The sequence below is a fragment of the Thalassophryne amazonica genome, chromosome 15, assembly GCF_902500255.1.
Source record: "Thalassophryne amazonica chromosome 15, fThaAma1.1, whole genome shotgun sequence".
Taxonomy (NCBI): domain Eukaryota; kingdom Metazoa; phylum Chordata; class Actinopteri; order Batrachoidiformes; family Batrachoididae; genus Thalassophryne; species Thalassophryne amazonica.
Genome location: NC_047117.1, coordinates 30,963,281 through 31,024,228, shown reverse-complemented (window position 1 = coordinate 31,024,228; position 60,948 = coordinate 30,963,281). Strand labels below are relative to the sequence as shown.

At 42.9% G+C, this 60,948-nt stretch overlaps 1 protein-coding gene across 1 annotated transcript; it reads left to right on the top strand.

Annotated features, from left to right (window-relative positions):
* Positions 1 to 276: 276 nt before the first annotated feature.
* On the top strand, positions 277 to 36,976 carry LOC117526115 (solute carrier family 22 member 7-like). The gene is made up of 10 exons (XM_034188138.1): positions 277 to 669; positions 791 to 894; positions 7,415 to 7,569; positions 7,680 to 7,848; positions 7,934 to 8,057; positions 12,365 to 12,474; positions 16,653 to 16,867; positions 16,994 to 17,102; positions 17,204 to 17,410; positions 36,783 to 36,976. Exons 1-10 carry the CDS (start codon positions 289 to 291, stop codon positions 36,832 to 36,834), a joined length of 1,626 nt encoding a protein of 541 aa, XP_034044029.1. The 5' UTR covers positions 277 to 288; the 3' UTR covers positions 36,835 to 36,976.
* Positions 36,977 to 60,948: the final 23,972 nt, after the last annotated feature.

The following is a 60,948-nucleotide window of genomic DNA, read 5'->3' as shown; positions in this document are numbered from 1 at the left end:
TCAGTTGGTTTCGTGGGTGAATAGTGCCGTTTTGGACAAAGTTCGTTTTAATCAGATGCCTTTAAAAATGCAGGTTGCGCTGACCTTTCACTAACAGTAGAACTCACGACTGGTTGTTACTGCTGAAAAATATAGTTCACCTACTCACGCACAACACAAATGACTTTTTAGAAGATGATATTAATGATTGACACTGTGCTAGTGAATTAATCTTCACCTCCACTGTCCCGTCACCTCCCTTTAGTCTTTTGTCAGTTGGAGTTGCACTGGCTCTAGAAGCACAGCAAAATGAAGTTTGATAACATACTTTCAGACATTAACGGCTTTGGAAAATTCCAAATTCAGCTAATCTTGATTCAGTCACTCTCTCGAATCACACTGCCATGCAACTTTCTACTGAATAACTTTATGGCGGCTGTACCGCCACACCACTGTGACCTCAGCCCTCTGGACTATGGAAACGTCTTTAGGAACTTAACTCTGGAACAGAAACTGTCTGTCGGTATTCCAGCAGAGTCAGACGGAACTCTCAGCTACTGTAAGATGTATTCAAAACCACAATATCATCATCTGTCGGGCTCAAACAGCAGTGACAGTGCTGAAATAGTTCTGTGTCAGAGTGGATGGGTGTATGACAACAGCACCTTTAAATCTACTTTGGCAACAGAGGTGAGTTTCTCTCAACAAACATTTATTTCTTTAACAGCTTATTTATTATAACAAGATGTTGCTCATCATCAGTATAATTAATACAACAGTGAAAAAATGACTGTAAAATACTTTTTTCCAGTGGGATCTCGTGTGCAGCAGAAAAAGCATGAACAAAGCAACAGCCACCGTTTTTTTTATTGGTGTTATGTTGGGTGCGCCTTTATTTGGATATCTCAGTGACAGGTAAGCGATGCTAAAGAAACAGGTGAAAAATACATAATACATCCTGAAATTTGTTACTTGCTCACTGCTATAAATTTGAGAAGTTGAGATGCTTCAATTTCAAAATTTAAATTCCCAAATTAACATTGAGAGCATGAGTTTGTTAAAGCACAGAAAAGTCAGATGAATATGCACATTCAGAAAAGGAACAAAACAGGACCACAATATGTGACAGTTACATAATGGTACCAGTGATGCCGGTAGTAACGCGTTACTCTAATCTGACCACTTTTTTAATAACGAGTAATCTGACGCGTTAATCTTTCCAAATCAGTAATCAGATTAAAGTTACTTCTCCATGTCACTGTGCGTTACTATTATTTTTCATTGTGGGTCGATAACAGCATTAAACTTGGTCTGTGGGCAGGAGGTCGGGGTTCGACTGAACTACACACTTTAAGCGAGCTGTGAGTTTTTAATCCGCGGTTTTTTGCAGCTGCTCGACTCGTCCTCACCTCTTAAAGCGCGGTGATCAGCACACCTGCACTGAACTTTACAAAGACATTTTTATGTTTTTTCCTCCTTTATTTAGAATTCTGAGCTGAGCTGCTCTGTATCTGGTCGTTAAAAACAGCTGATCCTCCGCGACGAGTCAACAACTAACACTATTTTCCACTCAAATGCACCTAAACGCTCTTTCTGAGGACCACATGATGTGAAAACGCAATAAAACTTTCTTACCTGTAAATCTGGTCCTGTTTTCTGCATAAATAAATGTTATCCATTCTTTGTGCTCAAACGCCAAAGCAGGGGCGAATCCAGATGGAATGGGGGCGTGGGGCAAGGATGTGCCCCCCACAACACCCCTAGATTAAAGGTCCAGTTTTGAAGCCGTTTTTCTTACTACAACTACTAATATTGCATAAAATAATAATAATTTCGACAAGTAAAATGTTTAGAGAGAATTTAAATGTTAGAAAAATGTTAGAATTTAATAGTTACCTTTATAAACAATGTAGGCTCGAAATTGCAAGTTTTACTGTTACAGTGCTGTCAACAGTTAAATATGAGGTCAAGAAAGACGTCTTTATTTTACTTTTTATAAAACAAGTATTTATTTTCATTGAAGTCAAGAAAGGGTGACTATAAAGTGAGTTTTGGCAAAACAAGTATCATTGTCATGTTGAGGTGGCAGAGGGTTGTTGTCGGCAGCTGGGAAAAGTAACTAAAAAAGTAACTAGTAATCTAACAGTTACTTTTACAATTGAGTAATCAGTAAAGTAACTAAGTTACTTTTACAATTGAGTAATCAGTAAAGTAACTAAGTTACTTTTTCAAAGTAACTGTGGCAACACTGAATGGTACACAGCACTCCCCTTGGGTTCATTCAGTAAATGTGACACATAATTTCCAGTTTTCTCGAAATTACCGGAATTCTGGGTTTTTACTTACTGGGTTTTTGGTGAACGTTTCTGAGTTATTTTTTGATAACATACGTCAGAATTCATTCACTTCCATTCAGTTTGATACCCCAAACACACTCAAAAAAATTACTTGCTCAGGTATTTCCACCCAAGTAAAATGTGTTAATTTCATTAGAAATAATTTTGCTGAGTGACCTAAGTGTAAATTTGTTGGGCCAACATGATGAATTTGTGTTACTTTTACCTAATTACCAAGGTTCAGGCCAACTATATTGGTAAGGGTAAATGTAGACCTAAATGGAAATTTGTTGGGTCAGCATGATGAATTTGCGTTACTGTTACTCACTTACCATGGTTCAGGCCAACTATATTAGTAAGTGTAAATGTAACAAAAATAAAAAGTAAGTCCGTTCGGCTCCTCCCTTGTTTGCACTCGGGGTCCCCACAGAAAATCTGAGGTGGATCTGCATGTTGAATTGGCACAGGTTTTATGCCAGATGCCCTTCCTGATGCAACTCCACATTATATGGAAAAATGTGGCAGGGGTGGGGTTTGAACTGGGAACCTCCGTGCTGTAAGGGTAAATGTAACACACTGATGTAATGTCCTTGGGCCGTTCACACTTGTTTGATATGATTGTAAGTAGGGATGCACCGATGCCGATACCAGTATTGGGTATCGGCCCAATCCCGTATTCATTTACTCATACTTGTACTCATAAAAAGTCTCTGATACTTCTTGACCTGATACCGCTTTACAGCAGTGTGACGTTAACCTCTCAATGGGGGTTTTTTATGCACATGCTCTGTAGTTTCCGGACTATAAGCTGCAACTTTTACGTTTTACTTTTTGAACACTGTGGCACTTTTTTTTTATACATTTTGCACACTACGGCATTGGCTGATGTGGAGTAAATTCAAACATGGAGTAACTAAATAATAAAGTCGTCTTATCTTTTCATCTCAGTGGAATTCATTCTTAAGAAAAAAAAATCCACATAAAGCTTGGAAAACGAAGTATGAAATACTTTAATTCCTTCTCGTTGCTGAAGAAAAGTTCCGATCTGTGACACCACACTTTGCGCCTGATCATGAAGGTAGCTTGCTTCATGATCAGATCATCGTTATACACCGGAGGTCGTCCATATCAGATTGCTGAGTTGCAGCACTTCAAGAGACTGTCCAGGTCGATGGGTGACCAGCTTAGTCTGCCCCAGGCCAAGTGGAATCCATTTGCTGGGTGTGCGTCTGTGGTGCTGTGAGCGGAGCCTTCTCTCCCCCCCTCCACCTACAGGCGGCGCTTTGCGTCAAACTGAAAGACTCACAGTGCGCATCATTCATTAATGTCTCAGTTACCATCAGGCGATACGGTCATGATGCACAAAGAAAAAAATGAAATAAAACAATGTTACAATTACACAGCTTTACCTCCGTGTGTAGCGGAGACGCGTGTGTGCATTTGGTCCCAGTTGCTCCTCAATATTTACATGTTCCCCATTCAGAAAAAAACAGCATTTATGGTACTACATATTTGTGTATGTTACCAGTACGTATTTAATGAAAAGTTTAAAAAATGTTTCTGTGTTACATCTTTCTGCGTACTATAAAAGTTATTGATGGACAGTTTCAGTTCTGTTCCTGGTGTAGCATATTTTATAGAGCTGAAGTCCCCAGGTTCCATGTATGTGAGATGTCTGTCAGTGTCATGTTTGTTAAGAAAGACACGATATCATTTTTAATGGCAAAATAAATAAAGAGACCAAGAATCAAATTTATTTATAGTTCTAAATATTAAGGTGTTTTTACATTGCATTTTATTATTATAACAGACGGTGTGAGATTCTCTAACTAAAAAATTCCCTTTGAAATTGCTGTTGTTTTTTTTAATCAAAACTTTATTTCAACAAAAACAATAACAAACAGTAAACAAACAAAAGACAAGGCCACAGTAACATTTACAGTATTATCTCCCACAACATTATTCTTTTTTCCTTCAGCATCTGTTCAACATAATATGCAAATGTAACCAATCTATTCTTCACTCTGCGTTGTGGTGTGTAGGGTTAGTAACTGCTGATGTGGTGTGGATGGTCACACAGGCCACGGCGTGAAAAATTGGAGGGGGAAGGCGCTCACTCCATTTAATGACTGGTGATCTGGTAATTCATAAAATAAAACAAAACTTCAGTTCAGGTCCATCTGGCTCCACACTCTCTTCCATTAGAGCAAGCAAAAAGGGTCCAGGAGGGAATAAGATAAAACATATTATATAACGGCTGAGTGGATCCTTGTCATTTGACTGGTGCTTTGTATATCACATGTGTTGTATTGCATTTAGAGTGCAGCTTGGTTCCATTTAGAGTGCAAATTTGTTTCCATACGTTTGGTACCATTGCACTCTGCACACACACACACACACACACACACACACACACACACACACATGCACGAGCGCATGTCTCATGTACCCGCGCCCACATGTGCACACATGCGCGTGCCCACACAAAACACGCACGTGCACGCACACACAAAACAAATCCACTGTGGTGTCTGGAGGCTGTTGGCAGGAAGCTGGAATGAAAAGCTGGACTAATTTTAATGTGATTTTTTTTCACTGCACTGAGGATGTACAGTCTTTTTTTGGTAGTACACACACGCACAAGCGCCGACCAGGTTTGACTTGAATTTTTTTTTCGCTGCACTGAGGACATACACAGTTGACCGACCCGGTCGCGTGTGTGTGCGTGGGGGACAACGACACAATGATTTAATTGAGCTAAGTGATGCTGCTAATTCTTGTAACATATACACATACACACACAAAATCCACTCCGCTGTAAGCCGTCTGGATGCATGAAGACCTGTTCACATGAAACACATGATTTTTGGCTGGACTGAGGAACTACACAAAATCTTTTCTTTTTTATTGTTATGGAAGTCCAAAGTCAGTTCACAGCATCACTGGACTGCACGTTACAATTTGGACTTTAGCGGCAGTGGAACACCAAAATGTAAGTCCCTTTTCTGTTGTTTATAAATTAATAAAATATCAAATGCCACGTGGCTTCTGACGTGCCAGAGTGGTCCATGTCATATGGTAAGGTTCTGTACTCTTGTCTTGGCCCAACACACCAGTCACAGTAGTGATCAGATATTTAGCTGTGATCTGGGTCTCTGTGTGTGGATGGCCGCGTGGTTGTGGCCGTCACCACAATTCGTTTTTTGGGTGCTCTTAAGAGGATTAACACTATGGTGTTCTGGATTAGGGTATGGATGCTCACTAATTAGACAACAGACTGTTGCTGTCACTGTTTGTTCATGTGTGGTTGTTTGTCATGGTAAGTCGTATGGTTGGGGCCCCGTCTCCTCGGTGTCTCAAGTCACAGTTATTGTCTTCACCACTTGTCTCTCGTTCTTGTCTGTCTTTGTGTTGTTTTTGTGGTCGGCCCTTCCTGATAAAAGCTGTCGGTTGGCTTTGAGTGGGATGTTGTAGGCTGATCGGGAAGAGCGGATGGGGGTCACACACACACCACATTCACTCATGCACTACATACCTTCTGTCTTGCAAGAATAAATTGCATATATGTGTATTAATGTTTATAAATGGTTCTGCCAGTGTGGCATTTACCATTACTATATATGCAGACAGGGGGAAAAAAAGAACAAAAAAGAACAAAAAGAACAAAAATAAATAAATAAATAAATAAAATATCAAATGACAAGGATCTATTTTAGCCATTATATAAAACAAATAATGAATGTTTTTACATTCTTTCAATGGAACGGATATTTCATGAGGTGAAAGCTGGAACAAACATTCAACAAGCCTTGTTGAATGGTATGTTCCAGCATTCACCTCATGAAATATTCATACCATTGAACTCATAAACATTCATTATTTGTATACCTGGTAATTCATAAAATAAAACATCAGTTCAAGTCCATCTGGCTCCACATTCTATAAAAAACATATATATATATATATACGAGATATAAGGAAACAGATGACGCGGACCACATACCTCTTCCATTAGATCAAGCCATAAAGGGAAGAGGTGGATGGATACTCCCAAATTTATAGCGGAACAAAAGCGACGAAGAAAGGGACACCCTCAATAAAGAAGAGCCCGGAAGACCAACTAAAATACAGAGCAATGCACACAAAAAATAGTACCGGGTAATACTGAAACTATAAGAAAACAATGGGACAACCAAAAACCAATTTACAGAGATTTATGTCCATATTAACTCTGTTACACAAATAATATGCAAATTAGACGATGACATCATTTAGCGACTTCTTGTGACATGTCGGACAGCCAATATAGCTACTTTTCTTACTGAGGAGTTGGCAACACTGGTTTGCAAGCGGCCAAAAATCTCCAAAGAAGAAGGGTTTACTTTTCTGTGGACATTAAAAGTTATGAGTTGCGTATTTCTTCCAGTAATCATACATTAAGTGGAGCTAACAAGTGAAGCTTGCTAAAAATGCTAACATCGTTAACATACAGACGAGAGTTTAACTCTCAGTCTGCGAGTCATAACCACAACAGTAATGAGTCTGAGAAATGGAACTTCTGCAAATTTGTCTGAGATGAGTGAGTAAATGAAAATAATATGTGACGTTACTGCTCTACTGAAGTTTATTCTCGAGGTCGGTGCCACGTCACTTCAGCAAAGTGAACAATCCGAAGGTGAGAATTCTTACTTCCGTGACTGGCTGTTCAGTTAAAACACACTCTATTGAAATCAGCAGGTCTGGTTTTGTCCCTAAGTTGTTTCTATCAACCAGCTATCGTTGCCTGGAATGGTGAGATTTATACACCAAGCTGACCTGAAATTAACCATTGTACATTAAATTGACTTTATTTACGAGTCTGATATGTATTTATTGAGTTCGGTGATGTGTACACCGACAAAACCCAACCCTATAGGTTAAATGCCTGGATGACCAACCTCGAGAATTAGCTAAAGCCTTTTAGGCCTACTGCTGGCTTGTGATTTATGAAGCCTTGTTTGTATTTACAGGGTCCTGGTGGCCACTAAGGCCAGTGTTGCTTTATGCCTTGTTTTACTGGTTTAAGTCATTGCTTTCAAAACTGTTCTTTTCAAAACCAGGTTTGGTAGACGGCCGCTCCTGTTGGTTTCTTATCTGTCTTCCATGGTGTTTGCAGTCCTGAGTGCGTTCTCCACATCTTACATAATGTTTTTCATCATGAGAATTTTTACTGGAATGTCACTTGCAGGAATAAGTATAATAAGTATTGTCCTGAGTAAGTATGGTTTTTGGTAAGTCTATGTTTTATTTCACTAGGATGAAGAAAAAGAAAGTTTGTGTTTTTGAGAAATAAAATATGGGCTTTCTAACTTCTTATTTCTGTAGATGTTGAATGGTTCAGCATTGATCACCGGACCTTTGCTGGTATAATCGTAAGCCTGGATTGGACTTTAGGGTCATGTATTCTGGTTGGAATTGCATACTGTGTAAATCAGTGGAGGATGCTAATACTGGCAGTGACTTCACCCCTGATACTGTCTGTCATTGCATGGAGGTATTGTATTTTGAACTGGTACATTCATGTGGTTTGAGATGTTCAAGAAATACAAAACTTGCTCTAACCAAGCCTATCCTGTTAGGTGGCTTCCAGAGTCTGCTAGGTGGCTCTTGGCCAATGGAAAGGCAGAAGATGCTCTTTTTTATATCAAGAAATGCGCTGAGACAAACAACAGATCAGAACGCTTAGCAGACATCACACCAATGGTATGTGTCAGTGTGGGTTTTACTATACGTACACGCAGTTAACCAAAAGATTTTAATTAAGGAACATTTCTTGTTAAAGGCATAGTCCACTTTAATCTCCCACAAACCTGCCAAAATTTACTTTGTTTTGAAACTGTAATCATGACTACGACAGCGTTTTAGGGCCACAATGAGGTTTTTTTTTTTTGGTTTTTTTTGAGTTCGAGAATGTAGTAATGCTATTATGACAATAAAGTCGTAATTTTATGAGAAAAAAATTCATAATATTACAAGAATAAAGTCATAATATTATGAGAATAAACTTGTAATATTATGAGAATAAACTTGTAATTTTATGAGAATAAAGACCTGGAAGATTTGGAGGAAATCGCCTCATTCGTGGAGGAGGAACTGGCTGTCTGCAAGGCTGTTCTGGATGCATCAGTGGGCTATTCAAAGGGGTTTTGTGGTTTCTCAAGAAACAATCAGACTGGTGATCAAGATTTTGGATCCAGAAGGAGCAGAGCTATGGCGGGCATGGCGTCTCCGCCATCGGCAGTACACCATCAGAGGCCCCAAATGGCATATGGCATATGGGCTCATACGATAAACTTAAACTTTATGGCATTGACTCCGGTAAAGTTAGGAAGATATTCAGAGATTTGAAGTTCACGGCTCAATAAATCTTAAGAGAAACATTGTCGAAAAGCAACTAACACTAGTTTCTAACCTCAGGAAGGTAGACAATGAGCTAGAACTTTATTTTTACCCATATGCGCTGTCCTCTGAGCTGGAAAAAATAACATGGCACCACAGAGGAGGTTGTCATGGAGGCTGTTTTGTGCGCTGTCAAGATTTAGTTTGAGCTTTTTCTGCTGAAGCGGCGCTGAAGCTCATATAAAAGCACAATCAAGTTAAAATACTACCCGACAAGTAGTACCACCGTAATGCCAAGATTACGTAACTTTAATATACGTATGGTGTAATTTCATGCAGTGCTTGGTTGTATCAAATGCCAGAAAATGAGTAACTTAGATAGCAGCTAATGCTACAAACACAGCTTACCCATTTGTCTCACTAGCATCCGCCATGGCTTCTTCAACAGAGCGTTATACGTGGTGTGTCCATAAAGTAACGGTCCTTTTTATTTTTTTTAAAACTATATGGATTTCATTCATATGTTTTTACGTCAGACATGCTTGAACCCTCGTGCGCATGCGTTAGTTTTTCCACGCCTGTCGGTGACGTCATTCGCCTGTGAGCACGCCTTGGGAAGGAGTGGTCCCGCCCCCCTCATCGGATTTTCATTGTCTGGAAATGGCGGAATGAAAAGGACTTTTTTCCATCAGAATTTTTTTCAGAAGCTGTTAGAGACTGGCAACTGGAAACCATTCGAAAAATTTATCTGGCTTTCGGTGAAAATTTTACGGGCTTCACAGAGAATAAGGACTGTTACTACAGCTTTAAGGACCCCTTTAAGGACGCTCGGTGTGCCGCGCTCCGAGCTGCGACGACGAGGCACAAACCACTGGACCATTTCTAAGCTGATGGCTCTGTGGATACGAGACCATCGTGTGTTCTTTCTCTGGTTATCACAAGAGCTGGACATCAGCCATTTTCCGGCAGATTTCACTTTTAACAAGAGATTTTGTCATGGAAAGCTGCGCGGAGGCTTCGCGCATCACGACCGATTTGCTTTAGAAGCAAGACAAAGGAACACCTCCGTTTCGGAGTGTTAGAGGACAAGTTGGGACATGCCTATCTCGGCTTTCAATGCTTACCAGTCGAGTGAGTATAAGAGAACTTGTGGAGAGCTGGACATGTCCCAACTTGTCCTCTAACACTCCGAAACGGAGGTGTTCCTTTGTCTCGCTTCATCAGCAAATCGGTCGTGCCTCACGAAGCCTCCGCGGGGCTTTCCATGACAAAATCTCTTGTCTGTTGCTCACAGGCGAATGACGTCACCGACAGGCATGGAAAAACTCACGCATGCGCACGAGGGTTCAAGCATGTCTGATGTAAAAACATATGAATGAAATCCATATAGTTTTTGAAAAAAATAAAAAGGACCGTTACTTTATGGACAGACCTCGTAGTCCAACCATTTCTTTGGGTAAAGATCCAATGGTGTGGGTTTTTTCCTCCATAAAATTAAAAGAACAGACATAGGGACATTTGGGTGGATTTTTCAAATTCAACGCCTTTATCCAGCGCCGGAGATCCTCATCTTTCGATGAAGGAGGGAAAAAGTTAAATGCTGGTCCACAGCATTCAGATCTCTGCTTTCCATGTTCAAAACATTGTTCTGAAAGTGATAGTTTCCTCTTCTTCCAGTTGCCAGTTGTTGTGGCACCCAAGAACTGAACAATTAATGCTGCTCATGTTTGGACACTTCTATCATAGTGTGTTCCCACGTAGCTTATCATCGACGCAGTGGCAAACTGGAAGATGTTTGACAAAATGGAGCCGCCCACCCTGACTTCCTCAGTAAGGTGAATAGGAGTTCAGCCCATGGTGTTCGCAGTACATTGTTTGAAGAGATAAAAAGAAACCCAATTTTGAAAGGACTACCATCATTGCTATTCAAATGGGCCAACTAGTAACACATCACTCCTAAAAACAATCTTTGGTGTGTCACATGAGGTAAATCTGCCCTGCGATTGGATTTTGGAAAACCATGTGATGGTGAACCAATTCCAATTGGACACTCACATTGCTCACGTCATCACACAGCGTCTATGACGAGTACAAAGATGGTGGAGGGTGGCTCGAAAGTCCGTGGAGTTAACTTTTCAGCAAAAAAAAGTAAGTTTCTATCTCATATCATTAAAAAGTTATTTATATTTTAGTAAAGCTTGGTCTCAGCCATCGTATATGACGGCATCGGCTCCAGAGGGTTAAACCCTTAGATCTTCAGCAAATGTATTTATAAAGAGAAACTGCATGAACTACACAAGTTTTTTATTTTCTAATAAGTTTATTCAATGAGGACAACCAAATGCTAAATTATTGTTGTGCCGTAACTTAATTTTTGCTCAGCCTTTGTGACCCGTCTTCATGAAGTTAGATGCAAAAATGTTGAAACTGGCCCTATCCTACAATGATAAAGAATCGTTAAAAAAATTACTGGATCCGGATCGTGTTCTGGATCATTACCAAAATTTAATGACTTCTAAGTTAGGCCAAGATACACCCCTGGTAAAAATTTCATTGAAATCCGTTGAGGATTGTTTTGAGTAATCCTGCTAACAAACCAACCAACCAACCAACCAACAAACAAATGGATGCGACCGAAAACATAACCTCCTTGGCGGAGGTAAAAACGCTCCCATGAAATTGTAGCTTACAACAGTTTGAAGTACAGAAATGTATACTACTATCAACATGATCAATACTATAGTTGAGGCCAGATACCTTTGATGTAAAATGAATTTACCCTAAAATGATAGCTTTGGAGTGAGGAGCGAATTTAGCATGAATGAACAAGATTCTTTGGCAGGTTTTTTCTGACAGTGCCTTCACGCCTTCGCTAAGTGATGTAGTGCACACTGCTGCGCCATGTGTCGGCATGCAAATTGGCCGTGCTATTAGGCCAAATTATGTATTCAAGATGGCGATGAACCTTGTGTGAAATAAAAAAATGGCCAAGCCTGATCATGCCCCATCTTAGAGTCTGAATCAACTAAGCTAACAGGCTAACCTCAGTTCGAGTTTATTACATCATATTTTGGGGGACTGGGCAATGGTTTCATTGTGGTTTTCTTTGGCGTGAGTATTAAACTTTATGAGCCACTTATTTTCTCAGTAATTATGTATTACCAGGACCTAACGGATGAACATACCGACAGCTGCTAAAAGTGATAGTGCCATTAAAATACAACATTAAATAAGGTCAGAGTTTCACTCCGTGCAAATATTAAAGCAGGGACGTCTTAGCTGTTCCATTAGGACATTTCACCACATAACATTCATACTCAGCTCTTTGGAATAAAAATGATGTGAGATCAGCCAGATTTTATTTTCTCTGGCTTATGTTTACTCTGTGTTTCTGATCATGTTTAATGAAGAGATGGTGGGACTAAAAGTCAGTTTTGTGGCTGGATTCTACTGGTTGTTGCTGATGTTTCACTGGTGCTCTATTTGTCTTTTTTCATTACCTCTTTTTAAAGTAATGCAAATTTATTGATTTTTTTTTTCCTGAAAAGTGTGAAACAAAGTGGGTGATTATAACTGAATAACCAACAGGGACATATGGAACCTACATGGATGTGTTGTTAATGAACATTTTTATTGTATCTATTCATTTATTTTGTGCTGTTTATTTACAGAAATTACTGGAATCTGCAGAAAGTGATGCTGGAGTTAAGAACTACACATTTTTAGATCTTTTCAGGACCCCAAATATGAGGAAACTTGCCATTTATACAGGGATAGTGTGGTAAGTTTAAATGAGATTGAACATTTTGTGAATGGTTCAAAAGGCAACACTGGTGACAGTTTTCAAAAACTAATATCTATACAGTGTGATAAAGTGTTAATTATTGATCATTCAATTATCACTGTTTGAATACTGATATGATCTCAGGGCAGAGAACAGGGCATGAAGGAAAAGCTCAAAGCTTTTCAATCAGGGACATTCCAAGGTCATACACAGGTGATCAACCAAACAAGCAGATGGGTTAACCAAAGAACAGGCAGAGTCAAAACACAGGACTCGATTGTACCAAAAAAAAAACAAACAAAAAAAAAACAGTCCAGTAAATGTCAGGCAAGGCTCGGAAAACACAGGGAGCTCCCACAGGTTTGCAATACGAGATCAGACTCTGAAAATATAAACTACGAGGAGACACTGAGGAATAAGGCATTCAAGCAAAGAGGCAACACAAAAGTGGGGTTTAAATAGACTTTGGGTTATGAGGGAAAACGACACATGTGACAGGACAAACAGGAAAAAGTAAATGAAAACAGACAAAGGAAGACCATGTCAAAAAAAAACAAAAAAAAACAGGAAGAGAACTTGAACAGTCACACATTTAGAAGAAAACATATAATTGGAAATAAATATCCCAGACAGCAGTCAGTGTGAGCAGAGCAGGTGGGTAGCCCTGAGTTTGAATCTCGCTCAAGCTGCCTGTTAACATCTACAACCCCAATTCCAATGAAGTTGGGACGTTGTGTAAAATGTAAATTAAAAACAATGCAATGATTTGCAAATCCTCTGCAACCTATATTCAATTGAATACACCACAAAGACAAGATATTTAATGTTCAAACTGATAAACTTTATTGTTTTTGTACAAATATTTGCTCATTTTGAAATGGATGCCTGCAACACGTTTCAAAAAAGCTGGGACAGTGGTATGTTTACCATTGTGTTACATCACCTTTCCTTCTAACAACACTCAATAAGCATTTGGAAACTGAGGACACTAATTGTTGAAGCTTTGTAGGTGGAATTCTTTCCCATTCTTGCTTGATGTACGACTTCAGTTGTTCAACAGTCTTCATTGTCTTATTTTGCACTTCATAATGCACCACACATTTTCAATGGGTGACAGGTCTGGACTGCAGGCAGGCCAGTCTAGTACCCGCACTCTTTTACTATGAACCCACGCTGTTGTAACACGTGTAGAATGTGACTTGGCTGAAATAATCAGGGACGTCCCTGAAAAAGACGTTGCTTGGATGGCAGCCTGTGTTGCTCCAAAACCTGGATGTACCTTTCAGCATTGATGGTGCCATCACAGATGAGTAAGTTGCCCATGCCATGGGCACTAACACACCCCATACCCTCACAGATGATGGCTTTTGAACTTTGCGCTGGTAACAATCTGGATAGTCTTTTCCCTCTTTTGTCCAGAGGACACGACATCCATGATTTCCAAAAACAATTTGAAATGTGGACTCATTAGACCACAGCACACTTTTCCACTTTGCATCTGTCCATTTCAAATGAGCTCAGGCCCAGAGAAGGCAGTGGCATTTCTGGATGTTGTTGATGTGTGGCTTTCGCTTTGCATCGTAGAGTTTTAACTTGCACTTGTAGATGTAGTGACGAACTGCATTAACTGACAATGGTTTTCTGAAGTGTTCCTGAGCCCACGTGGTAAGATCCTTTACACAGTGATGTTGGTTTTTAATGCAGTGCCACCTAAGGGATCGAAGGTCACGGGCATTCAATGTTGGTTTTCAGTTTTGCCGCTTACGTGTAGAAAGTTCTCCAGATTCTCTGAATCTTCTGATTATATGATGGACTGTAGATGATAGAATCCCTAAATTCCTTGCAATTGAACGTTGAGAAAAATTGTTCTTAAACTGTTGGACTATTTTTTTACACAGTTGTTCACAAAGTGGTGATCCTCACCCTATCTTTGCTTGTGAACGACTGAGCCTTTTGGGGGTGCTCCTTTTATACCCAATCATGACACTCACCTGTTGCCAATTAACCTGTTCACCTGTGGAATGTTTCAAACAGGTGTTCTCTCATGAACTTTCCCAGTCTTTTGTTGCCCCTGTCCCAGCTTTTTTGAAATGTGTCGCAGACATCCATTTCAAAATGAGCAAATATTTGCACAAGACAAAAAAGTCTATCAGTTTGACCATTAAATATCTTGTCTTTGTGGTGTATTCAATTGAATATAGGTTGAAAAGGATTTTCAAATCATTGTATTCTGTTTTTATTTACATTTCATACAATGTCCCAACTTCATTTGAACTGGGGTTGTAATAACAAGATAAAAAATAAAAAGGAAAAAAAAAATTGAATGCGCACATGCCCAAATGTGCCCGCGCTGGTTTCATTCGAGACAATTTACATGAATGAGCAATTTACTCTTCATGCACGTGCCAGATGGGGACACAAAATGCAGGGTACACGGGGGGTCATAGTTAGGGTTAGAAGAAGGGGTTAGAGTTAGACTAGTAAAATACAAATCCATGTCACGGAAATGTCACTCAATTCATGACGAGAGCATGACAACATGGTTGGGGCAGCCCAGTCTCACGCCTTTCTGTTAGTCAGGATGAATGAGTCACATGTTGAACCAGGTTCCCTATTGCCAAAAAACAAATTCAGTTACATTAGGGAACCAACTCTTGCTGCAAATCACACTCTAATGTTGGAATGTGATGTACTTGGAAGACATTCGGATGATTGTGTTCCACACAGCTGGCAATTTTGAAAGCTTTGGCCAAGTGGCCACTGAGGCCACCACTACTTGCTAAAGAAAAACATTTGCATAAAACTGTACAATATAAAAATAATACCAAACTGTATTTTAATATACCATTTTGCAATAATAGTACATCCTTTCAAACTTTAATCAATTGTGACTGGTAATGCGCTAACTGACACCGGAACATGTTGCTATAATCACTTGATAATATGCTGTAATGTGAAGATAACAAGCTTAGGGCCCTGTCCCACTGGGGAGAGGATTGATTGCGCATGAATTGAGTATACAAATCATGGGCGTTCGTTGTCGTCCGCAACAAAAATGGCCAAAAATGACAAATGTCCCACTATGAATTATGGATATATTAATAATATATAGCGAATATATGATGAACAATCACGGTTATATAACGCATGTAGTGAAGAAACTGATCCGACACATTGAGATTATCACGGCAGTATTACGGGTGTATTATGAATGCATCGCACACGTGTTGCGCGTGCACGGCATCTGCATTGCGGTCATAAAAGAAGCTCACTCGGGCCGTCGGCATCACTATTCACACCAACAATACAGCTTCTGGAGCATTTGCTGGACTTGGACAAATTGATCACAGAGTGTTGTCATGTGAGGGTTAACTGTTCATGAGTTTGAGGAGCGGGAGGGGGGAAGCCACTCTGGGTGTGAGACGGTGTTTTTTTTTTTTTTTTTTGAGTGAGTTGTGGATAAACAGCAACTCTTCCTTTTGTTGGTGTTAAAAGTCCTGGATTGCAGCAGCTACGCGTATTACGTCTTTGTGGATTCACACAGCCGGACCGGAACTGACTGGCAGGTATGTCGCTTTCTGCCACACTTTGGGTTTATGTGACGTGTTTGTTATGCATTCACAGATTGTCCGCAAATCAGCTGCAAAGCAGATGTAATTTTAACGCTTTATTCGTGGCCAGTTTGTATGCATTCGCTACAACATATTTTAGTTTGTGATGTGGACATGATGGGCAGGATGTATATCTGTTTTACACACTGTCCCAGTTCGCTGCCAAGCCACAGATCCCCATCAGTTGCGGATATCAGCGGTTAACGGCAGATATACAGCGCATAGAGTGAGTATGTATTGTGTATGAATTGAGTATATATGGAGTATGTAAGGCGGATGTCATCCGCATTCAGATTTTTGAACAGCTCAAAAATCCTGGCTGCGGACCTGTATGTCTCTGCGGATGATCACGGGCGTGTTCGGATGACGGCCGACTCATACAGGCATACACGGATATTGTGGATGTTTGGTGAATATGGGCCAATTTTGTGCGCAATCCATACGCAAATCCTCCTAAACGCCAGTGGGACAGGGCCCTTAACAATGTTTTCTTTTTGAAATGATCATAGCATGTCGGCACTGATTTTAGGCACTGTTATTTACTTTTATTCTCCCCTTCTCTAGGTATGGAATTGCCTTTACATATTATGGAATAAGCCTGAATATCACAGGGTTTGGACTAAACCCATACCTAACACAGCTTTCATTTTCAGCCATCGAATTGCCAATGAAGATTGTTGCTTTTTATTCCCTGCAAAAAATTGGGAGAATGCCTGGAGAGGCAGTGGCCTTGATTGTTGCAGGACTTTGTCTCTTCATCAACATGCTTATTGCAAAAGGTCATTTGCTGGTTTCATGTAATGTTTCTCATTTTTGAATTCATTTATTTTATCCCATTTTTTAAAAATCACCCTTGGCAAGTTCATATTTAAGAAAGCAGATTAATTTTGAGTGTTTGTCCTCAGATAAACAAGTCATCCACATGGTTGTGGCCATCACTGCAAAAGCCATGTCAGAATCAGCATTTACTATCATGTATCTGTTTACCACTGAGCTTTATCCCACAGTTGTACGGTTAGTCAAGAAAAACACACCAGTACAGTAACACATTCATCTTCTTTCCCATGTGATCACAATTACAAGTTTAAATGAATCTTCTAACTTGGATTTTTCAGGCAAAATGGCTTGGGCTATACCTCCTTTTTGGCACGGATGGGTGTGTCTATATCACCACTCGTCATGCTATTGGAGGACTTGTGGCATCACCTACCTGCACTGACCTACAGTGTAGTGGCAATTGGTTCTGGTTTAGTGGCTTCGCTGCTGCCTGAAACATTAAATAGTCAACTACCTCAGTTCATCGAGGATATTGAAGAGCCAAGGTAAACTGTATGTTGTGTTGAAGCTACACTCAGAAGTGTAATCAGCAGAATACAGCACACATTGACCCCAAAATCCTGCAGCTGTTCTGGATGTGCAAATGACCCCAACACAGAGAACAAACTGTACGATGAGTCCAAAGTTCTTTAATCTCTGTTCTTTAATAGGTCAATGTCAAACACAGGAAATCAGTCAGTATGGCAATACTGTGTGTAAAAGACAAAACATAGGCAGTTTCCAGAATGCAGGCAAATAGATCAACTCACAGTTTAGACAGTAAGACCCAGCAAACTAATCCACAGGACGCTGGCAAGAGAAATGGACACATATACAGGAGTAAAGTGGTCACAAGCAAACATGGAAAAGAATGAATGAATGAATGAATGAAAACTGTTTATTTCGAACATTTGATACAACAACAATTACAAGATAGCTCAGTAAAGACAACAACAAAAAAGTTCCTACTGTGTACCCAACATGTCCGAAAAGGGGTAGGGTGAAGCATCAGCTTATTTATCCCTACCCCTTCTTCCCCACAACCAGTAATACCCTTTGCCACATATACACATAAATTCCTACACACCTAAACCGATATCAATATATATATATACATATATATACACACACATACATATACACATCAACATACACATATATACACATATACATATATACACATATATATACACAAACATAAATATACACCTACACATACCTACTTACATACAAAATACTATATATTTACAAGCCGAAGCAAACAACAAAAACACCCTAACCCTCATTACCCTTCCTCCTCCCTATACCCAGAAAAAAACATATTTTTGTACCGCTGTTTGAACTGGTTCATGCTTGGACATTGCTTGAGCCCCACTCCCAATCTGTTCCACATCCTCACCCCACAGACAGAAATACAGAAACCTTTTAATGTTGTTCGTGCCCACTGATGCTTTAAATTAAATTTCCCCCTCAGACTGTAATCCCCTGATCTGTTAAAAAACATATTTTTAATATTTGCTGGAAGTAAATTGTTTATTGCTTTATACACAATTTGTACTGTTTGAAAATGAACCAAGTCTGTGAATTTTAAGAATTAGGATTGTAAAAATAGTGGATTTGTATGATCTCTATAGCCAGTATTATGAATAATTCTTATAGCTCTTTTCTGCATTACTGACAGTGATTGTGTTGTACCTTTATAAGTATTACCCCATACCTCTGCACAGTACTGTAAATATGGTAAAACCAGTGAGCAGTAAAGAATGCGGAGTGAGTTGTGGTCCAGAATATGTTTCGCTTTGTTTAGAACTGAAATGCTTCTTGACAGTTTACTTTGTATATGTTTTATATGAGTCTTCCAGTTTATCTTATCATCTATTATCACCCCCAGAAACTTATTTTCATGTACCCTTTCAATATCTACCCCCTCGACTTGTAACTGAACCTGTATATCTGTACTACAATAGCCAAATAACATGTATTTTGTTTTACTTAAGTTTAATGATAATTTATTTCTGTCAAACCATATTTTCAATTTTCCCATTTCCATACTGATCCTCCTCAGTAACTCCTGCAAATCCCCCCCTGAACAAAAAATGCTTGTGTCATCTGCAAATAATACTAATTTTAATATTTTGGAAACATTGACAATATCATTTATATAAATTAGAAACAGTTTTGGACCCAATACTGACCCCTGTGGGACGCCACAAGCATTGTCCAAGCATGATGATGTATATTCCCCCAACTTCACAAACTGTTTTCTGTTACTTAAGTAGCTTCTCACCCAGTGCAACACCAACCCCCTAATCCCATACTGTTCAAGTTTATTGATTAATATGTCATGATTAATTGTATCAAAAGCCTTTTTAAGATCTATAAATATTCCAACTGAATGTAATTTGTGGTCTATGGCGTTTGTAATCTCCTCAACTGATTCTATTAATGCAAGTGATGTTGAACTATGTGCTCTGAATCCATATTGACTATCAGTAAGTAATTTATGTTTATTTATGAATTTGTCTAATCTATTATTGAATAACTTTTCTAATAATTTGGAAAATTGTGGAAGCAAAGAAACAGGTCTATAATTTGTGAAGTGGTGTCTATCCCCAGTCTTATACAGCGGCACAACCTTAGCTATTTTCATTTGATTGGGAAATTTACCGGTTTGAAATGATAAGTTACAGATGTATGTTAATGGTTCTACAATCCATTCAATGACCTGTTTTACCACCACCATATCAATTTCATTTAAATCGGTAGATGTTTTATATTTACAATTATTCACAATGTCTATAATTTCATTTCCATCCACTGCTGTGAGGAACATTGAACAGGGATTTCTTTCTATGAGATTATTATCCCAATCCTCAGGTTGGGAATCGGGAATTTTTTCTGCCAAGCTTGGTCCAATATTTACAAAAAAATTATTAAAACCGTTGACTACCTCATCCTTATTTTCCTTCTTGACATTATTATCAATGAAATACTGAGGGTAACTCTGTTTTTTATTACCATTTTTGATAATGCTATTTAATATATCCCATATTCCTTTAATATTGTTTTTGTTATTATATAATATGTTACTATAATATTCCTTCCTACATACCCGTATAATATTAGTTAATCTATTTTTGTATTTCTTATATCTATTTTCTGCCTCTTTAGTCTTTAGTTTTATGAATTCTCTATACAGTGTATTTTTCTTATTACATGCATTTCGTAACCCTTTCGTCATCCATGGTCGAGCTTGGATTTTTTGTTTTCTGTAGTCTTGTTTAATTGGACAATTTTTATCATATAATGATGTAAATATTTGTAAAAAAGTTTCATATGCACTATCAACATCACTTTCACTGTATACCTTTTCCCAGTTTTGCTCCTGTAAATCCTTCTTTAGTGTGTTCATGTTTTCCTCTGTCCGCACTCGCCTGTATTTTATTTTCTCCTCTGGCTGATTCCGCCGATGGTTTCTATTATAAACGATGAAAACTGGTAGATGATCACTAATGTCATTGATTAATAATCCACTCACAGTGTTATTCTCAATATCATTGCTGAATATATTATCAATTAAGGTGGCACTATGGGATGTAATTCTGCTTGGCCTGGTGATTTTTGGATATAAACTCATACTGTACATTATACTGATAAATTCATCTGTTATTTTATGCTTATTTGGATTGAGCAGATCAATATTTAAGTCACCACAAATGAACACAGTTTTTTGATTAGTTTTTGAGAACATTTTTCCCATACAGTCAGTGAATGTTTCAATACTAGATCCTGGTGCTCTATATATACAGCTGACTAATACATTTTTGCTTTTTTCTTCACATATTTCAATAGTTATACATTCTAATAAGTTATCAATCACAGTTGTCATATTGTCTACTATTTTATAATCCATGTTCTTATCCACATACACAGCCACTCCTCCTCCACTCTTATTCTTTCTGTTTACACAATTAAATTCATATCCATCCAGTTCAAAATCCATTCCTTTATCTTCATTGATCCATGTTTCTGATATAGCAATTATGTTAAATATTTTTTTAAACTGACTTAAATATTCTTTAATGTTGTTAAAGTTTGCATATAGACTTCTGCTGTTGAAATGGATTATTGATAATTTGTTATCCGTTTTAATGATCCGATTAAACTGTTCATCTGTATAATAGCAACAACTGTCATTGATATTTGAGAAGAAATTATTGTCTGGGTCTATATCGTGCTCCAAGTCCAGTACATTGTGGTCTGTGTATTTAAATGTTCTCAGTTCTACTTTTCCATGATCAGCAATCCTTTGAGTTATATCCTTCTTGTCTCCAGATGTAGATGAATAGGTAGTAGATGAATAGGTTCCTCTGGTCTGTGTCATGGTGTTGTGATGTGTTTGTGTCCTCATACCTTATTGTTCATATTGTCCAGCTCCTCGATGTTCCTTATTGCCATGACTTTTGCTTGTTCTGGTGATCTGTTCAGTTTGATGAATATTTTACAGTTTGAAGTCCATGTGTGTGGATTTTTCCCTGTTTCTTTAAGAAGCGTGCTTTCCTGGCGATGTCGGCATTCCGTTTGGTGAGATGTTCATTGATGAATACGTTTGTCCCTTTCAGTTTTCTTCCTTGTTTTAACAGTGCTGTTTTGTGTTTTCTGTTGATGAATCTCATGATGACGGTTCGTTTATCACCGTCATTTCTCCGGGGCAGAGGGTGGCACGCTTCAATGTTATTTAAATCCATTTCTATACCTTTAGATAGGAGGAAATCAGCAACCTGTTTTTCCACAGAGCTGACCTCCTGTTCACTGGGCTCCCCTCCGCTCTCATCTGTTACCGCCCGTGCGTAGGACCGTGGTTTGATGTGAAGACCTGTGATGATGACGTCGTTGATTCTGGTGTACTGCTCCAATTCAGCCACTCTATTTTCCAGCTGCACCAGATGCCGGTCTTTCTCGGCATTCTGGAGCCGTAATGCCTTCACCTCCTCCACCAGATCCATGATTGATTTCTGTTGCTGCTTCACAACAGAAATCTCCTCTGATAAAAAGTCCAGAGATTTTTTAATATCGTCACCTTCCTCCGCTGTCAGAACCTTCTTAGGCCCCATGGTCGGTTTATGAGCAGCTTGTCGATCGCCGATGTTAACAGCCTGTGTTGTTTATCACCGGGATGGATCTGCACTGCGCTGGTGCCGCGCGGCCTCGGTGTTTCCGCGCTGATGTATCCGCGGTGGCTGCACGAGGCCTCGGGGAAGCGGCACTCGTGACGCGCGGCTCTAATGACGCAGCGCGCGGCCTCAGTGAATTCACCACGTTGGGCCTCGGACGTTGTTGCTGTCCAGTCGCGGGGCTAAGTTGCCGGTTGAGGTGGTATTCCCACTGTCCGGGTTGGCAAACACCGGCGTGGCAGATGGCAACTACAAACACCACCTCTGAAAACTCAGGTACAAACTTTTTGCAGCTCGCTCTGACGACACGCAGCTCTGACTGACTGTAAGAACTAAAGGAAGTGAAAGGCAGGAACAAAAATGAAAGTTAAAACATACCACGACACGACACCCTTTATCCCCAAGATATAAATTTTGCAGGGTAAATTAGCTTCTAGGCTTCCTTGGAGCAGTTGGGTCCCCTTGGACAGTTGTGAGTGGTTGTGTCTCCACTTGCATCACAATTTTAATTGCAGTGCCATATCTTATCCATTCCATAAGCACAGTGCCGCTGTTCCACGCATGCTCATCACGTGCTGTACGTAGGGCACCAAGTCCCTGGGAGGCACCAACAAATTAGTGGATAAAAGTGCAAAACATTCACACCTGTCTCCGTCCTCTCCTATGAATGAAACAGAGAAGCAACAGAGGGTTTTTTTGTTGTTGTTGTTGTTTTGGAATATGGACTCATTCTGTCAGTGTGATTTGGGGTAAACATTGTTTTCCAGTGCACCTGTTTAACTTTTAATCTTTACAAAGTGGTGATTTTTGCATCTCTTCTATCTTGGACTTCTTTCCCTCTCTCTCGCTCTCTCTCTCTCTCTTTCTCTCTCTCTTTGCACAAACTGAAGAGACTTCCGTATTTTTCCCTGCATTAAGGGAAACTGCTTAAACTTTCAACATTTAAAAAAAATAAGAAGGTCGGATTGCATTTTTCCTTCTTCAGACATTTTGGAGATGATGTCATTGCGCTGTGTTTTGGCTGGTATTATGTCGGGAGGGTGCACAGAGAACTGCAGCAGCTACGCAGTAACCAGCGGCTGAGGATCGCAGGGAAGTCCGGAAAATCAGGTGCAAAGTGCAGCTGTCAGACACTGTTAGTTTGTATCACCCACAGGAGCCAGCGTGGATGCGCAGTCATGACACATGCTGGTATGCTGCCTTGCATTGTGCTATGCCCTCAGAGCGCCTGTCTCCAGCTCGCAATTACCTCCATCAGCCAGAGCAGCGAGCTCACCTTCAACAGCGCTGCCCTGCCCCTGCCCCGCGGGGACTAAATCTGACTCCTGCTTCCTGTCTGCGCAAGGACAGACCAGCAACCCTGTTCTTTTCCTTATATGAATTAATTTTGGAGACTTTACACAATGGATTATACACAAGATTATGCATCTTTCCGTGCGGCCAGGTATCCCATTAGGGGTCAACAAGGTGGCGTGGAGTTGTTCGTCTCTTAAGCGTGGGTGCTTTCACCTGTTCCTCTCCCTGTCATGGACACACAGCAGACCTGGGACCCTGGGGCATATGCTTGACATCTCTGGCAGTGGGAATCTGGCACCTCCGAGTATATATCCCCCAAAAAATGGTAGTTTATGGTGTGGGTGTGTGCTCTTGATTGGTTGTGTTTGGTGGGCCTAATTTTGCAATGGGTACTTGGGCGCAGGGGACAGCCTGGGTTGGTTGGGTGGGTGGTGGGGATCAATCAATCAATCAATCAATTTTTTATATAGCGCCAAATCACAACAAACAGTTGCCCCAAGGCGCTTTATATTGTAAGGCAAGGCCATACAATAATTATGTAAAACCCCAACGGTCAAAACGACCCCCTGTGAGCAAGCACTTGGCTACAGTGGGAAGGAAAAACTCCCTTTTAACAGGAAGAAACCTCCAGCAGAACCAGGCTCAGGGAGGGGCAGTCTTCTGCTGGGACTGGTTGGGGCTGAGGGAGAGAACCAGGAAAAAGACATGCTGTGGAGGGGAGCAGAGATCGATCACTAATGATTAAATGCAGAGTGGTGCATACAGAGCAAAAAGAGAAAGAAACAGTGCATCATGGGAACCCCCCAGCAGTCTACGTCTATAGCAGCATAACTAAGGGATGGTTCAGGGTCACCTGATCCAGCCCTAACTATAAGCTTTAGCAAAAAGGAAAGTTTTAAGCCTAATCTTAAAAGTAGAGAGGGTGTCTGTCTCCCTGATCTGAATTGGGAGCTGGTTCCACAGGAGAGGAGCCTGAAAGCTGAAGGCTCTGCCTCCCATTCTACTCTTACAAACCCTAGGAACTACAAGTAAGCCTGCAGTCTGAGAGCGAAGCGCTCTATTGGGGTGATATGGTACTATGAGGTCCCTAAGATAAGATGGGACCTGATTATTCAAAACCTTATAAGTAAGAAGAAGAATTTTAAATTCTATTCTAGAATTAACAGGAAGCCAATGAAGAGAGGCCAATATGGGTGAGATATGCTCTCTCCTTCTAGTCCCCGTCAGTACTCTAGCTGCAGCATTTTGAATTAACTGAAGGCTTTTTAGGGAACTTTTAAGACAACCTGATAATAATGAATTACAATAGTCCAGCCTAGAGGAAATAAATGCATGAATTAGTTTTTCAGCATCACTCTGAGACAAGACCTTTCTGATTTTAGAGATATTGCGTAAATGCAAAAAAGCAGTCCTACATATTTGTTTAATATGCACTTTGAATGACATATCCTGATCAAAAATGACTCCAAGATTTCTCACAGTATTACTAGAGGTCAGGGTAATGCCATCCAGAGTAAGGATCTGGTTAGACACCATGTTTCTAAGATTTGTGGGGCCAAGTACAATAACTTCAGTTTATCTGAGTTTAAAAGCAGGAAATTAGAGGTCATCCATGTCTTTATGTCTGTAAGACAATCCTGCAGTTTAGCTAATTGGTGTGTGTCCTCTGGCTTCATGGATAGATAAAGCTGGGTATCATCTGCTTAACAATGAAAATTTAAGCAATACCGTCTAATAATACTACCTAAGGGAAGCATGTATAAAGTGAATAAAATTGGTCCTAGCACAGAACCTTGTGGAACGCCATAATTAACTTTAGTCTGTGAAGAAGATTCCCCATTTACATGAACAAATTGTAATCTATTAGACAAATATGATTCAAACCACCGCAGCGCAGTGCCTTTAATACCTATGGCATGCTCTAATCTCTGTAATAAAATTTTATGGTCAACAGTATCAAAAGCAGCACTGAGGTCTAACAGAACAAGCACAGAGATGAGTCCACTGTCCGAGGCCATAAGAAGATCATTTGTAACCTTCACTAATGCTGTTTCTGTACTATGATGAATTCTAAAACCTGACTGAAACTCTTCAAATAGACCATTCCTCTGCAGATGATCAGTTAGCTGTTTTACAACTACCCTTTCAAGAATTTTTGAGAGAAAAGGAAGGTTGGAGATTGGCCTATAATTAGCTAAGATAGCTGGGTCAAGTGATGGCTTTTTAAGTAATGGTTTAATTACTGCCACCTTAAAAGCCTGTGGTACATAGCCAACTAACAAAGATAGATTGATCATATTTAAGATCGAAGCATTAAATAATGGTAGGGCTTCCTTGAGCAGCCTGGTAGGAATGGGGTCTAATAAACATGTTGATGGTTTGGATGAAGTAACTAATGAAAATAACTCAGACAGAACAATTGGAGAGAAAGAGTCTAACCAAATACCGGCATCACTGAAAGCAGCCAAAGATAACGATACGTCTTTGGGATGGTTATGAGTAATTTTTTCTCTAATAGTTAAAATTTTGCTAGCAAAGAAAGTCATGAAGTCATTACTAGTTAAAGTTAATGGAATACTCAGCTCAATAGAGCTCTGACTCTTTGTCAGCCTGGCTACAGTGCTGAAAAGAAACCTGGGGTTGTTCTTATTTTCTTCAATTAGTGATGAGTAGAAAGATGTCCTAGCTTTATGGAGGGCTTTTTTATAGAGCAACAGACTCTTTTTCCAGGCTAAGTGAAGATCTTCTAAATTAGTGAGACGCCATTTCCTCTCCAACTTACGGGTTATCTGCTTTAAGCTGCGAGTTTGTGAGTTATACCACGGAGTCAGGCACTTCTGATTTAAAGCTCTCTTTTTCAGAGGAGCTACAGCATCCAAAGTTGTCTTCAATGAGGATGTAAAACTATTGAGGAGATACTCTATCTCACTTACAGAGTTTAGGTAGCTACTCTGCACTGTGTTGGTATATGGCATTAGAGAACATAAAGAAGGAATCATATCCTTAAACCTAGTTACAGCGCTTTCTGAAAGACTTCTAGTGTAATGAAACATATTCCCCACTGCTGGGTAGTCCATCAGAGTAAATGTAAATGTTATTAAGAAATGATCAGACAGAAGGGAGTTTTCAGGGAATACTGTTAAGTCTTCAATCTGTTAAGTCTTTAAAGTGGTGGGTGGACTCATTTACATTTTGAGCAAAGCCAATAGAGTCTAATAATAGATTAAATGCAGTGTTGAGGCTGTCATTCTCAGCATCTGTGTGGATGTTAAAATCGCCCACTATAATTATCTTATCTGAGCTAAGCACTAAGTCAGACAAAAGGTCTGAAAATTCACAGAGAAACTCACAGTAACGACCAGGTGGACGATAGATAACAACAAATAAAACTGGTTTTTGGAACTTCCAATTTGAATGGACCAGACTAAGAGTCAAGCTTTCAAATGAATTAAAGCTCTGTCTGGGTTTTTGATTAATTAATAAGATGGAATGGAAGATTGCTGCTAATCCTCCGCCCCGGCCCGTGCTACGAGCATTCTGACAGTTAGTGTGACTCGGGGGTGTTGACTCATTTAAACTAACATATTCATCCTGCTGTAACCAGGTTTCTGTAAGGCAGAATAAATCAATATGTTGATCAATTATTATATCATTTACCAACAGGGACTTAGAAGAGAGAGACCTAATGTTTAATAGACCACATTAACTGTTTTAGTCTGTGGTGCAGTTGAAGGTGCTATATTATTTTTCTTTTTGAATTTTTAAGCTTAATAGATTTTTGCTGATTATTCGTAGTCTGGGAGCAATATATATATATATATATATATATATATATATATATATATATATGTACACACACAAACATAAATATACACCTACACATACCTACTTACATACAAAATACTATATATTTACAAGCCGAAGCAAAAAACAAAAACACCCTAACCCTCATTACCCTTCCTCCTCCCTATACCTAGAAAAAAACATATTTTTGTACCGCTGTTTGAACTGGTTCATGCTTGGACATTGCTTGAGCCCCACTCCCAATCTGTTCCACATCCTCACCCCGCAGACAGAAATACAGAAACCTTTTAATGTTGTTCGTGCCCACTGATGCTATCAAAACTCTATTTAAGCATAAAAATTCAAAAAGAAAAAATAATATAGCACCTTCAACTGCACCACAGACTAAAACAGTTAATGTGGTCTATTAAACATTAGATCTCTCTCTTCGAAGTCCCTGTTAGTAAATGATATAATAATTGATCAACATATTGATTTATTCTGCCTTACAGAAACCTGGTTACAGCAGGATGAATATGTTAGTTTAAATGAGTCAACACCCCCGAGTCACACTAACTGCCAGAACGCTCGTAGCACGGGCCGAGGCGGAGGATTGGCAGCAATCTTCCACTCCAGCTTACTGATTAATCAAAACCCAGACAGAGCTTTAACTCATTTGAAAGCTTGTGTCTTAGTCTTGTCCATCCAAATTGGAAGTCCCAAAAACCAGTTTTGTTTGTTGTTATCTATCGTCAACCTGGTCATTACTGTGAGTTTCTCTGTGAATTTTCTGACCTTTTGTCTGATTTAGTGCTTAGCTCAGATAAGATAATTATAGTGGGCGATTTTAACATCCACACAGATGCTGAGAATGACAGCCTCAACACTGCATTTAATCTATTGTTAGACTCGATTGGCTTTGCTCAAATGTAAATGAGTCCACCCACCACTTTAATCATACCTTAGATCTTGTTCTGATTTATGGTATGGAAATTGAAGACTTAACAGTATTCCCTGAAAACCCCCTTCTGTCTGATCATTTCTTAATAACATTTATATTTACTCTGATGGACTACCCAGCAGTGGGAAATAAGTTTCATTACAGTAGAAGTCTTTCAGAAAGCGCTGTAACTAGGTTTAAAGATATGATTCATTCTTTATGTTCTCCAATGCCATATACCAACACAGGGCAGAGTAGCTACCTAAACTCTGTGAGTGAGATAGATCATCTCGTCAATAGTTTTATATCCTCATTGAGGACAACTTTGGATGCTGTAGCTCCTCTGAAAAAGAGAGCCTTAAATCAGAAGTGCCTGACTCTGTGGTATAACTCACAAACTCGCAGCTTAAAGCAGATGGCCCGTAAGTTGGAGAGGAAATGGCGTCTCACTAATTTAGAAGATCTTCACTTAGCCTGGAAAAAGAGTCTGTTGCTCTATAAAAAAGCCCTCCGTAAAGCTAGGACATCTTACTACTCATCACTAATTGAAGAAAATAAGAACAACCCCAGGTTTCTTTTCAGCACTGTAGCCAGGCTGACAAAGAGTCAGAGCTCTATTGAGCCGAGTATTCCTTTAACTTTAACTAGTAATGACTTCATGACTTTCTTACTCAAATTACTCATAACCATCCCAAAGACATATTGTTCTCTTTGGCTGCTTTCAGTGATGCTGGTATTTGGTTAGACTCTTTCTCTCCGATTGTTCTGTCTGAGTTATTTTCATTAGTTACTTCCTCCAAATCATCAACATGTCTATTAGACCCCATTCCTACCAGGCTGCTCAAGGAAGCCCTACCATTAATTAATGCTTCGATCTTAAATATGATTAATCTGTCTGTGTTAGTTGGCTATGTACCACAGGCTTTTACGGTGGCAGTAATTAAACCTTTACTTAAAAAGCCATCACTTGACCCAGCTATCTTAGCTAATTATAGGCCAATCTCCAACCTTCCTTTTCTCTCAAATATTCTTGAAAGGGTAGTTGTAAAACAGCTAACTGATCATCTGCAGAGGAATGGTCTATTTGAAGAGTTTCAGTCAGGGTTTAGAATTCATCATAGTACAGAAACAGCATTAGTGAAGGTTACAAATGATCTTCTTATGGCCTCAGACAGTGGACTCATCTCTGTGCTTGTTCTGTTAGACCTCAGTGCTGCTTTTGATACTGTTGACCATAAATTTTATTACAGAGATTAGAGCATGCCATAGGTATTAAAGGCACTGCGCTGCGGTGGTTGAATCATATTTATCTAATAGATTACAATTTGTTCATGTAAATGGGGAATCTTCTTCACAGACTAAGGTTAATTATGGAGTTCCACAAGGTTCTGTGCTAGGACCAATTTTATTCACTTATACATCGTTCCCTTAGGCAGTATTATTAGACAGCATTGCTTAAATTTTCATTGTTACACAGATGATACCCAGCTTTATCTATCCATGAAGCCAGAGGACACACACCAATTAGCTAAACTGCAGGATTGTCTTACAGACATAAAGACATGGATGACCTCTAATTTCCTGCTTTTAAACTCAGATAAAACTGAAGTTATTGTACTTGGCCCCACAAATCTTAGAAACATGGTGTCTAACCAGATCCTTACTCTGGATGGCATTACCCTGACCTCTAGTAATACTGTGAGAAATCTTGAGTCATTTTTGATCAGGATATGTCATTCAATGCACATATTAAACAAATATGTAGGACTGCTTTTTTGCATTTGCACAATATCTCTAAATTAGAAAGGTCTTGTCTCAGAGTGATGCTGAAAAACTAATTCATGCATTTATTTCCTCTAGGCTGGACTATTGTAATTCATTATTATCAGGTTGTCCTAAAAGTTCTGTTATATGGCTGGGGGGGCCTGGCTGCCGGTTTGTTTCTGTTTTTTGGTTTTCCTCCCAGGTGGCTTGCGTTTGGGACTGAGTGGCTGTGTTGCTGAGGCTGTCAGGACCTCACCCTGATCACCTGCGACTCGTCAGGACTCACAGCTGTGGTGCATCTGGATGGATTGGAACATGTTGGCATTTAAGACTGGAGTGCACAGTGTGTATTTGCCAGAGACTCGACCTTGTGACCAGACGGGTGAGATCGTCGTCTCGGGAGCCATCTCATCAACAGCGGATGTTGAGAACGTCCAGGTTTGATGCACAGTCTGTGAAAGAGGAGGGGGTGAGGTCTCACGCTCGTCAGCACACTTCCTGAGGTACGTTAGATTTTGTGACTAACAGTTATACAGTCAGTAAATGTGGTGTCCCTCACACCTTATTGTATTGAGCTGTTTGTTAGTCATGTATCAGCTTCCACTGCAGTGGAGTTTTGTGAACTGGATGTTCCATGCCTGCAGGTTGGGAAGCTGATCAGTAATCAAGCCAGGAAGTGTTTGCTGTTTGTACACCTTTTAAGTGTTCTGTGTGTAGAGTGTGGACTCACATAATGGTTCCTTCTTTCACAGACTCGGTTGTTGCGGCCACCTGGGGGGTGTCGGCGGGGTCCTTGGGTCCGAAACAGCTTCTGGCTCCGGACCGTTAGCGCTGCTGGGAGCGCACCACGCCAGGCCGCACCTTTTTGTTATATTATCACTGTTATGTATTAAATTCAGTTAGCCTTTGAACCGTGCTCTGCTTATTTCATACTGGGTCCTTCAAACGCTGGTCGGTTCTCCGAGCTGCGTCCGACACATAACAAGTTCCCTGAAAAGCCTTCAGTTAATTCAAAATGCTGCAGCTAGAGTACTGACAGGGACTAGAAGGAGAGAGCATATCTCACCCATATTGACCTCTCTTCATTGGCTTCCTGTTAATTCTAGAATAGAATTTAAAATTCTTCTTCTTACTTATAAGGTTTTGAATAATCAGGTCCCATCTTATCTTAGGGACCTCATAGTACCATATCACCCCAATAGAGTGCTTCGCTCTCAGACTGCAGGCTTACTTGTAGTTCCTAGGGTTTGTAAGAGTAGAATGGGAGGCAGAGCCTTCAGCTTTCAGGCTCCTCTCCTGTGGAACCAGCTCCCAATTCGGATCAGGGAGACAGACACCCTCTCTACTTTTAAGATTAGGCTTAAAACTTTCCTTTTTGCTAAAGCTTACAGTTAGGGCTGGATCAGGTGACCCTGAACCATCCCTTAGTTATGCTGCTATAGACTTAGACTGCTGGGGGGTTCCCATGATGCACTGAGTGTTTCTTTCTGTTTTTGCTCTGTATGCACCACGCTGCATTTAATCATTAGTGATTGATCTCTGCTCCCTTCCACAGCATGTCTTTTTCCTGATTCTCTCCCCTCAGCCCCAACCAGTCCCAGCAGAAGACTGCCCCTCCCTGAGCCTGGTTCTGCTGGAGGTTTCTTCCTGTTAAAAGGGAGTTTTTCCTTCTCACTGTCACCAAGTGCTTGCTCACAGGGGGTCGTTTTGACCGTTGGGGTTTTTCCGTAATTATTGTATGGCTTTGCCTTACAATATAAAGCGCCTTGGGGCAACTGTTTGTTGTGATTTGGCGCTATATAAATAAAATTGATTTGATTTGATTGGATTTGATTTGATGCTTTAAATTAAATTTCCCCCTCAGATTGCAATCCCCTGATCTGTTAAAAAAAACATATTTTTAATATTTGCTGGAAGTAAATTGTTTATTGCTTTATACACGATTTGTACTGTTTGAAAATGAAACAAGTCTGTGAATTTTAAGATTTTGGATTGTAAAAACAGTGGATTTGTATGATATCTATAGCCAGTATTATGAATAATTCTTATAGCTCTTTTCTGCATTACTGATAGTGATTGTGTTGTACCTTTATAAGTATTACCCCATACCTCTGCACAGTACTGTAAATATGGTAAAACCAGTGAGCAGTAAAGAATGCGGAGTGAGTTGTGGTCCAGAATATGTTTCGCTTTGTTTAGAACTGAAATGCTTCTTGACAGTTTACTTTGTATATGTTTTATATGAGTCTTCCAGTTTATCTTATCATCTATTATCACCCCCAGAAACTTATTTTCATGTACCCTTTCAATATCTACCCCCTCGACTTGTAACTGAACCTGTATGTCTGTACTACAATAGCCAAATAACATGTATTTGTTTTACTTAAGTTTAGTGATAATTTGTTTCTGTCAAACCATATTTTCAATTTTCCCATTTCTATACTGATCCTCCTCAGTAACTCCTGCAAATTCCCCCCTGAACAAAAAATGCTTGTGTCATCTGCAAATAATACTAATTTTAATATTTTGGAAACAGTGACAATATCATTTATATAAATTAGAAACAGTTTTGGACCCAATACTGACCCCTGTGGGACGCCACAAGCATTGTCCAAGCATGATGATGTATATTCCCCCAACTTCACAAACTGTTTTCTGTTACTTAAGTAGCTTCTCACCCAGTGCACCACCAACCACCTAATCCCATACTGTTCAAGTTTATTGATTAATATGTCATGATTGATTGTATCAAAAGCCTTTTTAAGGTCTATAAATATTCCAACTGAAAGTAATTTGTGGTCTATGGCATTTGTAATCTCCTCAACTGATTCTATTAATGCAAGTGATGTTGAACTATGTGCTCTGAATCCATATTGACTATCAGTAAGTAATTTATGTTTATTTATGAATTTGTCTAATCTATTATTGAATAACTTTCTAATAATTTGGAAAATTGTGGAAGCAAAGAAACAGGTCTATAATTTGTGAAGTGGTGTCTATCCCCAGTCTTATACAGTGGCACAACCTTAGCTATTTTCATTTGATTGGGAAATTTACCGGTTTGAAATGATAAGATACAGATGTATGTTAATGGTTCTACAATCCATTCAATGACCTGTTTTACCACCACCATATCAATTTCATTTAAATTGGTAGATGTTTTATATTTACAATTATTCACAATGTCTATAATTTCTTTTCCATCCAAAGCTGTGAGGAACATTGAACAGGGATTTCTTTCTATGAGATTATTATCTCAATCCTCGGGTTGGGAATCTGGAATTTTTTCTGCCAAGCTTGGTCCAATATTTACAAAAAAATTATTAAAACCGTTGACTACCTCATCCTTATTTTCCTTCTTGACATTATTATCAATGAAATACTGAGGGTAACTCTGTTTTTTATTACCATTTTTGCTATAATGCTATTTAATATATCCCATATTCCTTTAATATTGTTTTTGTTATTATATAATATGTTACTATAATATTCCTTCCTACATACCCGTATAATATTAGATAATCTATTTTTGTATTTCTTATATCTATTTTCTGCCTCTTTAGTCTTTAGTTTTATGAATTCTCTATACAGTGTATTTTTCTTATTACATGCATTTCGTAACCCTTTCGTCATCCATGGTCGATCTTGGATTTTTTGTTTTCTGTAGTCTTGTTTAATTGGACAATTTTTATCATATAATGATGTAAATATTTGTAAAAAAGTTTCATATGCACTATCAACATCACTTTTACTGTACGAGGTCTGTCAATAAAGTATAGGTCCTTTTTATTTTTTTCAAAAACTATATGGATTTCATTCATATGTTTTTACGTCAGACATGCTTGAACCCTCGTGCGCATGCGTGAGTTTTTCCACGCCTGTCGGTGACGTCATTCGCCTGTGAGCACTCCTTGTGGGAGGAGTCGTCCAGCCCCTCGTCAGAATTCCTTTGTCTGAGAAGTTGCTGAGAGACTGGCGCTTTGTTTGATCAAAATTTTTTCTAAACCTGTGAGACACATCGAAGTGGACACGGTTCGAAAAATTAAGCTGGTTTTCAGTGAAAATTTTAACGGCTGATGAGAGATTTTGAGGTGATACTGTCGCTTTAAGGACTTCCCACGATGCGAGACGTCGCGCAGCGGTCTCAGGCGCCGTCGTCAGCCTGTTTAAAGCTGAAAACCTCCACATTTCAGGCTTTATTGATCCAGGACGTCGTGAGAGAACAGAGAAGTTTCAGAAGAAGTCGGTTTCAGCATTTTATCCGAATATTCCACTGTTAAAGGAGATTTTTTTTTTAATGAAAGACGTGCGGACGGATTGCAGCGTCGGCTCGCAGCCGCCGCGACGCTCCACCACAGGAAAAACACCTCCGTTGGAAGCCTTAAGGACAAGTTGGAACATGTCCAGCTGTTAAACAATTTCTCATATACTCACTCCACTGAAAGCCATCAAAAGCCGCCTGGATTTTACAAATGGTTATCAACACGGAGGTGTTTTTCCTGTGCCGCCGCACCGCGCCAGCTGCGTCCCGACGCGTGGACCCGTCCACACGTCTTTCATTAAAAAAATCTCCTTTAACAGTGGAATATCCGGATAAAATGCTGAAACCGACTTCTTCTGAAACTTCTCTGTTCTCTCACGATGTCCTGGATCAATAGAGCCTGAAATGTGGAGGTTTTCAGCTTGAAACAGGCTGACGACGCCGCCTGAGAGCGTTGCACGATGTCTCGCACTGTGGGAAGTCCTTAAAGCGACAGTATCACCTCAAAATCTCTCATCAGCCGTTAAAATTTTCACTGAAAACCAGCTTAATTTTTCGAACCGTGTCCACTTCGATGTGTCTCACAGGTTTAGAAAAAATTTTGATCAAACAAAGCGCCAGTCTCTCAGCAACTTCTCAGACAAAGGAATTCCGACGAGGGGCTGGACGACTCCTCCCTCAAGGAGTTCTCACAGGCGAATGACGTCACCGACAGGCGTAGAAAGACTCACGCATGCGCACGAGGGTTCAAGCATGTCTGACGTAAAAACATATGAATGAAATCCATATAGTTTTTGAAAAAAATAAAAAGGACCTATACTTTATTGACAGCCCTCGTATACCTTTTCCCAGTTTTGCTCCTGTAAATCCTTCTTTAGTGTGTTCATGTTTTCCTCTGTCCGCACTCGCCTGTATTTTATTTTCTCCTCTGGCTGATTCCGCCGATGGTTTCTATTATAAACGATGAAAACTGGTAGATGATCACTAATGTCATTGATTAATAATCCACTCACAGTATTATTCTCAATATCATTGCTGAATATATTATCAATTAAGGTAACACTATGGGATGTAATTCTGCTTGGCCTGGTGATTTTTGGATATAAACTCTTACTGTACATTATATTGATAAATTCATCTGTTATTTTATGCTTATTTGGATTGAGCAGATCAATATTTAAGTCACCACAAATGAACACAGTTTTTTGATTAGTTTTTGAGAATGTTTTTTCCATACAGTCAGTGAATGTTTCAATACTAGATTACACATACATTACAATACATTATTACAACTACTGTTAAAATCTTCTTGAAACCTTCTCCTTTTAGTAACCTTTGAGGCACAAGTCTGTGGACTCTTTATAAGTTGGGTCCTTTTCTCCTACACCTGCTGCTAACACCAGGCAACATATACGCTTCATTCATCAATATCGTCATTATCCATACAATCTCATAACAACATACTCCAGTCCATCTGAGTGAACTGGGATCTTCCTCGTCAGCACAGATGGAGTCGGCTCTTTTGATGATTGATCCCAGTGCACGGACTTGAGAGTCATGACTCACAGGTTTACTTAGTGGATCAAGAGCATTTCATCTCAGTATGAATTAGAGCAGACTCAAATCAACACATATTACTCCCTGCGTTTTGAATCAGGAGTCAAGTAACTCAGATTTAAATGAGACGTGGAGGATCATAGAATCACTCACCGGGACTGGGTGAGCATTTTATTCACACAGTGCACCGTTTAACTCAACTACAGATTTACCTCTTTCCTTGCCAACACACGGGCAAAACTAAGTGTGTAACATACACAATGAAGGTCTATTGAAAGGAACATTTAAACCTAATAAGAGGAAGCACTCAAAGAAATAATACAAAACTTAATATTGCTGCTGCACTGCTTCACGTCAGGGAGCTTTGGTGGCCCCTTTGACAGAGTAGCACTAATCTGTGCTTTCCTTCCTTTCACTTATGACAGCTTTCTCAGTATCACAGTGAGGAGTATCTGGTGCAATCCAGTGTAAAGGGAAGAAATGAAATGTCCCTCTGAATAGTTGATATCATGTTCAGACTACAACATACCTATGCCAAATGAACCACCGGCAAGCACCTGGCTTTGTGACATTATTTTCTAATATACTAACGTACCCTGTGACCAACTAATTTTTGTGTTTACTGTCAAGATAGTATCCTATGATAGAGCTGATTTAACACTGAGGTTTTTTTAAATACTATTTGGGGTGGGACTATTTGTGGTTCTCTATTTTACTCTATTAAATGTAATCTGTGGGTCTTTTTTTTTTACACGACCATTTCAAGATTCATTAAGATGATCTTAGTCCCATTGTAAATCAATGGGAATAAAATGACCTGAAATGGGAACTAGAATTTTTCAACATGTACCATATTTTTAGATGTTTAACTTTTAACAAGAAAAGACAAGACAAGAAAAACAAACAAACAAAATAAAAATGAAAATAAAAGAAAAGGCGGAGCCCAGAGGTCCAGTATGGCATCCAGAGTGGCATGGCAACTGCCACATAACCCTCTGGGGCAAGACCGCTTCTTGTTGCCACTGCATAACTGAAAATGTCATTAGATTACAGAATATCTATTTTCTCACAATTAAAAAAGGATTTTGTTGTTGTTTTTGCAGGGACACAAAGAAGAAAAAGGTGAAATCAAGATGTTACAAATTATTAATGTAACAGGTGATGCAACAGCTTTCCACTGAAATACCAGTCTTTTTCATTTCTGTTTTAAAATGACAATTTTTTGTTTTTTCAAGTTTGATCTAAATGTGATTTTCATGTACAGTCAGTCACAAATTTGTTGATTTCTCAACATAGCAAATGCTGAGGAATGATTTGTTTTCAGAACAATACTACATGGTTTATTTTAACATGTTCTTCGAACATCTTAGAATCTTAGAGCATCTCAGAATTGTTTTTTGAAAGTTCCACAAAAAAATAAAAGAACATTCAGAGAATTTTTTAAAAATGACTGTCAACTTGTGTGAGTTGAGTAATAAATGAACTTCAAATGGAAAATGTGGCTATTTCTTTTCAACATTGATACTTACGTATGTTTTGATATGGAAGTTATTGCAAAATGTTTTTGTCACATCCATCATGTACGTGGTCTGTGTTGTCATCAAAAGTTTACGGTTCATCTGGAAAGTATTCACAGCGGTTCCCTTTTTCCACATTTTATGTTACATTTTATTCCAAAATTGAGTAAATTCAGTTTTTCCCTCAAAATTCTACTTACAACACCCCATAATGACATCATGAAAAAATGTTTTGGAAATTTTTGCAAATTTATTAAAAATTACAAATTAAGAAATCGCATGCACATAAGTGTTCACACCCTTTGCTCAGTTACTTTGTTTAGCAGCAATTACAGCCTCACGACGTCTTGAATATGATCCCTCAAGCTTGGTGCACCTATTTTTGGGCAGTTTTGTCCATTCCTCTTTGCAGTGCCTCTCAAGCTCTATCAGGTTGGAAGGGGAGCGGTGGTGCACAGCAATTTTCAGATCTCTCCAGAGATGTTCAATCAGATTCAGGTCTGGGCTCTGGCTGGGCCACTCAAGGACATTCACAGAGTTGTCCTGAAGCCACTCCTTTGATATCTTGGCTGTGTGCTTAGGGTCATTGTCCTGCTGAAAGATGAACCAGCGCCCCAGTCTGAGGTCAAGAGCACCTTAAAGCAGGTTGTCATCCAGGATGTATCTGTACATTGCTACATTCATCTTTCCCTCAATCCTGACTAGGTCTCCCACTTCTTGCTGCTGAAAAACATAAATAATAATCATACATTTTATTTGTAATACACTTCACATTAAATAAATGATCTCAAAGTGCTACAATGCATAAAGACATAAACAAAAGAAAACTGTTGGGAAAGTGTAAGTACACGGACCCACAACAGGGGGCGCAAATGAACAGACAATGGAATAGGTCAAATAACAACACTTTACTGTTTCGAACGTGCACAACAAACACAACAGATCACACAATAGATCAAAGGTCAAATTACAAGGTGTCGTGTGGGCAGGCTCGAGGATAGGAGACGCCTGTCCAAAGCAGAACCAGAACCACACGATTTCCTCCGCCACCAGACCCCGGGAATACTGGAGCCGCCAAGTCCCGAACTCCCAGGTGGCCACTGCCTCCGCGTGTCGGACCTGGTACTGCTGGCGAGGAACAAAAACACAGTTAAACGTGGGTGCGTCTGCACCCAGCAATCTGCACGGCAGGGAAGCTACCTCCACCTCTCGTTGGAGAAAAGTCTGTTATCACTCACAAAATCACAAAAAAAGGCTTTCTATCAAGCAGTCAGGCTGAGGATATTACCTTTCAGGTAGAACGATATCTCGGCAATGAGGTGGAGATGCCGTCTTGCTGATATACCACTGTAGATCTGATGATTGATGACAGCTGTCGTCGGTGATAAGCGACAGCTGTCACCCCGGCTGCTCCTGTGAGGCGGCAGCGCCCTCTGGTGCCTGGAGCCCGCACTCCAGGCAGGGCGCCCTCTGGTGGTGGTGGGCCAGCAGTACCTCCTCTTCAGCGGCCCACACAACAGGACCCCCCCCCCTCAACGGGCGCCTCCTGGCGCCCGACCGGGCTTGTCCGGGTGGCGGCGGTAGAAGTCGGCCAGGAGGGCCGGGTCCAGGATGAAGCTCTTCTCACCCAGGAGCGTTCTTCGGGGCCGTACCCTCCCAGTCCACCAAATACTGGAAGCCCCGGCCCATCCGTCGGACATCCAAAAGCCGGCGCACTGTCCAAGCCGGCTCGCCATCGATGATCCGGGCAGGAGGTGGTGTCGGACCCGGAGTGCAGAGGGGTGAGGTGTGATGCGGTTTAATCCTGGACACGTGGAACACGGGATGGATCCGCAGTGAGGCCAGAAGCTGAAGCCTCACTGCGGCGGGACTGATGACCTTGAGAATTCTAAATGGATCTATGTACCGTTCTTGTAATTTTGGGGAGGCCACTTGCAGTGGAATGTCCTAGGTTGACAACCACACTTCCTGCCCAGGACGATACGTAGGAGCCGGGGTCCGCCGCCGGTCTGCATGGGCCTTTGTCCTCATCCGGGCCCTCAGCAAAGCAGAACGGGCGGCACGCCACACCCGACGGCACTTCCGCAGGTGGGCCTGGACCGAGGGCACACCGACCTCTCCCTCAACCACCGGGAACAACGGGGGCTGATACCCCAGACACACCTCAAAAGGGGAGAGGCCGGTGGCGGATGACACTTGGCTGTTGTGGGCGTACTCGATCCAGGCCAGATGGGTACTCCAGGCCGCCGGGTGCACGGCTGTCACGCAACGCAGGGTCTGCTCCATCTCTTGATTGGCCCGTTCTGCTTGCCTGTTGGTTTGGGGATGATACCCGGATGAGAGACTCACCGTGGCCCCCAGTTCCCGGCAGAAGCTCCTCCAGATGTGCGAGGAGAACTGGGGACCACGATCGGAGACAATGTCTGTTGGAATCCCATGCAGCCGGACGACGTGGTGGACCAGGAGGTCCGCTGTCTCCTGGGCTGTTGGGAGCTTCGGGAGGGCCACGAAGTGGGCCGCCTTGGAGAATCGGTCCACTATCGTGAGAATGGTGGTGTTGCCCTGGGACGGCGGGAGGCCCGTGACAAATCCAGGCCGATGTGGGACCAGGGGCGATGAGGCACGGGCAGCGGCTGTAGCAATCCCGAGGCCTTGCGATGGTCGGCCTTGCCCCTGGCGCAGATGGTACAGGCCTGGATATAATCCCGGACGTCGGCCTCTAGGGACGCCCACCAGAAGCGCTGCCGGACAACTGCCACGGTTCTTCGCACCCCGGGATGACAGGAGAGCTTAGAACCGTGACAGAAGTCCAGGACTGCAGCCCTAGCTTCTGGTGGGACGTAGAGTCTATTCTTCGGCCCAGTCCCGGGGTCCGGGCTTCGTGCCAGGGCCTCCCGGACGGTTCTCTCTACGTCCCAGGTGAGGGTGGCCACGATAGTGGACTCCGGGATGATGGGTTCCGGTGGATCCGACAACTCCGTTTTGACTTCATCTTCATGTACCCGGGACAAGGCATCCGATCTCTGGTTTTTGGTCCCGGGACGGTAGGTGATCCGGAAGTCAAAACGGCCGAAGAACAGTGACCAGCGGGCTTGCCTGGGATTCAGCCGCGTGGCGGTCCTGATATGCGCCAGGTTCCGGTGGTCAGTGAAAACCGTAAATGGCACGGACGTTCCCTCCAACAGATGTCTCCACCTCCTCAAGAGCCTCTTTCACCCGCAAGGAGTTCTCGATTGCCGACGTCATAGTTCTGTTCGGCCGGGGTCAACCTGCGGGAAAAATAGGCACACGGGTGAAGGACCTTATCGGTCTTCCCGCTCTGGGACAGCACAGCTCCTATCCCTGAGTCTGAGGCGTCCACTTCAACCACTAACTGGCGGCTAGGATCGGGCTGCACCAGAACTGGTGCAGACGAGAAGCACTGTTTCAACTCCTTGAACGCGGCATCGCAACGATCCGACCAGGTGAAGGGGACTTTTGGTGAGGTCAGGGCGGTCAGGGGGCTAACTACCTGACTGTAGCCCTTAATGAACCTCCTGTAGAAATTAGCAAAGCCGAGGAACTGTTGCAGCTTCCTACGGCTTGTGGGTTGGGGCCAGTCTCTCACCGCCGCAACCTTGGCCGGATCAGGAGCGACGGAGTTGGAGGAGATGATAAAACCCAGGAAGGACAAAGATGTGCGGTGGAACTCACACTTCTCGCCCTTCACAAACAGCCGGTTCTCCAACAACCGCTGCAGGACCTGACGTACATGTCGGACATGGGTCTCAGGATCCGGAGAAAAGATGAGTATATCATCTAGATATACGAAGACGAATCGGTGCAGGAAATCCCGCAAGACATCATTAACCAAAGCTTGGAACGTCGCAGGGGCGTTTGTAAGACCGAACGGCATGACCAGGTACTCAAAGTGGCCTAAAGGGGTGTTAAATGCCGTCTTCCACTCATCTCCCTTCCGGATCCGAACCAGGTGATACGCATTTCTAAGATCTAGCTTGGTGAATATTCGGGCTCCATGCAGGGGCGTGAACACCGAATCCAACAGGGGCAACGGGTATCGATTACGAACCGTGATTTCGTTCAGTCCCCTGTAATCAATGCATGACGAAGTCCGCCGTCTTTTTTACCCACAAAAAAGAAACCTGCACCCATCGGGGAGGTGGAATTCCGGATCAACCCGGCGGCTAAAGAGTCCCGGATGTAGGTCTCCATTGATTCGCGCTCAGGCCGTGAGAGGTTGTACAGCCTGCTGGACGGGAACTCACCGCCTGGAACCAAATCAATGGCACAATCGTACGGACGGTGGGGGGGAAGGGTGAGTGCCAGATCCTTGCTGAACACATCAACAAGGTCGTGGTACTCCACCGGCACCGTCCCTAGATTGGGTGGGACTCTGACCTCCTCCTTAGCCTGGGAACCGGGGGGTACCGAGGAACCTAAACATACACGATGGCAGGTCTCGCTCCACTGAACCACTACCCCGGACGGCCAGTCGATCCGGGGATTGTGTTTCAACATCCAGGGAAACCCCAGGATCACACGGGAGGTAGTTGGAGTCACAAAAAACTCGATCTCCTCCCGGTGATTCCCTGACACCACCAGAGTTACAGGTGGTGTCCTATGTGTGATTGGAGGGAGGAGGGAGCCATCTAGTGCTCGTACCTGCACAGGCGAGGTAAGAGCCACCAGAGGGAGCCCTATCTCCCTGGCCCATCTGCTGTCTAACAGATTCCCTTCAGAGCCCGTGTCCACCAGTGCTGGGGCCTTCAGGGTTAAATCCTCATACAGGATTGTAACTGGGAGTCGTGTAGCAATGTGGGTGTGTCCCACGTGAATGTCTCGGCCCACCCCTAGCCCAGTCTCTAGGGGCGGGCGTTGGTGTTTAACCACTCGGGGCAGTCTCTCAATTGATGCTCTATCGAGCCACAAACAAAACACGCCCTGCGGTCCAGCCTGCTCTGTCTACTTGGTGCTCTAAATGTGGCCCTGCTCGTGTCCATAGCTTCGTCAGCAGGGGGAGCTGTAACCACACGAGGCGCAGGGGCCGTGGAGCGTGGGGAGGGCGGAACGCGATCGGAACCGGAAGGGAGAGGGACGGCGCGTGCCCGGCCACGCCCTTCGTCTCGTTCCCGACGGCGTTCTTCCAACCGATTGTCTAATCGTATGACGAGATCGATAAGCCCATCTAAATCCCACGGTTCATCCTTAGCCACCAGGTGCTCCTTTAGAACCAATGACAGTCCGTTTACAAAGGCGGCGCGGAGGGCAGTGCTATTCCAGCCTGACCTCGCAGCCGCGATGCGGAAGTCGACTGCATAGGCAGCTGCGCTCCGGCGCCCCTGTCTCATTGCCAGCAGCACGGCTGAAGCGGTCTCTCCTCTATTTGGGTGATCGAACACTGTTCTGAACTCCCTCACAAACCCATCATATGTCAGAAGGAGCCGTGAATTTTGCTCCCAGAGCGCTGTAGCCCAAGCGCGTGCCTCACCACGAAGCAGATTTATTACATAAGCTACTTTGCTAGCATCAGTCGCGTACATGACGGGACGCTGTGCGAAGACGAGCGAACACTGCATAAGGAAATCTGCGCACGTCTCCACACAGCCTCCGTACGGCTCTGGGGGGCTTATGTATGCTTCCGGGAAAGGTGGGAGGGGTCGTTGAACGACCAGTGGAACGTCACTGTTACGCACAGGGTCGACGGTTCAGGAGGACGTTCTGCTCGGTCATCAAATCCAACCGAGTCGTGAAAGCGGTGAGGATCCGCTGCAACTCACCGATCACCCCTCCTGCGGACGCCTGTGCGCCCTGTTCTTCCATTGGCCGTTCAACAGCCGGTTGACGCCCCTCGGGATCCATGACGCTGGCCGAGATATCCTGTTGGGAAAGTGTAAGTACACGGACCCACAACAGGGGGCGCAAATGAACGGACAATGGAATAGGTCAAATAACAACACTTTACTGTTGCGAACGTGCACAACAAACACAACAGATCACACAATAGATCAAAGGTCAAATTACAAGGTGTCGTGTGGGCAGGCTCGAGGATAGGAGACGCCTGTCCAAAGCAGAACCGGAACCACACGATTTCCTCCGCCACCAGACCCCGGGAATACTGGAGCCGCCAAGTCCCGAACTCCCAGGTGGCCACTGCCTCCACGTGTCGGACCTGGTACTGCTGGCGAGGAACAAAAACACAGTTAAACGTGGGTGCGTCTGCACCCAGCAATCTGCACGGCAGGGAAGCTACCTCCACCTCTCGTTGGAGAAAAAGTCTGTTATCACTCACAAAAATCACAAAAAAAAGGCTTTCTATCAAGCAGTCAGGCTGAGGATATTACCTTTCAGGTAGAACGATATCTCGGCAATGAGGTGGAGATGCCGTCTTGTTGATATACCACTGTAGATCTGATGATTGATGACAGCTATCGTCGGTGATAAGCGACAGCTGTCACCCCGGCTGCTCCTGTGAGGCGGCAGCGCCCTCTGGTGCCTGGAGCCCGCACTCCAGGCAGGGCGCCCTCTGGTGGTGGTGGGCCAGCAGTACCTCCTCTTCAGCGGCCCACACAACAAAAACATCTAAGAGACAATATTAAGGGCCACATCACACGTAAACCCAGGAAGTACTCACTCCAAAATGAAGACATTGAATACCATATAGGATGTTCACCGTAGATGATAGTAAATTAAGGCAATAACTGCCAAAATAAAATACAAGGAACATCAGAATTGTCACTTGTTCCAGGGCAGCCTTACCATGTATCTCCCATCCTCACATACTGTCCTGACATGTCACACAATAACATAATATTTCTGTATCGTAATTTAAAATAATAATTATTTTCAGTTGTTAAACTTTAAATTTTGGCCACACAGAGCGGCCACATAAGATGTAGCAAGTTTAAATGTTGAATAATTGTTAAAGTCAAAATTGGATTAAATTGGACTGGGCCTAACTAGCGGGCACCAAAATAATTGATTTTAAGACTTAACAATTGTTTGGAATGATATTTAATTACCTCAAAATTATAAGGGCACCACCTATGTTTTAAAGCCATAGGGACTTCAAACATTAATCAGTAATCATTAATCAGTGATCAATAGTCAGTCTCAAACTTAAAAGTCATAACTTTTAGGATTTAATCTATTGATTTAAAGCAAAACATTTCACCATCAAAGTATTAATAATTCAAGAATCACATTTAACACCAAGTTATAAAAGGAGAACGTCAGGTTAAATTGGATATATGCAAAGAGTGTTTTTGCTTCATTATACACACAATAAAAACAGAACTTTTCATATTTGGATTAAAGAATGCTCTTGGCACTGAAAAACAGATGCATCCTTCCACCTCCTTGAAGTGAAAGGGGGACGCATCCCGGCTTGGTCTGGAAAGCTTCTGATTGTGACGCTTGGCTGTTAAGATGTCCTATGACTTACATGGACAAGAATTTGACCGATAAGTATAATTTCAGGAACACCTTTGAAGAACTGTAAATTATAGACTCTGGGTAATGCAGCTGGAGGGAGTGTTTCAAGTGATATCTCCAGGTGGACCAGCAATTCAAGTCAAAAGTGAAACAACAGTCTTTTCTCAGTTTGAGAACAGCCTTTTAGGAAAGAAAATGAATGCACTTTATTGGGTCACTGCTAAATGAGGGCATATTTGCTACATCTGACTGGGGAAGAATGTTTGTAATGTCACCATGTTCAGTGGTTCACACAGTGACATTACAAATGCCTTTTTCCAGTCAGATATTATGTTACTGTGTGAACATATCAGGACAGTGTGTGAGGATGACAGATACACTGTAAGGCTATGCCAGAACAAGTGACACCAAACATGGCAAGGAAAATAGTTTGTCATGGTAAATCATGCGGGTAAACCAACAGTCGTCACTAATGGCCAATTACACCCTGGACTCCAGAGTTATCTTAGATGGGAGCTGGTACACATCAAAGCAAGAACCAGGCAGAGATCATGTTCACCTTTAATATGAGGCATGCAGCAGGAAGCCTTGGATCCTATAAACCACATGCCATGTCGCTGTGTCACACAGAACATGTTGCATACCTTGCAGAGCATTGCAGTACATCAACTTAGGATTGCAATATTTGCTGCATGTGAAACTTTGGAATAGATGTATATTGCCATTGCATATCTGCTATGGTTGAGCCGGATTCTCGTTTTAGACGAGTATTGGGTATGGATAAAGCATTTTTGACAAGTACAAGCATGATACAAGTAAAACCCGTCAATATCCGTGCTCGTGCTGAAGGAAAATCCTCATTGGGTAACTGATTGTCTTCACTCTGTGTGACTGGCCAGTCACACACAACATCCACCCTGTTGGGAAGGTGTCGTAGCACGGACCCACAACAGGGGGCGCAAAGGAACGGACAATGAATAAGCCAAATAGTAACAATTTAATGTTGTGACAACACACAACTAAACACACAAAATCTGTAAAGTTAATTAACACCAGGTGACGTGTGGGCAGGCTCGAAGATAGAAGACCCCCGACGAGAGATGAGCCGCGTCCCACACGGCTTCCACCACCAACGGTCTGAAGAACACCGGAGCCGCCAAGTCCCGAGTCCCCAGGTGGCCTCTGTCTTCGGCTGTCGACCCTGGTACTGCTGGCAGAAAACAAAGACAGGATGAGTGTGAATTCGCACACTCAGTAATCCACACTCTGCACTCAGTTAGGAGGGAGCACCTCCACCTCCAATCACACACTCGTGCAGCTCCTGCTTAACCACTTATCTGGTTTGGGGTGTGATGCGAAGCCCGCACTCCAAGCAGGGCGCCCTCTGGTGGTGGTGGGCCAGCAGTACCTCCTCTTCAGCGGCCCACATAACAGGACCCCCCCCTCAACGGGCGCCTCCTGGCGTCCGACCAGGCTTGTCCGGGTGTCTCTTGTAGAAATGGGCCAGGAGTGCCGGGTCCAGGATGAAGCTCCTCTTCACCCAGGAGCGTTCTTCAGGTCCATACCCCTCCCAGTCCACCAGATATTGGAACCCCCGGCCCTTACGACGGACGTCCAGGAGCCTGCGGACTGTCCAAGCAGGCTCCCCGTCCATGAGCCGGCCAGGAGGCGGCGTAGGTCCAGGAGCACAGAGGGGCGAGGTGTGGTGTGGTTTGAGGCGGGACACGTGGAATACAGGGTGGATCCGCAGTGAAGCTGGGAGTTGGAGCTTCACTGCGGCCGGGTTGATGATTTTGAGAATCCTGAAGGGTCTGTCCTTTAATTTTGGGGAGTCCACACAGAGTGGGATGTCCTTCATCGAGAGCCACACCTCCTGCCCGGGCTGGTATGTGGGGGCCGGGGAACGCCGGCGGTCCGCATGGGTCTTGGCCCTCGTCCGGGCCTTTAACAGGGCAGAGCGGGCGGTCCGCCACACCCGGCGACACCTCCTGAGGTGGGCCTGGACCGAGGGCACACCGACCTCTCCCTCCACCAGCGGGAACAATGGGGGCTGGTACCCCAAACATGCCTCAAAAGGGGAGAGGCCGGTAGCAGACGAGACTTGGCTGTTATGGGCATACTCGATCCAGGCCAGATGGTGACTCCAGGCCGCCGGGTGCGCGGAGGTGACGCAGCGAAGGGCCTGTTCCAACTCCTGGTTAGCCCGCTCTGCCTGGCCGTTGTCTGGGGGTGGTACCCGGACGAGAGACTCACGGTGGCCCCCAGCTCCTTACAGAAACTCCTCCAAACCTGCGAAGAGAACTGGGGACCACGATCTGATACAATGTCCGATGGTATCCCATACAGCCGCATGACGTGGTGGACCAGGAGGTCTGCCGTCTCCTGGGCCGTCGGGAGCTTCGGGAGGGCCACGAAGTGGGCCGCCTTGGAGAACCGGTCCACTATCGTGAGAATGATGGTGTTGCCCTGGGACGGCGGGAGGCCCGTGATGAAGTCCAGGCCGATGTGAGACCAGGGGCGGTGAGGCACCGGCAGGGGTTGGAGAAGTCCCGAGGTCCTCCGATGGTCTGCCTTGCCCCTGGCACAGATGGTACAGGCCTGGACGTAGTCCCGAACGTCGGTTTCCAGGGACGCCCACCAGAAGCGCTGCTGGACCACTGCCACAGTCCTACGCACTCGGGGATGACAGGAGAGCTTGGATCCGCGACAGAAGTCCAATACGGCAGCTCTGGCCTCTGGTAGGACGTACATTCTGTTCTTGGGGCCGGTCCCCGGGTCCGGGCTCCTTGCCAGGGCCTCCCGGACGGTCTTCTCCACGTCCCAGGTGAGGGAGGCCACGACAGTGGACTCGGGGATGATGGTCTTGGTGGGGTTCGACAGCCCCGCCTTGGCTTCTTCTTCGTGCACCCAGGACAACGCATCCGATTTTTGGTTTTTGGTCCCGGGGCGGTACGTGATCCGGCAGTCAAAGTGCCCGAAGAACAGAGACCAGCGGGCTTGCCTGGGGTTCAGCCGCTTGGCGGTCCGGATGTACTCCAGGTTCCGATGGTCCGTGAAAACCGTGAAAGGCAACGACGCCCCCTCCAGCAGGTGTCTCCACTCTTAAAGAGCCTCCTTCACCGCGAGGAGCTCCCGATTGCCGACGTCATAGTTCCGTTCAGCTGGGGTCAACCTGCGGGAAAAACAGGCACAAGGATGGAGAACCTTATCAGCCTCCACACTCTGGGACAGCACAGCTCCTATCCCTGAGTCAGAGGCGTCCACTTCCACTATGTACTGGCGATCAGGATCAGGCTGCACCAGAACTGGTGCAGTCGAGAACCGGCATTTCAACTCCTTGAACGCGGCTTTGCACCGATCCGACCAGGTGAAGGGGACCTTGGTGGAGGTCAGGGCAGTCAGGGGGCTAACTACCTGACTGTAGCCTTTAATGAACCTCCTGTAGAAATTTGCAAAGCCGAGGAACTGCTGCAGTTTCCTGCGGCTTGTTGGTTGGGGCCAATCTCTCACCGCCGCAACCTTGGCCGGATCAGGGGCAACAGAGTTGGAGGAGATGATGAACCCCAAGAAGGACAAAGAAGTGCGGTGGAACTCGCACTTCTCACCCTTCACAAACAGCCGGTTCTCCAACAACCGCTGTAGGACCTGACGTACATGCTGGACATGGGTCTCAGGGTCCGGGGAAAAGATGAGTATATCGTCCAGATATACGAAGACAAACCGATGCAGGAAGTCCCGCAAGACATCATTTACCAAAGCTTGGAACATCGCGGGGGCGTTAGTGAGGCCGAACGGCATGACCAGGTACTCAAAGTGATCTAACGGGGTGTTAAATGCCGTCTTCCATTCGTCTCCCTTCCGGATCCGAACCAGGTGGTACGCGTTTCTAAGATCCAATTTTGTGAAAATTTGGGCTCCATGCAGGGGCGTGAACACTGAATCCAACAGAGGTAACGGGTATCGGTTGCGAACCGTGATCTCGTTCAGCCCTCTGTAATCAATGCATGGACGGAGTCCGCCGTCCTTTTTGCCCACAAAAAAGAAACCAGCACCCATCGGGGAGGTGGAGTTCCGGATCAGCCCGGCAGCTAAAGAGTCCCGGATGTAGGTCTCCATTGATTCGTGTTCCGGATGTGAGAGGTTGTACAATCTACTGGACGGGTACTCAGCGCCCGGGACCAAATCGATGGCACAATCGTACGGTCGGTGCGGGGGAAGAGTGAGCGCCAGATCTTTGCTGAAGACGTCAGCAAGATCATGGTACTCCTTTGGCACCGCCGATAGATTGGGGGGGACTTTAACCTCCTCATTAGCCGTCAGGCCGGGAGGAACCGAGGCGGTGAGAGCCTCCACCTTCCGGTTAAGGAGAACATTCTGCTCGGTCACTAAATCTAGCCGAGCCGTGAAGGCAGTTAAGATCTGCTGCAGCTCTCTCAACACGCCTCCCGCTGACGCCTGCGCTCCTGGCTTTTCCATTGGCCGTTCAAGCTCGGGTTGACGCCCCTCGGAATCCATGACGAATGGCCGAGAAATCCTGTTGGGAAGGTGTCGTAGCACGGACCCACAACAGGGGGCGCAAAGGAACGGACAATGAATAAGCCAAATAGTAACAATTTAATGTTGTGACAACACACAACTAAACACACAAAATCTGTAAAGTTAATTAACACCAGGTGACGTGTGGGCAGGTTCGAAGATAGAAGACCCCCGACGAGAGATGAGCCGCGTCCCACACGGCTTCCACCACCAACGGTCTGAAGAACACCGGAGCCACCAAGTCCCGAGTCCCCAGGTGGCCTCTGTCTTCGGCTGTCGACCCTGGTACTGCTGGCAGAAAACAAAGACAGGATGAGTGTGAATTCGCACACTCAGTAATCCACAGTCTGCACTCAGTTAGGAGGGAGCACCTCCACCTCCAATCACACACTCGTGTAGCTCCTGCTTAACCACTTATCTGGTTTGGGGTGTGAGGCGAAGCCGTCGCTGATCACACCAAACGCCAATCCCACAGATAAGGCAGACACAACAGGATAACGGCTGCAAAAGAAGTTCAGATTATCACTCAATGATTTGAGTCAGCAGAGAAAGTTATCTCTTCGGTAGTTGATTTCTCGGCGGGGAGGTGGAGTTGTAGTCCGGCCTTTATGGTGGTGGTGATGATGATGGAGTGACAGCTGGTGCTGAGGATGAGTGACAGCTGTCACTTCTTCTGGGTCTGGCGCCCTCTCGTGCTTGGAGCCCACACTCCAAGCAGGGCGCCCTCTGGTGGTGGTGGGCCAGCAGTACCTCCTCTTCAGCGGCCCACATAACACACCCCTCCCTATACAAACACATCTCTGCAGCCAGACCTGTGCCCCACTCTTGCACACACACAGACAGGGACTGATCTCTCTGTGCTTGGCTTGACATTGCTCTCTTTTCTTCAGCTTGCCTCTATTTCAGTTTGTATGATATTTAAAGTTACTTGGTGAACTTGTTTCATAATGTATGTGGAGCATTTGACAAGACAGAGCTGAAAACATCTCATGTTGTGTTGGTCATTGCCTCCACTCCCTGTGTGCTTCCCTTGGGTATGGGGTTGCTTCCTGTGCTTCCGTGCAGAGGGGGTGTGGGGTGGTGTTGGGGGTGAGTTCCGGTGCTGCTGGGCCGCTCCCCTGTTGGTTCGTCGTGCTGCCCCGGTGGCTCTGGTGGCTGCCCTTCCTGGCCCCTGTGCCCTTCCGCTGCCCTTTTTCTCCTGGGGCCCTGCGTCCTGGACCCATTTGCATCATTGCTTGCGGACGGCCATATGGCTTCTGACATGCCGGAGTGGTCCATGTCATATGGTAAGGTTCTGTACTTTTGTCTTGGCCCAGCATACCAGCTACAGCAGTGATCGAATACTTAGCTGTGATCTGGGTCTCTGTGTGTGGATGGCAGTGTGTTTGTGGTCATCACCACAATTTGGTTTTGGGTGCTCTCAAGGGGATCAAGACTCTGGTGTGGATGGACTCTCGCTCATCCCTAATGCAATGGATTGTGGTGGCAACATCCAGACACCATTACACATATTAGCAACACAACAGTAGCTATATGAGGACATTTAACAGCTTCACTGGATGGCAGGACCTTGCAAAAGTATCACGTACATTATATAGTAACATATACATCATAACTGTCTGGAGAAAATCAAACTAGTCTTGAATGCAGAAAAATCCAAAATAATGATTTGTCTAAATCACCTGTTTCCTTGGAGAACATACCATCAATCAAAACTGCCCGAGTTAATGTTCTTGAGCTAGTCAGCAGCTACAAGTATTGGGGATTGACTACTGACATGGAGCTCTCTTTTAAAGTTAATTTTAAATACTTGATCTCCAAATTAAGGGTGAAGCTAGGCTTCCTTTACAAAAAACAAGTCATACTTCTCCTCAAGTGCTTGGAAGTTCCTGATAACATCTAACTTTTTGCCCTTATTAGACTATGGCGATGTTGTGTATAGGTGTGCCTCAACCAGTTGTCTACAGTCCTTGACCCACGCTTTATCATTGTGCCTTGGGATTCATCACTGGTCATTGCTATGCTGATGATACTCAGTTATACATACTAATAACTGCTGGTAATCTCATCCATATAAAATCCTTAGAAGATTGTCTTGCATCAATGAAAAGCTGGATGTCTAGCAATTTACTACTGTTAAACTCTGACAAGACTGAAATGATGGCTCTTGGTCCAGTAAGACATCAGCATCATTTTCACCAGCTAACGTTTACTCTAGGCTCGTATGTCATACATTACACTGACAAAGTGAGGAACCTTGGGGAAATTTTTGATCCGACATTGTCCTTTGACCTCCACATTAGAGATATTACGAGGACTGCTTTCTTCCACTTGCGAAATATAGCAAAGATTCGTCCCATCTTGTCTATGGCTGATGATGACACCCTGATTCATGGATTTGTTTATTCTAGATTGGATGACTGCAATGTTCTATTTTCTTGTTTACTGCAGTCCAGCAGTAGGGGTCTCCAATTGGTTCAAAATGCTGCTGCCAGACTTTTGACAGGAAGCAGAAAGTCTGACTACATTACACCCATTTTGGCATCTTTTCACTGGCTTCCTGTCTTTGTGAGATCAGATTTTAATGTTCTGTTACTAACCTATAAAATTGTTCACGGACTGACACCTCCCTACTTAGCTGACCTAATTAAACCTTACATACAGGCCAGGGTTCTGCGTTCTCGGCTGCAGGATTACTTTGTGTCCCTTGGGAGAATAAAAAGTCTGAGGGTCACAGAGCTTTCGCTTATCGTGCACCTGCTTTGTGGAATGATCTCCCTGCATCCATAAAACAGTCAGATTCGTGAGAGACTTTCAAGTCCAGACTTAAGATGCACTTATTTTCCCTTTCGTATGGCATAGTATGTTACTATGCTTTCTACCCTTTTAAATTCATTTTATTAGTAAACAGATCGGGCCGTGGCCTCAACTTTATCTACGGTCTAGGTCTTTTTGTGAAGAATAGGGCTAGTGGCCGGTGATCACCTTGGTATTTCTTCTGTTTTTCTTGTTGCTTAATGCTGACAAATTATATTGAATACTTTCTGCCACCTGATTCTGTTTTTCTCTCTGTTTGAGGTGCAGCACCATCCAGAGATAGGAGGCCATACCTACATAAACACCAGATGCAGCCTGTAGGTGCACAGATATCACACCCGTTTGACTGTATTAGGCAGGACACATTACATGTGTGTATTGTGATTGCACATTAGGTCAACAAAGCAGTATATATGCAAGTCAAGGTATCTGCTGCCCTTCATATCCACAACACCCAGTCTCCATATGGTGCTTGCCACCAATGGATGAGGAGGACTAGACTATATGGTACAGATACCAACACATACATATTCCCTCCCTCCACAAAGTGTGCACTCACACCAACATGTGAACAGTCGTAAGCACACAACACCATGTCCATACAGATAGGATGCACCCCCCCCCAGGTGTACATGTTGGTGTCCCCCAATGTTCCCCATGTTTGTGTTCATCTCAAGGACAAGGCAAACTTTATTATCTACAAATAGGAAATTCATGTTGTCACCATTACTCACTCCTACTGCATAACATAAAACCATAAATACAAGGCATTAAGGGATACAGGGATAGTTTATTTATCCTGTCACATGGAACAAACTGTAAAAGAGTTAGTGTGAGCATGTGTGTGAGGCCGTAACACTGTGGGCTCAGAGAAGCACACACAGACTGACATTAAAACAGTGAAGTATCAGGCTTTGTAACACAAAATGGCTGGAAACAATTGCTAAGCTCAGACACAGAGTGGAATTGTTCAAAAAGGCTTACTGGAGTAACAAGCAGGGTTCGGTACACAAAAAGGCAATCCAGAATAAGCAACAGTAACAAGTTCATCAGGCAGATGTGTGGTCCAAAAAACAAGCAGTGGTCATGAAAACACTGAAAGGCAAGCAGGATGAGATAAACAGAAAAAACAGCCTGAAAGCGGAGGCATGGAGCACAATGATCTGATAGAGAAGACAGGGAAGAGAGAGGCTTAAATGCTTGGGATAATGACACAGTGATGAGGAATAGGTGTGCAGGGGAAGTCCAACGTGGGGCGTGGAGAACAGAAGGGAACCGCCCACCACTAAACACCCAAGTGACAGACAGGATGAATCAGTGATTCAAAACCCGACACAAAATAAAATAAAGACAAACACCATGCAGACCCCACAAACTGCTACCAAAAACCAGGTAGAGAAAAAACTAATTCATAATACATGATAACCCAAATCCTGTACCCCCCCCCCCCCCCCAAAAAAAAAAAAAAAAAAAGCTGACCCTGGTGGCTCTGGAGTCCCAGATAAGGCCAGGGTCCAGGTTGAAGTGAGAGGGGATCCAAGACCGCTCCTCAGGACCGTACCCCTCCCAGAGAAGACAGGACGACAGGACGACCATCGACAAACCAGGCGGGTGGAGGGAGTATGGCTGGAGGACACAGAGGACTGGACTTCATCAGTTTGATGTGGCTGACGTGGAAAGGAGGGTGAATCCGCATGTCCCTTGGGAGACAGACAGAAATCGGGTTAAGTATCTTTGACACAGGGCATGGTCCAGCGAACCTGGGAGCAAGCTTCTGGGTTGTCCCTCGCAGGGGCGGGTTCTGCATGGAGAGCCAGACCTGTTGTGTACATTGGTGCAGAGGTCCTTTTACAATCGGCAACAGTCTTGTAAACCACAGAAGAACAGAACAAAGCCTGAAGAACAGAACAAAGCCTGTCTCGCTCACTCCCAGGTTTGTCTACACTGCAGTATGAGTGCAAGGGCTGAAGGAACTGGAGAATTTAAGTCTGTAGAAGAGAACAATGGTGGTTGACAGTCATAAACAACATGGAAGGGAGAGTATCCAGAGGAGGAAGACGTAAGACTAAGCTAATTCAATCCAACTTAACTGCAAGGTCCAGGACACCGGGTGCTGAGATGCTAGGATCCGCAATCTCTTCTCCAGCTCCTGGTTGACCCGCTCAGACTGTCCAGTGGCTTGGGGATGGTATCCAGAAGTGAGGCTGGAAGTTGTCCCAAGTAACTGGCAGAATTCTTTCCAGAACTGAGAGATGAATTGTGGTCCATGATCTGAGACAATGTCTTGGGGAAAACCTTGAAATTTAAACACGAATCAACATGACCTCGGCCGTTTTCTTGGCTGAGGAAAGCTTAGGCAGGGGAATAAAATGAACCACCTTGGACAACCTATCTACTATAGTCAGTACCACAGTAGAACTTCTAAAGGGAGGAAGACCAGTTACAAAATCCACTGAAATATGTGACCACGGTCACTTGAGAATAGAAAGTGAAAGAAGCGTACCCAACAGAGGTTAGGTGGAGGACTTGTGCATAGCGCAAACCTGGGAGGCATTAACAAAACTGGTGATGTCATGGAGCATTCATGGCCACCAAAACCTTTGGTAAACAGCGAACGCAGTTTTCTTAACCCCGGATGGCAGGAGAAACGGCTATCATGCCCCAACCTGATAACGTCCCCCCGACGTCCTCTGGGGGCACTTTGGAGGTTTTGGTGCATTTTCGGTGGTTACCTTTACCCTGGACTTTATGTCCCAGATGATGGCCAACATGAAACAAGAGGCTGGCAGAATGGTTGCAGGGCTGGAGGGACCGCTAGCAGGGTCTCCTTACTAAGATAAGGCATCAGGTTTGCCATTCTTACAGCCCAGGTGATTTGACAAAACAAAATTAAAACTAAAGAAAATCGCCCACTTGGCGGGTCCTTGGCGGGGTGCGTGTAGTTGGTGGGGTGAAAGTACTCTAGATTTTTTTTGGTCTTGTCCACACTTGGAATGGCACTTGTGCCCCCTCCAACCAGTGGTGCCACTCCTCAAAGGCCACTTTAACCGCCAACAGTTACCAGTCACCAATATCGTAATTACCGGCAACTCCTGCACAGCTGTGACCTTCTTAGGGTCCATCCTGATCTTCACCTCGGCCAGTATGAAACCCAGAAATTATATAGTGGATTTATGGAACTCACTCTTCTCAGCCTTTACATATAATTAATTCTGAAGCAATGTTTGCAACACAGCTTGAATGTGCCATGAATGGGACTCTGCATTGGGGGAAAAGGTAAGAATGTCGTCCAGGAACACAGACTTGTTCAAGAACTCTGTCAGATCATCATTTATGAGATTTTTTGAAAACTGCGGGAGCATTGGTTAAACCAAAGGGAATCACCAAATACTTGTAATGGCCGGGATGGGTGTTAAATGCAGTTTTCCATTTGTCCCCCTCTCTGATCCTGACCAGGTGATAAGCGTTGCGCAAGTCTAACTTTGTGAAAATTATAGCCCCTTCCAGATGTTCAAACGTGGAGGCAATAAGAGGCAGAGAATACCGGATCTGTAATGTCGTTAAAGCCCCATTAATCAATCCAGGGATGAAAGGACTTGTGAGGTTCTGCTCGGGGGTTATGTCAGGGTTCACGGCTTAATTTCCACTGTGGATTTCTGGTATTATTTTTCATATGTTTATACCTTGTCATTTTAGTCTCAGTTTGGTTCTATTTATTGCTTTTCTTTGTGCTATGCTTTTGCCACTGGTTCATTCTTTGGTTATCATTTATATGTGGTGTTCTGTAGTGATTACAGTGAGGAAAATAAGTATTTGAACACCCTGCAATTTTGCAAGTTCTCCCACTTAGAAATCATGGAGGGGTCTGAAATTTTCATCTTAGGTGCATGTCCACTGTGAGAGACATAATCTGAAAAAAAAAAAAAAAAAATCCGGAAATCACAATGTATGTTTTTTAAAATAATTTATTTGTATGTTACTGCTGCAAATAAGTATTTGAACACCTGTGAAAATCAATGTTAATATTTGGTACAGTAGTCTTTGTTTGCAATTACAGAGGTCAAACGTTTCCTGTAGTTTTTCACCAGGTTTGCACACACTGCAGCAGGGATTTTGGTCCACTCCCCCACACAGATCTCTAGATCTTTCAGGTTTGGAGTTTCAGCTCCTTCCAAAGATTTTCTATTGAGTTCAGGTCTGGAGACTGGCCAGGCCATTCTAGGACCTTGAAATGCTTCTTACTAAACTAGGTTTAAGGATATGATTCCTTCTTTATGTTCTCTAATGTCATATACCAACACAGAGCAGAGTAGCTACCTAAACTCTGTAAGGGAGTTAGAGTATCTTGTCAATAGTTTTACATTCTCATTGAAGACAACTTTGGATGCTGTAGCTCCTCTGAAAAAGAGAGCTTTAAATCAGAAGTGTCTGACTCCGTGGTATAACTCACAAACTCGTAGCTTAAAGCAGATAACCCGTAAGTTGGAGAGGAAATGGCGTCTCACTAATTTAGAAGATCTTCACTTAGCCTGGAAAAAGAGTTTGTTGCTCTATAAGAAAGCCCTTCGTGAAGCTAGGACATCTTTCTACTCATCACTAATTGAAGAAAATAAGAACAACCCCAGGTTTCTTTTCAGCACTGTAGCCAGGCTGACAAAGAGTCAGAGCTCTATTGAGCTGAGTATTCCATTAACTTTAACTAGTAATGACTTCATGACTTTCTTTGCTAACAAAATTTTGACTATTAGAGAAAAAATTACTCATAACCATCCCAAAGATGTATCGTTATCTTTGGCTGCTTTCAGTGATGCCGGTATTTGGTTAGACTCTTTCTCTCCGATTGTTCTGTCTGAGTTATTTTCATTAGTTACTTCATCCAAACCATCAACATGCTTATTAGACCCCATTCCTGCCAGGCTGCTCAAGGAAGTCCTACCATTATTTAATGCTTCAATCTTAAATATGATCAATCTATCTTTGTTAGTTGGTTATGTACCACAGGCCTTTAAGGTGGCAGTAATTAAACCATTACTTAAAAAGCCATCACTTGACCCAGCTATCTTAGCTAATTATAGGCCAATCTCCAACCTTCCTTTTCTCTCAAAGATTCTTGAGAGGGTAGTTGTAAAACAGCTAACTGATCACCTGCAGAGGAATGGTCTATTTGAAGCGTTTCAGTCAGGTTTTAGAATTCATCATAGTACAGAAACAGCATTAGTGAAGGTTACAAATGATCTTCTTATGGCTTCGGACAGTGGACTTATCTCTGTGCTTGTTCTGTTGGACCTCAGTGCTGCTTTTGATACTGTTGACCATAAAATTTTATTACAGAGATTAGAGCATGTCATAGGTATTAAAGGCATTGCGCTGCGGTGGTTTGAATCATATTTGTCTAATAGATTACAGTTTGTTCATGTAAATGGGGAATCTTCTTCACAGACTAAAGTTAATTATGGAGTTCCACAAGGTTCTGTGCTAGGACCAATTTTATTCACTTTATACATGCTTCCCTTGGGCAGTATTATTAGACGGTATTGCTTAAATTTTCATTGTTACGCAGATGATACCCAGCTTTATCTATCCATGAAGACAGAGGATACGCACCAATTAGCTGAAAAACTAATTCATGCATTTGTTTCCTCTAGGCTGGACTATTGTAATTCATTATTATCAGGTTGTCCTAAAAGTTCCCTAAAAAGCCTTCAGTTGGTTCAGAATGCTGCAGCTAGAGTACTGACGGGGACTAGCAGGAGAGAGCATATCTCACCCGTGTTGGCCTCCCTTCATTGGCTTCCTGTTAATGCTAGAATAGAATTTAAAATTCTTCTTCTTACTTATAAGGTTTTGAATAATCAGGTCCCATCTTATCTTAGGGACCTCGTAGTACCATATTACCCCATTAGAGCGCTTCGCTCTCAGACTGCGGGCTTACTTGTAGTTCCTAGGGTTTGTAAGAGTAGAATGGGAGGCAGAGCCTTCAGCTTTCAGGCTCCTCTCCTGTGGAACCAGCTCCCAATTCAGATCAGGGAGACAGATACCCTCTCTACTTTTAAGATTAGGCTTAAAACTTTCCTTTTCGCTAAGGCTTATAGTTAGGGCTGGATCGGGTGACCCTGGACCATCCCTTGGTTATGTTGCTTTAGACGTAGACTGTGTTTCATAATTATTGTATGGCCTTGCCTTGCAATGTGGAGCACCTTGGGGCAACTGTTTGTTGTGATTTGGCGCTATACAAGAAAAAAGTTGATTGATTGATTGATAAAGACATTAAATATACTCAACAAAAATATAAACGCAACACTTTTGGTTTTGCTCCCATTTTGTATGAGATGAACTCAAAGATCTAAAACTTTTTCCACATACACAATATCACCATTTCCTTCAAATATTGTTCACAAACCAGTCTAAATCTGTGATAGTGAGCACTTCTCCTTTGCTGAGATAATCCATCCCACCTCACAGGTGTGCCATACCAAGATGCTGATTAGACACCATGATTAGTGCACAGGTGTCCCTTAGACTGCCCACAATAAAAGGCCACTCTGAAAGGTGCAGTTTTATCACACAGCACAATGCCACAGATGTCGCAAGATTTGAAGGAGCGTGCAATTGGCATGCTGACAGCAGGAATGTCAACCAGAGCTGTTGCTCGTGTATTGAATGTTCATTTCTCTACCATAAGCCGTCTCCAAAGGCGTTTCAGAGAATTTGGCAGTACATCCAACCAGCCTCACAACCGCAGACCACGTGTAACCACACCAGCCCAGGACCTCCACATCCAGCATGTTCACCTCCAAGATCGTCTGAGACCAGCCACTCAGACAGCTTCTGAAACAATCGGTTTACATAACCAAAGAATTTCTGCACAAACTGTCAGAAACAGTCTCAGGGAAGCTCATCTGCATGCTCGTCGTCCTCATCGGGGTCTCGACCTGACTCCAGTTCGTCGTCGTAACCGACTTGAGTGGGCAAATGCTCACATTCGCTGGCGTTTGACACGTTGGAGAGGTGTTCTCTTCAACTGTATGCGAAGGAGATGTGTTGCAGTGCATGAGGCAAATGGTGGTCACACCAGATACTGACTGGTATCCCCCCCAATAAAATAAAACTGCACCTTTCAGAGTGGCCTTTTATTGTGGACAGTCTAAGGCACACCTGTGCACTAATCATGGTGTCTAATCAGCATCTTGATATGGCACACCTGTGAGGTGGGATGGATTATCTCAGCAAAGGAGAAGTGCTCACTATCACAGATTTCGACTGGTTTGTGAACAATATTTGAGGGAAATGGTGATATTGTGTATGTGGAAAAAGTTTTAGATCTTTGAGTTCATCTCATACAAAATGGGGGCAAAACCACAAGTGTTGCGTTTATATTTTTGTTGAGTGTATATTGACATACACTTTGTTCATAGGCTCTTTTAGCTACCACAAATATGATTAGAGATTTCTGAATACCTTCTAAAACAAACTATTGATTAAAAGAAAAACATTTCATAATTGCAAAACATTAATAATTCAAGAATCACGTTTAACAAACTCCAAGTTATAAATGAAAACAGGTTAAACTGGGAAATATGCCATGTCTTTTGATTACTTATGCAAACAAAATAAACATTTTAGCTTTTCCTCTTTGGATAAAATATGTTATTTTACAATACAAAGTGATTGTGTTTTTCCACTGTTGAACTCCAGGGGAAGCTCTGGTGATGAATCAAGTTTGCCTTGCAGATAACGTTTAACCCAGGAATGCTGTAAAGGGCATTTTGGGGACATGTGGGCGATAAATTGGACTCAGGGATGAAGAACTTCTCCTGGCATGGAATATCTCTGGTTTTGACGTTTGGCAGCTAAAATGTCAGATAACTTATACTGCCTGGTACGGTTCCAGGAACACCTTTGAAGAAAAACGGAATTATAAGCAGTGACCACTCTGTTGTAATGTTAAGGCTGAAGGGAGTGTTTCAGTAGACATCCCCAGGTGGAACCGTAAACATCAGGTCAATTATAACAACAGTACTTTCAGTATGAGATATCAGCCCTTTTGGGAAAGAGAATTAATGTACGTTATTGGAGATTAATTCTGAATGAGGTCAGCTTTACTACATATCAAGGTTCAAAAAGAACAGCCACATTTTCCACTTGAAGTTTACTTTTTACTAATGTCACAAAAGTTGACAGAATTTTTTTTTGTTCTCTGAATATTCTCTCATTTTGTTCTAAGATGCTCTAAGATTCTAAGATGTTCTAATAACATGTTAAAATAAACCATATAGTATTGTTCTGAAAACAAATCATTCCTCAGCATTTGCTATTTTGAGAAATCAACAAATCTGTGACTGACTGTACTGGAAAATCACACTGAAATCAAAATTGAAGAGAACTAAACTTGACATTTTACAACAGAAATGAAAAAGGCTGGTATTTCAGTGGAAAGTTGTTGCATCACCAATTACATTAATACGTTTTAACATCTTGATTTCACCTTTCTCTTCCTTTTTGTCCCTGCAAAACAACAAAATTCTGTTTTAAAAGTGAGAAAATAGATAATCTGTAATCTTAAAACATTTTTGCTTATGCAGTGGCAATAAGAAGCGATCTTGTCCCAAAGGCTTCGTGATGCCACTCTGGATCACCCTGTTCACAAATGCAGGCTCGACAAAAGGAAATATACTTAAAGGGTGGTTTATTCAGGCTTGGGATCGATAACAGCAAGGCAGTCCACGGAGCAAAAGTACTTGACAAGGATTAAGCTGAAGACGTGGTCCAAAGAACAAGCAAGGTCAAAACATGAGCAAACAGGTATGTCAGAGCAGAGGCAAAAAACAGGATCCAGAACACAAAGCAGAGTCCAAAAACAAGGCTTGGCAAAACAAGAACGAAACAAGAGGCTGGTACGTGAGTGAATCAACGAACGAGCGGGGAAGAAGTGAACAGACGCAGGTTAAATAGGGACAGGTGTTAATCA

Excerpts from the sequence above, each read along its gene's own strand:
- LOC117526115 (XM_034188138.1), top strand. The coding sequence starts at position 289 with ATGAAGTTTGATAACATACTTTCAGACATTAACGGCTTTGGAAAATTC. Across the intron at positions 7,570-7,679 it reads TATAATAAGTATTGTCCTGA|ATGTTGAATGGTTCAGCATT; the intron begins GTAAGTATGGTT and ends TTATTTCTGTAG. Across the intron at positions 16,868-16,993 it reads CAACATGCTTATTGCAAAAG|ATAAACAAGTCATCCACATG; the intron begins GTCATTTGCTGG and ends GTTTGTCCTCAG.